Source organism: Lutra lutra, chromosome 4 (genome assembly GCF_902655055.1).
Source record: "Lutra lutra chromosome 4, mLutLut1.2, whole genome shotgun sequence".
NCBI lineage: Eukaryota > Metazoa > Chordata > Mammalia > Carnivora > Mustelidae > Lutra > Lutra lutra.
Genome location: NC_062281.1, coordinates 61,107,170 through 61,166,721, shown reverse-complemented (window position 1 = coordinate 61,166,721; position 59,552 = coordinate 61,107,170). Strand labels below are relative to the sequence as shown.

Genomic DNA, 59,552 nt, shown 5'->3' with positions numbered 1-59,552 from the left:
CCTCCCAGTTTCTTTGTACTCTCTTTCTAGAACTCCCATTATCCAGATGCTGGATCTCTTTGATCTAATTTTTTTATCTTTTGTCTCCTAATTGCTGTGTTTAATTTGTTTACTTTCTGGGGAAAATGTTGCTTAACTTCCAAATGTTACACCATTTATATATCTATTATCAATCTTTGTAATATTCAAGAGGTTTTAATTCTCTTTTTTTAAGTTTTAATGTTTCCTTCTCTGGGCATCCTGTTCTTACTTCATGATTGATATTTCATCTCTTTTGATCCTGGCATTGTTTACTGCCCCTAAATTTTGTTATATTGCTTTTTTTTTCTATTTAATTTTGGTTTCTGTGTTTGTTAGTGGTTTTCCTCAAATGTCTTCTTGTCCTGGGCTGTTCATTTACATTTATGAGGGAGAATGAAAAAGTTGACAGGAAGCTCTGTAAGCACTGATGGGTGCTCCCATGTCACGATTAAGGCATCCTGTATAGCGATGGGACAGGAACTTGGCTGTTCTAGCTGTCACTACCTGCAGTCGTTTCTCTTGGATGATCGATTTCCTCAGAGGGGAATGCAACTGCTGTAAGCGGATGGGAGTGGGAGTGCAGGAGGGGAGTGTACACCCCTGGTTGCAGTATTCTCAGAGCACATGGAGGAGAGACCCGGGGGTCACCATTCAGGATGGAGACTTAACTCAGTTTCCGTTCTCATTTGCTGTCTCTGGCGTTTCCAATCTGGAGTCCCTCCCAAGAGTAGACCTGTCAGGCTGTTGCCTGGCTGCAGAGAATTTAAGACTGTTTCTTATACCAACTGTCAACCTTTCCATTAAAAGAACTATCTGGAACCTTTCCAAGGTGCTGTAAATTACCTTGCTCGTCCAGATTCACTCCAGTAGGCATTTGGCTTCTCCTCTCGTCTTAGCCATCTGCTTTTCTGGTCCCGAAGTCTGGTGACCATCCCTTTCCTGCTATCTTTGTCTCTCTCGATTCTCTTATCGTCAATTTTTTTTTTTTTTTTGGCCTTTAAAAAAAAAATTCTTTAAGTTTATTAGGAATTAGGAGGCAAAAGTATGTTCAACCTGCTATGTCTAAATGAAAACAAACAAACCAAAAAAAACCCCCCAAACCCTATTTAGGACCTTCATAAGGCTTCTGGGTCCTTGTGCCTCTGAAAGTCTGTATCTTGCATTCACACTTTATTAGTAGTTTGGCTGACAGAGAATTCTAGCTTCAAAATTATTTTCCCTCAGTGCTTGAAGGCCTTATTCCATTAGACCTCAAGCATCCAAGGACACTGATGAGAACACTGCTGCCTTCCCATGAAAATTCTTGTTCCTTTGGAGGTAATCTGTGTTTTCTCTTTCTGGAAGGTTTTATAGTCTTCTTTATCCTTGATTTTAAATTTCACAAATTTGTCCCTAGTGGTAGGATGTTTAAAATCCATCTTGTTTGTTGCTCAGTGGGACCTCTCCACACCAGGAAGAATGGCTCTCACCTCTGTTTCCACCTTCTTGTCTGCATGTTTTAAAGAGTATACTCTTTCCATTTTGGTTTATCCATCAGGAGAAGCCAATTTACTTGCAATCATCAAAAAAATTCCTCAAAATCTCTGATTTGGGACTGATTCCTGCCACCACCAACTCTGCCCTCCTCATCTGTGTTACGGACTTCTCTGATGTGAATCCTGCAATCTCAGTGGGATTTAGAGGAGGAGAGAGAGTAAATGTGTATCCACTTGTCACTAGCTTAGAGGGTTCACCTGTCTTTCAATATTCCCACCACTTGATTGCTTATACCTCAGAATGTCCAGGTCTTTATTTTCTAAGTCCACTTGACTTATTTATATGAATATTCACTAGAATATTCTTAGAGAATAGAACCAGTTTTATTTTGTATCATGTTTATGCATAACCAGGAAAGATGGCTACATTATTGCTGTTGATATTTATGGTTAATTACAGCATTCTCAAAAACATCCCAAGAAAGATCCTAAAAAGAGAATGGTGTGGTTATTATTTACCCTGACCCTTTTCCTCCCCCCGCATCTCTTTATCATTCTCCCCTTCTAAGTGATCACTATCCCTAATTCCTTTCTTCATCTTTTCCTGGGTTTGTGTGTGTGTGTGTGCATGTGTGTGTGTGTGTATGTGTATACGCACATTTATGTGTATATATGTAGACATGTGTATACATATATGTATTGTGTATTAAATATATGTGTGTATAATTTTTATTAAATACATATATATTATAATTTGGGGGGCATATTTATTTTTGTTCAAATTACCACATACACTTTTGAAAAATCAACCTATTAAGTAATTCTAGGATCCACATATCACTGTAGAGCGCCTGTGGCTGGGACCCCAGCCCTTTGGTACTCAATGAGAAAGAATACTGAAGGGGTCTTAAATACTTTGATCTTTAACCTTGAAAATAAAACTTTTGGTTCTTCCTTAATCACTTAGACTACAATTTTCAGTTTTGAACTGTTTCCTTGGACTCTGCTAGAACTAATAACAAGCTTTTCAAAAACAGTAATAGTTAAGTCTTCTAGCCTATAAAGTTGTTCCCAAGAATAGAAATAACAAAAATGTACTTCACTGTGAAAGTAATAAATGACCAGCACTAAAAACTAAATACATAAGGTGAAAAATGATTTTATACAACTCAAATATGTTAATCATGATATAACACAGCCTGGAACTATAAATACAGCATAGCTTTGTGGCCGATAGTCTCCATATGTATGCCTGTCAATTCTGAGGGACTTTTTAAATTTTGGTTTTGGTGAAATTTTGACCAGTCCAGAAAATATGGGTATTTTCTAGTCAAACAAGTAAAGACCTCTTACAAATGTGAACAGAGAGTTTATTAATTGGTATAAAAGTTTTATGCAACATTAAAATTATCTTCAAAAATCTTGCTTTACAAATGTTAGAAATGGTCTTAAAATGTTAATACTGAACTTAGAGTTTAAGGTCCTAACCTCAAGGAGACTCAAATTTTTTATTACTCATCTCTGAAGAATTTACCATGAAAACAACTCTGACAGTTAAATGAATATATTGTGAGAAATACTGCTGCTCTCAGCATTAAATATTAGGGACTTTTTCAGGCCTATTAAGTTTGCTATTGTCATTCTTGTCATTACATGGAAGTACCAAGAAATATGTATTTTAGTAAATCATTTGTTAGTGAATAATACTTTATACAATGAACCCGAAGGAGTTTAAATTTTAAACAGCAGTTCTCCAAAGAAAATGTCCTAAATTTAAAATTTGTTTCAGAATTGAAAAGGGCTTGGCTTTTCATAGCCAGGCTTTTCATCGAAGCTGAATCCCAGATGAGAAACTGAGAGCGGGCTCTGTGGCTGACCCGCAGAGTAACCCATCCGTAAGCCACTTTGTCTCTGGCTCACTGGTTTTCCAATCATAAAATAGAGGACGAATACTTCTGTGTGTGTGTGTGTGTTCATCACATTTGTAATAAAATCCACGTTTTCCATAATTTATAACTGCCTGCCACCCAAACAGAAGAAAATATGCTGTAGAAAAAAAGTAGTAAGTAAAAAAAAAAAAAAGAAAAAAGTTTAGTTTAAACTTAAATCTGAAAGATTATTTTAGCTTCAAGTTGTAAGCCTTGGAAACAATCTTAGGTGCTAATGATGGCAAAATCTGCAAAATGAAAGCTTTGTTTCATTCACCACTGCCAGAATTCTCTTCATGAAAATCATAGCATTGAAGGAATTTGTATTGACCTAGAATGCACATCTGTTAGGTCTTGTCAATTAACCAAAAAAAATTTCTTCTTCAAAAAAGTATTTTTAACACAGCTGTTGGTTTTTCATTATAAAACGCTTACTAAATCTTAACTTGTCCTGTGGAAAATTATGTGTGACTGCTTTCTTCAAATTATTATTTGACAATTTATGGAATAATATATGGGAAATGTGTGTGTGAGAGTATACAGATATCTGTATACATTTTTTAAAGCGAGAAGTTTTTAAGAGATTACAGAACAGAAAGAAGGAATGCAAGATTCAAAACACGGGTGCCCTTGAATGACAACTACTCACCAGAAAACGGGCCATATTGTTGTAATTTCATTGCAAACAGACGTCCATTCTGTGTAATGTGGGCGACCTTAGAATGAGAGGACTCTGTAGAAGGCCAAGGACACAAAAACCACAGGAACCTTTGGGGCGTGTCCTCAAGGTAGTAAAAACAAAGGTACTGGGTATCTGGAGAACTGGCCATGCATTTTCTTTCTCTGCTTCAGAATGTGGCAATGACATGTGTTCAGGGACTTAGGCCAAATGGTTTTTGAAGTTTTATGAAGCACTGAACATGACATGGTAAGGTTTAGCATGTTTACAAACACATTCTGAACTATTTACATCCCAATCTATATAAAAATAAAACTGTGAACAGCTGGACAAGAGCACTGATCCACTCGCCGAACTTTTTTCCAGGTTCCTTGACATCGAGGATTGCCGATGGCTTGCCAATGGAGAGTCTGATTTCTGAAATGGTATTTTGGAAAATGTTAGTTATGCTGAAAGCAAACCAAAAAGAATTCTAATTTATAGAATCATAAATTGAGGTGTTTTGTTGTTCAAAGAATGATCATACCTGGAGTTTTGAAGTGCATTAAAAATTGAAATTAAAAAAAAATGATCACAAACTGAGTTTCCCTTCTTAGGGGCTCCATCAAAACAAGTTACAAGTTAGTCTCTATTTGAGGATACCTTCTTGTGGAGAGAGCAGTTTGAGGTTACTGTATTCATTTCTCCCACTTGATCCGAATATACGAAGTGTTACATAAAGGAAAATGGCTCCCTGTTTCATGTATATTCAAATTAGAGGGGTCTGCCCAAATGAGCTCTTGTAATCCTGAACTCCTTGATTCCATAATGAAAAAACGGGAGAAGCGGGAAGAGCAAAGGCAGATTGTTGAAATTATTATTTTTAAATTTATTGGAACCTCAGCCAGGGTTTAAGGTGCTTTCTGAGTACAAATTCAATTATAAATTCATTTAAAGACAAAATATGGGTGAGAGATTCAGAAAAATGTTAAGTCTAAAGATTGGATAAAGATTTCTATTTGATAGGAATGTCTTACCTACTTTACTGTTCATGTGGTGTATTCCTTACAAAGTTTATTAGGCACAAGTGACTAATAAACATAAATTCAAGTTATTAAATATTAAAATACACTAAGGGAATGACAATTAGCTGGAAAGGTCAGTATTTTACTTCCTAATCTGTATTTCTACCAGTTCCACCTAACATACTTAAAACCATAATCCATGTGTGACTGAAATTGGTCTTTGTCTAATAGCTGACAAGCATGAAGTCCTCTCTTAGGAAGTGTTATTACCAGATTTAACTGATAAATGAATACAGGATTGGAACAGATTTTTCAGGGTAAAAAAAGTTTTGAGGGTCAATTCTTTTGGACAATCTATAGATTTCTGTAGGTTTCTGATCCTGCAAAGCTGAGCCCACCACCATCTCAGTCATGGTTCTAGGATGCCCCCCCCCCCCGCCCGCCACCACCCCCCTACCCCCGCCTTGGGCAGTGGTTCTGAAACAATGCTGTGGGAGTGAACCATCTGGGCAGGGGTCAGCAAGCCATAACCCATGGGCCAAATCCAACCCACCCTTTGTTTTTGTGTGGTCTGTGAGTTAAGAATGATTTTTTGTTTCTTAAAGAAAATCGATGGAAGAATATGTCATGACTCATGAAAATTACATGAAATTCAAATATTAGTGTCCACAGATACAATATTGTTAGAAAAAAGCCAAGTTCACCTGTTCACACAGTGTCTGTGGCTACTTTCATGCTATGATGGCAGAGTTGAGTAGTGAGACCATATAGCCCACAAAGCGGAAGAATCTACTATCTGCCAACTCCTGACCTAGAAGGTGGTTAAAAATCCACCCCCCGGGGCACCTGCGTGGCTCAGTTGGTTAAGTGTCAGCCTTTGGCTGTGGTCATGATACCAGGGTCCTGGGATGGAGTCCCACATCAGGCTCCTTGCTGAATGGGGAGCCTGCTTCTCCCTCTCCTCCCTGTCCATGCTCTATCTCTGTCTCTCTCTCTCTCAAATAAATAAAATCTTAAAAACCAGACCAAAGATTCTGATTCACTTCATCTCAAGTGGGGTCAGGAATGTGTGTGTGTGTGTGTGTGTGTGTGTGTGTGTGTGTGTATGTATATATATATATATATATATATATATATATATATATATATGATCTTTTATTTATGAGAGAGAGAGAGCATGAGTAGGGGGGAGGGGCAGAGGAAGAAGGAAGGAAGAAGGAGAAGCAGATTGCCCCACTAAGCAGGGATCCCCAATGTGGGGCTTGATCCCAGGACCCTGAGATCATGACCTGAGCTGAAGGCTGTCACTTAACCAACTGAGCCACCCAGGGGCCCGAGGAATCGGAAAATTTTAATTCATCATCCCAAGAGGTTCTGATTCAAGTGGTTTTCAAAACACTGCTTTGGAGTGATCAGGTTTCAATGGTCATTCGGGAGCATGATATGAACCCCAACATCCAAATTTACCCAGTCATCTCTGCTATAGAGCCTCTGGGTCCCATCGTGTAAACTGGGTCCCGGATTCAGGACTTGCTAGACAGAGGATTCTCCTGACTTGGTGTTCTGACTCCCAACTCATGCCCTGATATGCTACATCATGGTCTGCTGTTCAAGAGAAGACAGATGTGTGTCAATGGAAAATAAGAAAAGTCCTTCAGCCGATGTCTCTCCCTCACCCATCTGAGTCCAGGCCATCTCCGGAACAGCGAAGGCTCACAGAGTTCATGGCTGGGGGCTGACAATCGACGCACACCGTGTACCCCTCTCGGAGATACTGCATCCATCGAGTCAGGGGGCGGTTTTCCAGAGCGCAGTGCGGAGTCAGGGACTCCGTCTTGAACTCCATACAGTATCTAGAGCAAAAACACAGGACACTTGCACAGGCTGTAATGAGAGAGAGCCTAACGCTGTAAAAGGTCTCAGGAAGCCCGAAACCCCCGAGGACACTGGACAGACGGGAGGAGGTGGTGGGCGCATCTTCGCAGCCTGTCCACCCTCACAGGACGCCCTGTCAAGTTTCTCATTTGTGGAACTTCGATGATGGATGATGCCCGACGGGCAACTGCCATGAGGCTTGGGGCTCTTCTCCCATCCGTGATGGAACTACGTGGTCAACGTAAGTTGGCAGAAATCGGGATAGCCTGTTTCCTACCTCATCTGACAACCAAATTATGTATAAAACGCACATTTCAGTAGGAAAATTGCCCTTAATAACTTTGCTGGTAAAGAAAAATAGAAATAGAATAAGAACTTGCTTGAGTGTGGAATCTGAGACATGTGAGCCCCTGAGGGCTGGTCCTCAGTGCCCTGCCCAGCCCCCGAGACGTTCTGCCTCACAGATGTTCCCAGGCGCCCGCCCCATGCTCCCCAACTCGCTCACCTGCGTGATCTGGGCTAATGATGAGTTGGGAACTTGAATCCAAGCATCAAAGTTCTACTGGGCCTCAGAGATAAAGGGAAATGGGAAGCTGGAGACATTTTTCTGTGACGGAAGCTAGTGTCACCTTACACGGAACTGTGGAAATCTCTAGCACCATAGTGACTAGACTCTGAAGGCCCGGGGGGAGCATCCAGATATGGTTGAATACTTTAGAGTCTTGTACTAAAAAGCAACATAATTTTAAAATTCTTCAGGGAAGTAAAGCATAATAAAACTCCTGCACGTTGTGTTTTTGGTTCTAATTAAGCTCCAACGGACTAGTTTCTTATCTCTAGAATTATGAGCTGTCCCAGGTTAGACGGAAAGCCATTGGAAGGTCTGCTTGCGTGAGCTTTAACAGCAGTAGGCCAGTTTAGGTCCTGAGGTAGGAAATTCTATGACGAAGCTTCAATCAACTTTAGCCAGACAGCTTAGCCCAGACGTCTCTTCATCATTCTCTCATTAAATTCTCCTTACAATGCCATGTGCTAGGCATTCATATTCTCATTTTTCAAGAAGAAAAACTGAGGTGGGACAACATATCCAAGGTCTTATGGCTAGTGTGTGGCAGTGGGGGGGATCCGAACAGGCAGTTTCCTGGGGTCCTTCTGCTGACGGCTGAAGAGTGGACTTCAGGTAAGCATGGAGGTCCCCCCCAGGCTGTGCCTTCTGTCCTGACAGAAATCCTCAGAGCTGATGTGTGGGCCACTTTCAAATTAGCCAAACACAGGTGGTGCTAGAGTCCATGTTCTCCTAATGACTCTAAGAGGAACATCCTGAGTACGACTGATAAAGTGATACGATCCTTTTACATAGTGGGTTTCCTGTTGAGGGGACCCTCAGAGACAAACCTTTGTGGCCTCACAAAAACAGGGAAGAAACAAGTAGGTCCCAGCTCTGTGGTAAAGGGTCACGTTTTACCCAAAGTCAACGAGCAAGTAACAGAAGAAATGCCACCACACCAAGATGAGCTTTGTGGGCTGACTTGGCCACGCCCCTGGAAAAGCATACGTTGAAAAAAAACAAACCAAACCATACAAAACAAAAACACCAAATTACCCAGTGTCCTCTGTGTCTGCAGACCACCGTGGAGACGCGGCTTGTCTTGTTCTCTCCTTGTTGAACGCAGAGGTAGTTATAAAGGCAGGGACTAGGAAAGAGAGAAGAGCGTCGGACACATGCGGCCTAAAGTACTCGCAGTGACCTTTCCCAAACTTGGTGTCGATCCTGTCTCGAGCCCCCCCAACCCTGAGTGCAACGGGCCGAGGCACACCACCAGGAATGGGACGGGGCCAAGTTACCATGTCCCCAGAACCCAGGTCGAAGAAGATTTGTGTGCACGCCGATGGGCGGGGAGAACTGCAGGCCTCTGACAGGTAGGCTTGTCCTTGGAAATAAGCTGACACTGTGTGAAAGGGGAGGATGGGGGGCCCGGAATAAAAACCAAGAGGAAGTAGTGAAAGATGCTGGTAAGTCAGGGGGAAAAGGGGGGGGAATGGAGAAAGGGAGAGATGGTTTTTTTCTTTTTCCTTTTTAAAGAATGTATTTATTTATTTGACAGAGAGAGAGAGACAGCAAGAGAGGGAACATAAGCAGGGGGAGTGGGAGAGGGAGATGCAGGCCTGCCATTGAGCAGGGAGTCTAACGCAGGGCTCGATCCCAGGACCCTGGGACCTTGACCCCAGCCACAGGCAGAAGCTTAATGACTGAGCCACCCAGATGCCTCGGGAGAGAAGGTTTTTAAAGATGAAAGGAAGAGAAACAGAAGGGAAAAACAGGAAGAATAAAGTAAAAGAATAGGAGGGAGAAAGGACAGAGGAAGAAGACAAAAGAGAGGGAAATGAGGATGTAAGGAGGAAAAAAAAAAAAAAATCCACCAGAGAGAGAGGAAATGTAAAAAAGAGAAAGCTGAAGTACCAAGGAAGGTGGTGTGAGTCCCCCAATCCCTCCCAGGCCCTCAACACCTCAGCCTGGAAGCTTCCCTGACTGCCATGTGGCCTCAGGGTGACTGCCTGGTGCCAGCCAGCACAGAATCCCCCCCATGCCAACCCTCAGCCTCGGGGAAGGAGTCAGGTTGGTCCTCTCCTCCCTGTCCCCAGCCCCAGTTCCAACTCCAAAGCTCCGGACCAGACAGAGGAAAGGGAGCCAGGAATCCCCTATCTGTGCTCTCTTTTTCACTGACTTTGTGTGTCTCCTTCCTGTTTGCCGCTAAGTGTGGGGGTGTGGGGAGGCATGTGATGCTAGGTATGGTACTGCACCTGGAGATGATCTCCCAGTGCGGTCTGCTGTCAGCTCAAGGAAGGCAGGGTTTGCCTGGTCATCACCATGGCCCTCACACGTTGGCACAAGCAGTAAGCTCGTAGGCAATGTATGGCGGCTCAATGAAGTCATGGAATTGCCACCAAGCCACACGGGTCCTACCTCTCTGTGGTCTTCTGTTCCTACACTGAGCCCTGTGGCTGAGAGGGCTCAGCCATCCTTCCTACCTTTCGTTTCAGAAACTGGACCGTCCCAGGATGGGTAGGGACCAGCTGATGTTGGCTTGTGCGCTGCCCACGCCATCATCCACCTGAGCAAAGTGGCCAGAGGACCACCAAGCAGATGGGTCGAGCCCACACGTTCATTTGACCCGGCTGCTTACTGGCTCCTTACGGCCACAAGATGGCAGCCCGGATTCTTTTTTAGATTTTCTCAGGGAGGCCTTTTGCTAGGACCGGAGCATGTAAGACCCGAGTGGCTGAAAAACAGGTAGCCACCTGCTCCTGCGAGTTGCAGGAATCCTTCTTATCCTATATGGTTTGGTGCTTAGTCTCTTCAGTGTCAAAATTACTCACATCCAGCATAAGAGTCGAGGCCGTGAGACTCTTCCTTGCTCTACTCACACATTTAATCGTTTCCCAGAGAACATGCCATTCCTTCTCAACGGGACCGTAGCTTTGGGACCTCCCAAACCCGTGGACAGAATCAGAAAGAACGAGGGAGCACATATATGTTAGGAATTCGCTGTTTTCTCTTAGCTCTGATTCTCTGGAACAAAAACGTCGAGGGGATTTTAGCTTTCCCACGTATATGCCTCCATTCCTGTTCTTCTGACACATTTAGGAATTCATTCAGTACGTGAAGAATACAGTTGCCGCTCAGTCCATGTGGCGTCGGGCCAGCCAAACTATGAAATTTTCAGGATGTGTTTCTTTAGCTCAAAACATATATCTGATCTACTTATTTGTACCGCAACTATTATTACAGAAGTTCAAATGCAACGCACTTAGTACATAGCTCGGGGCGGGGAAGGGAAATGAGGTTAGGAGGGAAAGGGCAGTATGTGACTGTAATATCTGATATAAAATCCTCAGAAAAAGTTCTATAGTAATAATAAGCTCTATAGTAATAATAATATAATATAATTATAATATAAATATATAATATAATATTATAATATAGTTATATTCATAATATAATATAATATAATAATAATAATAATGAAAACTAACAATGATACGCTTCTAGGTTTCCAGGCATAATGCTAAGCACCTTTCTCGTGTGAATGCATTTAATTCTTACAACAACCCTCTGGGATAGGAACTATTATTTTCCCATTCCACAGATGAGGAAATTGTGGCACAGAGAGATGAAGGAACAGGTTCAAGGCTCCCATCTAAACACAGCGGTGTTAGGTGTTATCTCTAAAACCATGCTCCTCACTGCCTGGAGACTCTTGCAAAGTGAACCACAATGTTTCATTGTTTTACGCAGCATATTTCCTATGGATTGCTTAAATGCTGTTTTATTTTCCCTTTCTGGTCCTACTGTGTCCCTAATATAACCTAACTTTAAAAGAATAAAAGGGAGGGGCACCTGGGTGGCTCAGTGGGTTAAAGCCTCTGCTTTCCGCTCAGGTCATGATCTCAGGGTCCTGAGATCGAGCCCCACATCGGGCTCTCTGCTTGGCGGGGAGCCTGCTTCCCCCCCTCTCTCTGCCTACCTCTCTGCCGACTTGTGATCTCTCTCTCTCTGTGCCAAATAAATAATAAAAATCTTTTTAAAAATTTAAAAAAATAATAAAAGGGACATCATGAGGCCCCCCCAGGGAGAGGGGGAGGGCTGGGATGGGGCCTGGGGTCCCCAGGGTAGGGCGGCTGCTCACGGTGGGCACAGAGGAATGCCTGTTAGGACAGCGCCTTGTATGTTTCCAGCCTGCTTCTTTACAAAGTACTTTCTCATCGTCTGTGGCTGGTCTCCACAAAAAAACTTTGTGAAGAAGTGCCCTGATGAGATGTTCTCGGAAAGCTGAGGCTCAAAGACATTAAAGGAAAGGAAATTAAAAAAAAAAAAAAAGATTAAAGAAAGGGGAAATTCACAGTAAATGATGAAGCAAGGACCTCAACACTAAAGACTACTTCTGGTTTTTCGATCTACTCTCCACGTCCAGCGTCAAGCCTCTGCAGGTAGGACCGATCCTAAAAGCCAGCCAGTAACCCTGGGCCTTGTGTCTTCTGTGTCCTGCCCCCTTGAGCTCTGGCTTGGCTCGGTGGCACATTTCTACTGAGAGGAGGCACTTCCTCCTTGAACGAGTCTTCAGAAACTAGACCAGCAGCCAGATTGCCTGGGGGTCTCTGAGCCAGTGTGACTTTTTAATATCTCCCCCAAATTTAATTTCCATTACTTAAGAGTGGTAAGTAATTTAGAATTATTTTTGCCTTCAGTCCCACTGCTGCTTATGTGTGGAAGAACATAGTCGGGTGCCCGGGGACAAAGGCTCACAATAAAAGCCAGTTCCCCCACCTTCCCCTTTCCTGGCAACAATATCCAGATGTAATAGATTCTTTTTTAAGAGGCCATTTGCCAACTTTCCTGGCGTCCTATCAGCCTGGAATTGTTCGGTTTTACAGCAACTCCACTTCTAAAAGTGTGGCACCGTGCATACTTACTTTGAACATGAAAGTAAATTGAATTTGCTTAGGGAATTTCATAAAAAGTTCTCTGGCACAATGGGGTGTCACCAAGGCAGGCTCAGAACCACTGTTCTGTAGATACAGTGTAAGAGGGAACAGAATGAAAATGTGACAAATAACACCAGCCCAGAAGTATACAGCTTATGATACACATCGATCTCCTTTTAGGAGGAGTCAGGATGTACAACTAATACAATAATAGGGCTTTTTGGACTTGTTTTTACAGTAAGCATAGAGTTAAGATCTGCATTAAAGGAAATGCGAAAAATTCAATAGCTACTTTATCGTTAATAAGAGAGCGTCAGTGGTCCTGTTTCATTCACGAGTCTCACAGAGCCTTTCTATTTCTACTTAGTTACCAGAACCTGAAATTGCAATTTTAGCTCTAATGATAACAAGAGCAGCAAAGCAATATCAAGACGGAAAATCCCACAGGATTTAGAGGCTGAGATCCAGGGTTGGATTCTGGAAGTCCTTTACAAATGCTGTCACCTGGGGCGCCTGGGTGGCACAGTCGGTTAAGTTAAGCGGCTGCCTTCGGCTCAGGTCACGATCCCACGGTCCTGGGATCGAGCGGCGCATGTCAGGCTCTCTGCTCAGCAGTGAGCCTGTTTCTCCCTCTCCCTGCCTCTCTGCCTACTTGTGTTTTGTATGTCAAATAAATAAATAAAATCTTAAAAACAAAAACAAAAACAAATGCTGTCACCTTCCTGAGCTCCAATGTCCTCTTGGTTTCAAGGATAATGAGGCAGTCCCCTTTTCCAGGTAAGCAGGATACTGGCCCCTCAAAGATTTCCTCATCCTAATCCCCAGGACCTGTGAATATGTTATTTCATAAGAAAGAATTAAAGTTGCAGATGGAATGAAGGTTGCTACTCGGTTGGCCTTAAAGTGGGGAGACAATCCTGGCTTTTCTCGGTGGGCGGAGTATAATCACGTCCTTCAAAGAGGAAGAGGGAGGTGTTACTACAGAAGAAAGCAGAGATGCAATGTAGCTGGATGTGAAAAGGGAGGAGGGGCCATGAGGAGAGAAACTGTGACCCTCTCTGAATGATGGAAAGGGCAGGGAACTGGATTCTCCCCTCCCCGAGACTCCCCAAGAGCAATGCAGCCCTGCCAACACCCTGATTTTAGCCCAGGGATACCTGGGTTGCACTTCTATCCCATGGAACCCTAAGATAATAAATTTGAGTTGTTTTCAGCTACAACGTTTGGGGTCATTTGTGACAGTAGCCATAGGAAGTGAATACGCTGTCCTATAGGATGGCTATGAGCACTGAGTCAATAATGTCGGTCAAAGCTCTCCACCCCGCAGCTGCGAGGGACTGCTCAGCTGTGCACCCAAGTCTCCTGCTCGGGGAATAGAAGTCTAGTGGAGCCGGGAGGTGGTTACCGGTGACCACACAGCTGGACTGAGAGCTCCCAGTGGAAGAGGGGGCCCCTTCTCCGTGTCTCCACACAAATCCGCTCGCTCCTCACCCTGAGCTAGAATTAGCTGATAGGCTTGGTACTCGAGTTTGATCTCCAGAACCCAGCAAAGCGCTGGCTGTCGAAGATGCTCAGTGAACCTTAAATGAATGACCCATGTCAATGAATGCGTGGCAATTGTGGTGACACAGGTGAGACAGGGCTCAGGGCAATCCACCACGTCCCTACTCTCATTTCCCTTTTGTTGTCCATCGTTTTCCCAGGTGTCTTCCACAGAACACTAGTGACTCAGTGAGATCCCCTGGGAAAAGGGGTCATTTAATCAAGTAAGGTGGGAAAGCATCCCATATTCTATCTCCCTCTTGTAGAATGAAAACGCTTATCAGCATATTAAAGCCTCTGAGAAGGTCTTCCTTAGAGAAGACAGTCTGATTTATCCTATGTTTTCCTGACTAAACCCCTGTTTTGCATTTGGGAGCTTCTGCCCTCGGGAAAGTGGCATGTGAGGGATCCAGCTATGAGTCGGGGCTGAGGGAAGGACAGTGCATCCACACCCAGGCTAGAGCAGTTCTGGAGCTTTGGTGAGCAGCAGAGTCCCCTGGACACCTGGATACAAGCACAGTGCTAAACCCAGCACCAGCGAACCCGACCTTGTGGGTCTGGGTGGGGCCCGAGGAACTTTTTCTAACAATTTCTAACAATTTCCCAGCTGAGGACAACGCTGCTGGCCGGGGACCACCGTTTAGGAACCACCAGACTGGAATATTCTAGGGGTCCTGTCTTCCCTGACCAACTTGTGACAGTAGTCATCATTTGCATGGCATTACCACAGGAGAGTGCATCTCAGGAACCGAAATCAGGGCTGCAAATGCTGGTGCTCAGCCCCCAGGGAGAGAGTTCTCCTCTCTTCCCAAACTGGATTTTACCCAACCTTATTAGGAGAGGCGGAGGCTGAGTACAGATCTCTCCTGCTGGTGTTTTTGCTAAGTCACTAACACCTTGTGGGGAGTCACCTATGAAGACTGCTGCCTTATGTGGTTTGGTGGGAGGGGTGGGTGAGAGGGGTAATTTAGGAACAGGAGGACAGGTGGAGGAGCACAGGCCCAGGGGGTTTGCCCAGAGGAGAGAGGAGGACAGCTCCAGACAGAGACCAGAACCCTAGTGGGGTGGGGGGGGGGGGGTAGGGGGGGTGTAGGGTGTGGGCCCAGTGCTCTCTGGTGTCCTTGGCCCATGTTCCATAGCATTCTCTCATTGACCTTCCTGTCCCTTTTCCTGTGACCTGCATTAGGCTATTATAAAGAGATACCCGGGGGCGCCTGGGTGGCTCAGTAGGTTAAAGCCTCTGCCTTCGGCTCGGGTCATGATCCCAGAGTCCTGGGAGCGAGCCCCGCATTGGGCTCTCTGCTCCGTGGAGAGTCTGCTTCCTCCTCTCTCTCTGCCTGCCTCTCTGCCTATTTGTGATCTCTCTCTGTCAAATAAATGAATAAAATGTTAAAAAAAAAAAAAAAAGAGATACCCGGACTGCAAAGCAGGTCTGTGATAGCCTGGAGTAGCACTGAAGAGTCAAATGTACTTAAGAGGGACCTTCTAGCAGCCAGACTCCATAGATGAGCAAAGTAGCTGCTTCCCGATGGATCAACTACAGGTTTTAAGAGTCATCCAAAAAATCAGTAATGGCCTCCAGCGACTTCCTCCCCAATAGCATTTTTGTTGTGCTCTGTTGAGGACATGAGCTGACTGTGGTTTTGTTCCATGACTGTTTCTGTGAGCACCGAATTATTTCCCTGGGAGCCCACAAGACACCTCCCTGCCCCCTCAGCCCTTCCGTTAGCCACGCCCCTACCATAGCCACAGTTTCAAATCCCAGATTGGACCACATGAGAAAATGCTACAGTGGCTCTCCAGGGTTCGTAAGATAAAGACCAAAATCCTAAACAGAGAGCAGGACCGCTGCTTCCCTTCTCAATGCCAGCCCCCCTCTCTGCACTCCCCAGATTCTAGCCTTCCTTCAACCTCTCAAAGGGGCCTTTGCTTCCCCACCATTAGAGAGATGAGTCAAAGATGGTCTCTAGGTTGTTGACTTCCCCCACAGCAGGCTGACAACTGTTAGCTCCAAAGCCCACTGGCGGCAAACTCAAATTTTTATGCATCCAAATTGTTCTCTTTTTTTAAAGATTCATTTGTTTATTTTGAGAGAGAGAGAGTGTGTGTGTGTGTGCTTGAGTGAGCATGGGGGGAGGGGCAGAAGGAGAGAGAGTCCTAAGCAGATCACCGGCCTTCTCCCTCATGAGCACAGAGCCCCATGGGGGGACTTGATCCCACGACCCTGAGATCAGGACCTGAGTGGAAACCAAGAGTCAGCCCCTCCAGCAACTGAGCCACCAAGACGCCTCCCAAAGTGTTTTAAAAATTGCCAAACAGATTTTTAGCCATTTGGGCCCTGCCTGCTTTACCTACCCTGTGAAACTGTACCTGGCACCTGCTGGCCATTGATGAGCTAAAAAGTCTGGGAGCTGTAAGACCCCAAGCTGCTACCACTCTTGGCCTTGGACACTCTGACCCAGAGACTCCCAACTATGCTGCCTAGTTGCCATCCCCTAGACACATAGCCGCTGGAAGATTCCTCTCCTCCGCCTCTGGATGGTCAGGCCACAGCCTCTGGACTTCCCTTTCTCACGCCCATCCAAGCACCACCCAAAAAGGCTTATTGGGTGTTATGGCCTCTTGTGGTCCTGTTTTTCCCACATCAACCCCAAATTCCTCGAACCTCTCTACCTGACTACCTGGTTCACCATGCAATTCTCTGGAAAGTTCTACACTTCTCAGCCTTACCTGTCCCCCCTTAGAGAAGTCCCTTCCCTTCTCCACCCCTGTGGCTCCCCTCCTCCCCCAAGACCGGGGGATATCAACTTATTACACACACTCAAAGCTCCAAACAACTCACTTGCTCAGGACCAGTTGCACCAAATTGCAGTGGTAATTTTCTGGGACTGATTTCCTAAGATAATCGATTATCAACCTCCCCATTCTCCCCCATCCACCCCCCCATCTGCATGACAGCAGGCTCCCATCAGCTTATGTCACCAAGGTAACCCTGGCACCCAGCTCAGTGCCTGGCAACCAGTAGATGCTCAATAAATATTTGTGCATAGAATGGGGTGGGGGGGGGGAAGGAGCAAAATGGCTTGACGAGTGTCATGTTGGCATAAAAATTTCCAGTTTCCTATGAAAAACATATGGCCTTTGTTATCCAGAGAAGTCAATGTTTTTACTCTATCAGGTTCAACGTAGATCAACACCTTGGTGTTGGCCTTGATGCTTATTTCTTTGTGAGCTTTGTACAGCTCCTGACTCACCCATCGGTGGAATTCTGGCCCCTCCACTGGCCACTCCACAACGAGAATGATCTTGTCAAATCACAGATCTGATCACATCAGCCCCACTGCAGTCAGGTGGAGAGGAGGAGGAGTTGTTTTATGAAAATCATTTATCACTGCTTGGGAATTAATCATTTTTCTATTACCTTCCCACGTGTGTGATGAGCCTTCCTGACTACACAGGCATTAAAGAAGCAAGATGAATAGTTACCTTATGGACACTTACTATCCGCTGTGAAATACTGTCATCCTACCTACAGTCCTTTGCCGCCAGCTTGAGTTGGCTAAACAAGCCGACGCATGCGCCCTTTCCACCAAGTGCAAGCACAGAAGCGGGGGCCACCCCGGGATTAAGAACGCCCCGACCCCGGAGGGCTGGAGCAGGGAGGCCCTGATGCCGCGCACACTCCTTTATCAAGCATTTCCTGCGCTTCCTGTCGGCTCCGGGCGGGCCGGCCCATCCCACTCCCCCGCCGCGCGCACAGAACTTTCCCGGCTCGACGGAGGGCCTTTCAGGGGGAGGAAGAGATGGAAAACCAACACAGACAACTAAGGCGGCCGCGGTGAAGCCCTCCGTACCGAAGGAGTGCCCGCAGCCCTGGCCCTGGGGCGTCGAGTAGTCCAGGCAGCCGGCTCTCTCCTCCAGGGGCGGGCAGGGCGCGCCGCCGTTCCGGGGCTCCTGCTGCACCTGGCGCCTCCGCACGCGGGCCGCGGGCTTGCACTGGTCGGCGCAGCCGCTCCAGGGGCTCCACTCCCCCACGATGCACGGGCGAGCTGAAAAACAGCACGGCGGGATGGGACGATCACCTGGGTAAACCCAGCCGCCTGCCAGGCCGCTCCCGCCAACATCAACAGTCGGGGTTAGCCCACGCGCGCCGCGCTTTGACTGCGCCCTGCATCGGAGCGGGGGCACAGTCTCGGCAGGGCTCGGTGGGCAGGGACCCCCCCACCCCCACCCCGACCCCGACCCCCACCCCGCTCCGCCCCGGCGGAGTAGCTGATAACCCGCCCCTCTCCGAGCCAGACTGGCAGCTCTTCTGGGGTCATGAAGGTGGGTGTCAGCCAGGGGCACAGCCCAGTTAAGAGAGTGACGCCTTTGGGTACTTCCTCATACTCTGTGGGCTAAGATAAGATCTTTGCTCTTTCATTTCCTTGATTTTAAGTTTATCCTGCCCTGCTCGGAACATTTTTATTTTAACAGTAATAGGTATTCATTGTGGAAAAACGTCAAGGGGGAAAAAAAAATGTAAAAGAAAATGCCCGTCACTTTTTATCCTCAAAGGTGTCCCTCCATCAGACCTGGCTAGGGCCACACCGAGGGACCTCTAGACTTGGGACTTCCCTTCCGCGTTCCATTCTCATCCTCCACGGCTCTTAGGCCCCCTAGACCAGGATAGCTGAAGTTTGCAGGAAGGCAACCAGAGCCCACAGAGGGAAAGAGTACAAACGGTCAGGCATGAAGGGGCAGATTCCAGGGCAAGAATTTGGCAATTCTCTGGCCATGACTGGAAAATCTCTGTGGTTGCATTTTTAACTTTCCCATTCAAAGTCCTAACAAACCTTTTAAAAGGACTATAATGAGTTTTTCAGTGGAATTATTTCAGGACTTGAGATTGTTTATAAGAACAAGAGTAAGAAAACAAAAGATGTGCCTCTGAACTAGAGGCCCAGATAATTCCCTTCCCACGAAATGTGATCCACTTTCTCTACCATCCTCATACTTTCCAGCTTACGGAGTCTTCACCAAGAAAGCACTCTAACCTCTCTGAAATCTTGACTTGGACTTCTGACAGCTTGTACTTGAAAACTCATTTGACCTCTCAGCACACTCTCTTTGGGGTTCATGGATTTTGAAAGACCCATCCTTTGGTAGCACGCAGCTCACCCTGACACGAAGAGGGTCCCACACAACATGAACATCGGTCAGTAATTCAAAAACCGCAGACTGTTTTAAACCATGCTTCTATTAATCATCTAAAAACTCACAGGCATCCCACGTCAGGTAGGGAAGGAAGCAAGAGACTTGGAACCTGAGACTTGTCACCTGTACCTGCCATGCGCACATCCATTGGAAAATCAGTAACAGGCCACTTCCTGCTCTTGTCATTTCTTGTGGATCCCTCCCATTTCATGATCTCAGTTGGGCCCTAGAGCCAGAGGCACTGAAAGAGACTGCCTGCTGGGCTAGGAGCTGGCTGAGAAGCATGCATTGTGTCCTTAAGTCTTCAACAACTCTCTGTTACCTGAATCTCTTCATCCCTGAGCCTAGTTAGTCTTGCCCTGATGTGTTGACCTTGAACAATACTTACTAATACACTTTAAAAAAACAAAATGGGACACTTATTTCATAAATCAACATTGGACACCACTCTGAAATACAGTTTTGTCATGGCATTAACTCAGAATTTAGTAATATGGCCTCGGTTTGAATACACGCTATCCATATGGTAAAAGATCATATTGGGGACAGTTTTCTGACAGAATTTAGTTTCCCGGTATTTCTTCAGCATTTGTGTCTCACATGCAATGTTTATTTATTTTATTTAGTTTGCCCCCCAATTAACATCCTCAAATCACGGAATCACTGAATCAGTTGTTTTTCCTCTCAGTTAACGTTTGACCTTGGAAAATACTATGTTTCATATTTTCTTCCTTTTTTAAAGATTTTATTTATTTATTTGTCAGAGAGAGTGCACAAGCAGGCAGAGTGGCAGGCAGAGGCAGAGAGAGAAGCAGGCTCCCTGCTGAGCATGGAGCCCGATGTGGGACTCGATTCCAGGATCCTAGGATCATGACCTGAGCCAAAGGCAGCAGCTTAACCAACTGAGCCACCCAGGCGTCGCTGTTTCATATTTTCAATCCATGACTTTAACAGCCTCATAAAGAAAATCAAGGAAGTTCTGGGTCCTGAGCATCATCTTGACGGCTTCATTATAAAACAAAATGAAAAATAGTTCACATAGAATTATACAAATACAAGGGGATTCCACAAAATATTTTGAGTCGGAAGGCAAATCTGAGGTACTTATTCCTATTCTGCACAAAAGATTAAATTCATGAGTAACTTGCGAACTTCTAATTGTTTGCAGTGCAATTCGTCATAGATCACAAGAGATCTTTGGCCGCAGAGGCCAGGGGAAGTACAGGAACTTCTGACAGATTTATCATCTCAAGTCATATATTACAGCTGCATGACACACATTTCCTTCGAATTATTCCATTAGTATTCACATCTATAGCCAGTGTGTCAAAATATTCTTTCTTAAAATCTGACTTTCTCAATCTTCACATTTCCCTAGTTATCACTGGAGGCCAGTAGACCTAGTGAGCAATGTGATCATTCCTGACTCCAAGCTTGTCACAGTTTCCCAATGTCCTAATGGTAGGATTTAATGACATCATCCCACCCCTTTTAGGAAAAAAAAAAAAAGCTTAAGTTTCACGGATGCCAGGATGCTCCATGAATGGTGGTTTTCTTTTTTCCTGTTTAAACTCAATGTAATATTCAGGTGGAGTTTCCCAGAAGCAGACTCTGGGACGTGGATTTCTTTCTTTTTTTTTTTTTAAAGATTTTTATGTATTTAATTGACACAGAGAGACACAGCGAGAGAGGGAACAAGCAGGGGGAGTGGGAGAGGGAGAAGCAGGCTTCCCTCGGAGCAGGGAGCCCAATGTGGTGCTCCATCCCAAGACCCTGGGAACATGACCTGAGCCAAAGGCAGAGGCTTAATGACAGAGCCACCCAGACACCCCTGAGATGTGGATTTCAATGCAAGTAATTTATTTGGGAGGTGGTCCCAACAAGTGTAATAAAGGCAGAGACAGAGACGTAGACACAGAAGAGAACATAGACATAGATCCCTAAGTTCCTGCTTTAGGCCCACTGGGCACGTCTGGCTCTCCACTCACTAGGACGTGAGATAATGGATAGATGCAGAGGACAAGGAATTATCAAGTCCTTTCTGAAGTTCTGTCTAGTCCCCCCTCCTCAACAACTTTCTGGTTATCATATGTCCCTACCACAACCAAAAGGAGAATGGCCAACAAGGGGAAATAAGTCATATATTTCAGTAGGGAATCTGCTCAAAGCAAGAGTAGAGCCCACTTTCTCACGTCCTCACAGGAATAGCCAGTCATATCCAAGTACAATTACCTTAAAAGATTTTACAGTAAGCTTTAAAAATATATAATAACAATAATAATAATAATAAATGGCTTTTTAAACTCTCTCAGTGCATTGCTGTTGAATTTGAAATAAAATCAAACTCAATAAATCAATAAATATTTGTCGAATGAATGAATGAATCGATGAATGAAATGTCATTGGACAAATTCCTCCTCCTTCCAAAACAAATTTTCTACATTGAAACAGATTTTGGTTTGTTCATATCGTTAGTTAGAAGCCAAAGCACTAAGCCTCCAGAGTGGGAAAGGGAAGCTCGCTGAAGGACAGGAGCAAAATCAGAAAATCCCAGAGCCAAAAGTATGGGAATTCTTAACCTGGGTGAGAGCTGTCTGGGCTCTCCCGGCAACGGTGGCCCCAAGGAGTGTCCTGGGAAGGACCATGGCTTTCTGTGCCTTCAGGTTACATAGATCCCAGCTTCTCCTGGCAGCCACAAATCCCTCAGATGCTTTTAAGTCCATTTATAGCTCCTGGCAATACCGCATCTCGAAAATAACAAGCTCCTTTCATTTTATTATCAGTGGCATGGAGCAGTATTTCCTCTTATTTGATCCAAATTTCCCTTACTCAAGAATTTCAGAATACGGTGGGGGAAAAAAAAAATCTATGTTTATCTTAGCCATGCAGCTCAGGGACTTAATGTCTCAAGAGGTCCCCTTCCTTCTCTGGCAGGGACCTTCCAGGCTGACAACTCCAGCTAAGGGACCCATCTTTCTAGACCCCTCCCCTGCCGCCTCAGAATTACCAGCGGGCCCTGTCCAGGTCCATTTGCAGTCTCTGTGAGCAGGGGCAACCAGAGCTAGACACACTATTCTCAGTCTTAGGTGCCAAATGGTAACTAAAAAAACCATCTTCTACTGTTTTGCTTGATGATCTCTCTCTCTCTCTCTCTCTCTCACACACACACACACACACACACACACAGTAACAATCTGAGCTGACAGTCAGTCCTTCCTTTCATACATAGAGTTTGGGCTCTTTCTTCTTAACATAAAACCTTGCTCTCATGTTCATGCGCTGTCTCCTTGGCTAATCACAGATCTGGCCCTGCCTGCTTGGCTCTTTGCCGCCTAAAAGTTTAAGGCCACCCACGAGCAAGTGATTTCCCTCTCATGGTTTTTGTTTTTAAGATTTTATTTATTGGGGCGCCTGGGTGGCTCAGTGGGTTAAGCCTCTGCCTTCAGCTCGGGTCATGATCCCGGGGTCCTGGGATCAAGCCCCGCATCAAGCCCCGCACCAGGCTCTCTGCTCGGCAGGGAGCCTGCTTCCCTCTCTCTCTCTGCCTCCCCTCTGCCTACTTGTGATCTCCATCTGTCAAATAAATAAATAAATAAATAATTTAAAAAAAGATTTTATTTATTTGACAGAGAGAGACACAGTAAGATAGAGAGAGAGAGAGAGAGCAAGCGAGCGCACAAGCAGGGGGAGTGGGAGCGGGAGTGGGAGCGGGAGTGGGAGAGGGAGAGGGAGAAGCAGGCTTCCGGCTGAGCGGGGAGCCTGACGTGGGACTTGATCCCAGGACACCGGGATCATGTCCCAAGCCCAAGGCAGACACTTAATGACTAAGTCACCAAGGCACCCTTCTCCCTCATGTTAAGTTCAAATAGTCCTAAGTCATTGCTAGGAAAGTATTCTTATATTTTACCCACAGTGTTAACATTTACGCATAGATTTGATTCTTGAGATTCTGTGGAAGAAAAATAATTCACACACACACACACACACACACACACACACACTCCTCATGGCAACATGATTTTAAATGTCATGGGCCTTTTTCTCTTTCCTCATGTATCCCCTTTTCTGAGAAATCTTGTCAAATCTTCTCTGAAGGTCAAGAGGGACCACATTGCCCAAGTGCCTATTTGCCGCCCCCTCCGAAAGCTCCAATAAAATGACCATGTATTTTTTCCTCCTGCAGAATACAGGCCCCTGTGTTTTTTTTTTTTCTTTTGAGATATTAACCGGATAAATTCATGAAATCTGAGAGAGAAATAAAAAGGTCTCCTTCATTAGAAAAAAAACAGAAATTTATACACCAGGCAACCCCAGAGAAAAAGGACACATGAATCAAAAAGATAATTGTGCTTTTACTCAGTAGTCAGTGTCCAGGTGAGGTGTTCTCTTCTTTCTTGCATTTCTGTATTTTCCAAGTTTTCTGCAACAAACATATATTTTTTTTAAAAGATTTTATTTATTTATTTACTTGACAGACAGAGATCACAAGTAGGCAGAGGCAGACAGAGAGAGAGAGGAGGAAGCAGGTCCCCCGCTGAGCAGAGAGCCTGATGCGGCGCTCCATCCCAGGACCCTGAGATCATGACCTGAGCCGAAGGCAGAGGCTTTAACCCACTGAGCCACCCAGGCGCCCCTGCAACAAACATATTTTGCAGACAAGGGCGGCAAGGGTCATATTCGAAGGCACAGATGGTTAGAACCCAGCTGGTGGAGCTCTCTGCAGCCACAGACAACATCCCCTCAGTGGAATGACTGTTCGGGTTGTTGAAACAAACCTAATTCAGTGACACCACCATGGCTGTTGGGGATTGTAAGGAGGGGCAGGACACACTTTTTTGCCTTTGAGGAGTATCAGCCAAAAGAGAGAGAAGGCTCACTCACTCTACCAGTATTGATCTGGGATGTGCCCTGCCAAGTACAGAGCTTCTCGTAAAGCCTCATTCCTCTGAGGGTCAAAACATAATGTTTAAGTGTGTGGGCTCTGGAATTAGAGTTCCTGGGTTCAAATCTCACTCCATCACAGGTTGGCTAACCATGACTTGGGACGGATTCCCCAACCTCCCAGTGCTCTGATGACCATGGCAGTGAGTGGGGAGACCCAAGTAAGACTAGAGTTGTGAGGTGCCTGGCACGGAATGAGTGTGGCGGGAGGGTTAACAACTTTACCCTCTTCCACTGAATGCCCAGGGCTGCAGCCCAAGCCTGCAAAGTCAAGTCGTGCTGAATGCTGGCGCCAGGCCCTGCTCATTTCTCTTCCAGAGACAAAGGCAGGGGAAGCCGCATGCTGCTCTCGACCTCTGTGGTTCCAGTAAAACCTCAACTTTTCTAAATCAACGTAGACGGTGGAGTTTCGGAGCCTGTATTTTCCAGTACATTTGTCCTTTCTCCCGCCAGGTATGTGGTCAGCAGATTTGGGCAAGTTAGTTTCCTGGATTCCCTGGGAAATCCAGAAGAAAAGACTGGGTCACACAGGCTACTCAACGTTTGCCCTGCTCCCCTTGGGTTCATTATTACTCTTTCCTGAATTTGTTCATCAAAAAATCTAGTGCCGCCTGCTGTTTCTACGATCTTAGGATGCAGACTCTAGGAACCCAGGTGATGAACTAGAGACTGGAGCGTCTTGAACCTGACAAGGAAGCCTTCTAAGAAGTTCTTTCAGAACAGGTAACTTGGATCTGTCTCCTCTTGTACCACTCCCCATCCCTGGTCAGGCACAGTCAATGGAGAATTTTCTATTCCTTTTTTTTTTTTTTGGGGGGGGGTTGGAGATAGAGGTATATAATTGGTGTTGAAACTGATACCAACATCATAATGAGATTTTTCTGAGATTCGTTTCAGAACAAATACTTTGGGCAATTCAGTAATTCCACAGATCCAATAACTTATTTTTATTTTTACAAAGTAAAAGATAAAAAGTCCTCTTCAGAAAAAGAAATTCCAGTATTTCATCTCTTAGCCACACCAAAAAAAAAAAAAAAAAGTCTTCACAAAGAAGAAAAAATCAGAAGGAAGAGAAATAAGGCATTCTCAGTTCTCCTGACACAGCTCCATTTTTGGTTCCCATATAATGTCATTTCAGTCCAAAAGGCTTCAGATGGCATCGACAGGTAACATAACATTGGGTAAGGGGAAGAGATCCTAAGGGACAGAATGGTTCTATGTCTTTGGAGTGGCTGGTGGTCCCCAAGGTGCCGAATGTTGACATCTTTAGGAATCAGTAACAGCCATGCACAACAGATGTGGCAGATGGCAGCCCAAAACCGGGCCGCCGTGGGCCCAGACATCGCTGTGCTGCCCATTCACGTTAACTGACTGATGGGTGGGCCCTGGGACGGCCCCCGCTCCCGTGTCTGTATGAGGCTCCTGCGAGGTCAGGACGCCTCTCCAGGGCTAAGGAGATGGAGCATCTTGGCTCTGCCGCGCCCCTTCTCACCCTCAGCCCTGCAGAGCGAGCAGGCTCAGCCTTCAAAGTGGCCAGCTTCCAGCTGTCTCTATTTTCTCCTCCCTCCCCAGAAACTCCGGGCGCAGAGGAGTGTTTTGGTCCTGTGTCTGCTTCTGCTCAGGCCAGTGAGGGCCTCTGCTAACTCCCTGGGGAAGGGCAGTGAAGGCTGAATATGCTCCTTTTAAAATTCTTTGGGGGCTCCTTTCTTTTCCTGGTTTCGGTTTCCATGCCCACTGCTTGCAGCTCTTCCTTCCTCAGGCGCCAAGATGCTGTGATTTCTTGGAGAGCCCCTCCCAGGATGGGAAGGTCATTGCTTCTCTGCTCCTCCTTACCCAACACATCCCCTCTCCAAATGATAGGCTTTTCATTGGAATAGTTCTACCGCCTGCACTGAAAAGACAGGATTTCTTTGTGACCAAATAAAGACTTTGAGGATTCTGCCACCCCTCACAGCCTTGCGAGGCCTCCCTGGAAAGCCAGTTCTTCTCACGACACTGGGTTGTCCTACCCGAGCCTCTTCCATGCCTGAATCTCTCCGTATCCAGCTGGGTTTGCCGTCTGTCCCGCCTCGGGGCCGAGCCCAGTTCCTGGCACCAAAGGCAGACACCCACAGGTCTGTGGAGAAACCACATGGTGCTTTCCTGCGAGAATTCTCTCCCCCTTCTGGAGACTTCCTGCTCATTCTCCAGGACCAGGCTTGCACATTACTTCCTCCGGGAAGTCTTCCTTGAATCCCTTGGGTCTTCCGAGTTTTAGTTTCCTTGCCTCTGGGAGCCCTCATTTGGGCACTAAGCATATTGTAGGTGGTTCGCTGGTGTACTCCCCTGCTTGACTGTGAACCCGTAGGGAGCAGAGCCTGTGTCTTCCTCCTCTGTGTAGCCCTGTGCTTCCCACAGGCCGGGGCACATTATCTGGTCTACAGGAATACAGGAGTTTATGTCTGATGGGCCTAGGGACTGGGCCTGAGGGCCGTTTGTTTCCTAAATAAGTGACTCTCCACCTTACTTGAGTAGTAAAATACCGTGGCCTTGAAGCAGGAAAGGGAGACAGGCTTATCAAAAAGAGGATCAATATTTGTAGGTTAATCATTAGCTTTCAAACAGGATTAAAAAAAATCTTCATGTTTTTCAATTGCGTTCTTTCGGGAGCAGGTCTGGGTGCTACCTTGCCTGGGGTGGTGGACTCTTCTGGCCTCACAGAGGCAGAAGGCCTGCTCCTCTCCACAGGACGTCTGATTCACCAACTAATGACACAGTCCTGCAGGTTATTTTCCCAAGAAGATGCAGAGGATAACACAACCCGGGGATCCTTGAGGCCAAACCCTGACATATGTAAGGCATTTGGGGTGACGAGATGAGCAAGTTTACTCTTATTTCTGGAGCTGGCTTCTCTCAGGTAAACCTTGTTCTTTAGGACTAAACTCACCATTCTTTTCATTTAGTTAAATCAACATCTATTGAGGCCTTGCCAGGGGCTGTGGCACTGTGGGAAATTGAGAGATGAAAATGACTGACGCGGGGCGCCTGGGTGGCTCAGACTTTAAGCGTCTGCCTTCAGCTTGGGTCATGATCCCAGGGTCCTGGGATCACGCCCCACATCGGGCTCCCTGCTCAGCAGGAAGCCTGCTTCTCCCTCTCCCACTCCCCCTGCTTGTGTTCCCTCTCTCACTCTCTCTCTCAGTGTCAAAGAAATAAATAAAATCTTTAAAAAAGAAAGAAAGAAAGAAAAGAAAATGACTGACCCTACAGGAAAGCCAGCAGGATTAAAACATAATGGGAATCCCCAGATAAAAACCGTTATCATGCTATAGAGATAAAATTGAGTGCAAAGAGCTTATCAAACACCTCCTAGGAGAAAGGGGCTGTGCCACCACATGCTGGAGTCTAGAAATGAGGGCCGCTGTGATCCTCCAAGAACTTGTTCTGCAGAAGTAAGTACCCTACGAGGGCAAGCCCTGGGCACCAAGTGGGGTAATTACACATCCCTTCTCTTTTCACCCCTCATAAGGCGGGGAAGATCCCTGAGGGTTCACAGAAGGAACATGGTGGAGCCTGGGCCAGGGACGTGCCCCACAAGCGGACATGCCATGTTTCCAGGTAGGAAGTTCCTGAACCGCACACACTTTGAGGAGAATGGATGACTCCAGCCCTTTCCATCCAGGCTTTCGTGGGGAGAGGTGCTTTGGGGTGCTATATCAAAACAGAGAGGACTGAGGGATCCCTGGATGGAGGGGGCTGGAGGACCCTAGGATAGAGGAAGCTGGGTGTACCTGGATGGAGGGAGGGGTCTCGAGGACTCCAGGATGCAGGGAGCTGAATGCACCTGGATGAAGGAGGCTGGTGGACCCTAGAATGGAGGGAGGTGTACCTGGATGGAGGGGTGAGAGGTAGGCCAGGAGAGACGTCTGGACACGCCTGGATGGAAGGGGCTGGGGGATCCTGGCGCCTGAGCTGCGGTCCCTGGTGTGGGATCGTGTGTCCCTTGACTGCTGGCAAAGGGCCGGTGCCCCACCCTCGGCCCCGCCACCCACCTGGGCATGCCCTGGCGTAGTCGAAGCAGCAGTCCCCCGTGAGGCGGCAGGCTTGGTCGCAGAAGCACGTCCCGTAAACCCTGTCCAACCTCCAGCCGCGCACGAAGCAGGCGGTGTCCCGGCCCGGGCAGCAGCGCCCCGCCTCGGCGCAGCCGGCCAGAGTCCCCGGCCACAGCCGCGCTAGCGCGCACAGCGCCAGCCACAGGGTCCTCATGGCCAGCGCTCCGGCGGCGCCTGCCACGGCGCAGAGCTTCGGGAGAGTGGCGGGCTCCTCGGAAAGCGGCGGGCCCGAGCAGCCCGAGCGGCCGGCAACGCGCAGCCCGGCCCGGCCCTGCCCCGCGCCCGGCCCGGCCCTGCCCCGCGCCCGGCCCCCGCCCTCCGCGCCGCCCCTCCCCAGCCCTGGCGGCGGGCCGGTCGGGGCGCGGGCGGGTGCTGCGGCAGCCCGCTCCCAGGTGGGCAGGGCGCCTCTCCCCGGGGCGCCCGGATCAGCGCTCGGGGCGCCAGCCCCTTGCCCGCGGCCAGCCCGCTCGCCGCCCTGCGCCCCTCGCCCGCGGGGACCGCCCTGGGAGAGAGCCGAGTAGCAGGTGCCCCGGGATCCCCGCGACCCAGGACCGTCGGATCCGCCAGCGGCTCGGCCAGTACGGCCACATTTCCTGCCTCCAGCCTCTGTTTCCTAACGCCGGGTCTCAGGTTCATGAGTGGGCATTTTACTCTGAATCCTAGAGACGAATAACTGTCGCTTGAAGCGCAACAAACCGGTCTCCGCCGCCCAGTGTGAGCGGGTCACCCTGTCTTCGCCGGGGACAACTCACGCTGTATTTTCTTGCGGAACCCCAGTCTCCGCGGGTCACGGAGGCCCCTTAGAAGCAAGGAAGTAAGACCAAGCAGCATCCTCTCTTTGCCGTATTTTATGATGAGATTTTTTTTCCTGGCCCAAGGAAATGCCACTTTGCTTCCCTGAAGGGGCAGATGATGGATGTTAAGGAAAGGATAACAAATAAACTGTGTTCTGCTTTCTGTTAGAGCAGATTTCCCCAAAGAAACCCTGCTTCATGATACTGTAGCAATAACTCCGGCTTTAATAAAGCGCGCATCTAACTCCTCATAATATTTCCCTCCCCCTCTCTCTCCAGATTTATTACACTTTCTGCACCTCACTCTTTCTGTTAACCAAAAATTATCCTGGAAGTTTCATTTTATTTTTAGTTCTTAAATCATTTAAACTATTATGGTTTGGGTGAGAAACCAGGAACATGACGTTTCCTGTATCTGTGAATCTAAGATTTCTAATGAATTTCAGAGACGAACTTTTTCCCTTTCTCATGCAAAGACTGCTTATACAGGACTTTCCTTTACTCTTTAGAGAGACAAGTAACAAAAACGTTAAAAAAATTCTTCACTATAGAAGTAGTAAGACAATAAAAAACAAGAAGTAATGAAGTGAAAAAGATTTCATACATCATAAGAACTGTATCTTATCAACTTTAAGGAAAGCACAGTCTAAAGTCAAAAGAAATTCATTCTTGGTGGCGCCTGGGTGGCTCAGTGGGTTAAAGCCTCTGCCTTCCAGCTCAGGTCATGATCCCAGGGTCCTGGGATCGAGCCCCACATCGGGCTCTCTGCTCAGCAGGGAGCCTGTTTCCTCCTCTCTCTGACTGTCTCTCTGCCTGCTTGTAATCTCTGTCTGTCAAATAAATAAATAAAATCTTTAAAAAAAAAAAGAAATTCATTCTTGGTGATTATTCATACAAATAAATCTCAGGGTTGGAATTTCATTTTTGCTTTACTCTTTAGTTAAGTCTCTCTTAGTTTAGCAATTTAAATAAATAATACATAGTTTTAAAATGTTTTGTATTTTAAGTTCTTGGTAGTTGGTACTAAATAACTTTGTCAGCAAATTACACCCTCTGCTTTTACCTGCGTTGTAGGTTTTATTAGCAGCTTTGTACTAACTCATTCATGTAATTTATCCCCCGCTTCTCCCCTAAGGCTGTCTCCTTTATGGAATGCCTTTAGCTGGAGACAGATTCTGTAATGCCGTAAGAATCTGGAGTTGTTCCAGAAAAATGTAAAGGAAATGATCCACTAAGTTCATTTTCAGGAATAAAACATGGAATGAAGTGATATGGGAATGGAAAAAGATGATGTCCAGTTTAGAAGGAATAAACATATAATGTCAAATACCCCCCCACACTGCCCTTTTCTTTATGCCTAGACAAAACCAAAACCAAAAACCAAAAAAGAAAGTTGGGGGTCTGTGCTCAGGAGGTTTGGGTCTGTTTCTGATTCTATGATTTCCGACAAATCACCTCAGTGTCCTCACTTCCAACACAGAGCGCTACAACTTTTGAGATCGCTGTGAGATGGCTATAGAAACAAGGTAATATGTGCAATTTGAGCACAAAATGGGCACTGATATCTACTAGTGTCCTAATGCCCACACCCACCCCTGCTCCATAATTTAACCCTAAAACCAAGCAAAAGATAAACTTGGTTTTAATCGTGTGCAAAATAGAGGCAGGCACAATGTAGGAAAAGAAGTCGAAGAAGAAAACCACAAATAAGTGATTACTACTTTAACGCCAAACATAAAAGGGAGCTTGTCTCTGATAAGTAACATTGAAAAAAAAAAAAAATTCATGGTCTCCAGTTAAAGCTTGCACTGTCTTGCAAAGATCAAGATAAGGCTCCCCTAGCAGGCCCAAGCAAAGGGAACAGCTCCTGCGGGATGGGGCAAGGTCGGGGGACGCTGACATTTAAAGCAATGGAGTCCACATACTTGCTGGAAACTGCGTGCAGTCCAACGTAACAGTCTGTCACTTTGTTTTCCGGTCTTGTAAGTGTTTGGAGAATAGGAGTCATCCCCGTGATCATGTGGACGAATATAGGAAGTAATCAAAAGCACCTTAAAAGTCACCCTTTCTTCTGAAGTGTTGTCTTTGGAAGCTATCCAAGATGGGTAAAATTACAGAGGGGGAACAGAGGCCTTTCTGTTCATCAGATTCCAGAATGCAGTCATTTTAAAGGACATTCACATATATGATCTCATTCAACCTTGCATAATTGTGAGGAAAATATTGGCACTCCCATTTAGCAGATGACAGAGATTAGACGTGTAGCTAATTAGTGACAAAAGGGGACTAGAACTAAAATTATTCTTTCCAAAACATTACAGAGTTCTTCCCATTACTTCAAGCTTGCTGCTGGTGGGGAGATGGTAATGGAAAGTAGAGACAAGTCAGATTAAGTGCTTATACTAAATACTGTAACTAGTATTTGGGGAAATGAAAATACAAATCACTTCCCAAAGTGTTTGGATACATTTAGAATGTAAAATGGATCAGGGGTTATGAAAGGCATCCAGAATGCTGTGAGCGAGGTGGAGGGACCCTCTTGAGGTTGATGAACAGAGCAATTGATTCTGGCCGGTTTGGGGATATGTGTCAGAGGCAGAGTACTGCATGGATCTCAAGAGCTTCATATTTTGTTGAATGCCAGACACCTTTGATGGTAATAGTCACCATTCTCTTATGCAACACTAAAATCTGGTACATAAGACATAAGGAAAAAAACCCATCGAATAATTAAGTTTGATGCATATAAATATGCCTGGATTGCAGGATTTTCTTAGTCTGCTTGGGCTGCTGTGTAACAAAAAAAAAAAAAAAAAAACCCAAAAACCAAAAAAAAAAAAACCCAAAAAACATAAACTGGGCAGCTTAGCAACAGCACAAATTTATTTCTCTCAGTTTTGGAGGCTGGGAGGTTGAAGATCAAAGGACCTGCAGATTTGGTGTATGGTGAAGGCTGCTTTCTGGTTCATAGACAGTGACTTCTAGCTGTAACCTCATATCCAGAATATGAGGATCCAGAAGGGAGTGGGAACTTTGTGGGGTGTCTTTTATAAGAGCACGGATCGCATTAATGAAGGCTTCACCCTCATGACCTAAGCCCCTTCCAAAGGCACCACATCCTCATACCACCACCTTGGGCATTAGGTTCCAGCATATGGATTCGAGGAGGACATAAATGTTTAATCCATTGCAAGATGGATCTCAGTTTTAGAGACGTTAAAATATGAGAAAATGTGCATCTTAGAATTCATGAGAAACCGATAGAGATGACACTTCCATCATTTACATTTTATAGCATATTTTCCAGTTCCTCCTATAAGACAGCTGTTGTTAATGTTCTCATTTTGTGGAAGGGGAGCGTCTGAGGGTCTAAATGAGCTTCCCGGTAGTCCGTGGGCACAAGCCCAGCTCTCTCCTCAGTACCAGCAAGGCTCATTTGGTTATAGTCACTCACTTACCGTGGGTCAGATGTTCCTTCAGGCTGAGGACCAAAAATGGGTAAGAAATGGTTCTTTCCTAAGGAGACTGAGGTCCATTGGACATGCTAGGTGTATAAAGTTATCGCGGTGTGTTGTGATGAGAATCGTCCTGAATGGGAATGCTGAGGGATGTTGGAGCCACTGGAGCTGGCCAGATAAGTGAGACACCGAATTATAATAAATTCTTAGTTATAAAGACTAGGAGGAGTTATAAAAATCCTACTCATACAAGACGAGGATTGGGTCCCTATTCCTCCTTTTCCTTTCTTCCTGCAAAATGCAGATTTAGCCACTAGGAAAAGATTGAATACTTTTGGGGAATGTCCTGCCTTCATGGGCTGAGGCATATTCATTTAATAATGCCATAAAGCAGGCAAGTATCCAAAGAAACTTGTTTAAGATTGGTGTACACGATGTACTTTAAGCAATTTTCCCCTTACCGCCTTCCAACAAGTGGTCAAGAACACCACTACCAAGCTTTACGCTGCCAACTTTGCATCTTTGATGGTATCAGTTAAATAAACATGGAGTGGGCGGGATGCCTGGGCGGCTCAGTCATTAAGCAACTGCCTTAGGCTCAGGTCATGATCCCAGGGTTCTGGGATCGAGCCCCACATCAGGCTCCCTGCTCAGCAGAGAGCCTGCTTCTCCCTTTCCCTCTGCACTCCTCCTGCTTGTGTGTTCTTTCTCTCTGTGTCAAATAAATAAATAAGACTTAAACAAACAAGCAAACATGGAGTGGATATGGAAGTGGTAAGGAAATTCACTGGTTGCTCCCAAAATATTTATTCTTCCCTTCTTTTTCGAAAGCCCCCAGATTTTCACTTGTGGGGAGAGTAACCCTTCCTTCCACTGTGTGACAGATCTTTCTGGGTGGATGAACCCCACTCCTAGCTCTAGGGATGGGCTCTGAGGGCTAATTCCATCCTTAGCCTATGGCCCCATCCAGGGACTTGCCCAATCAGAGCTCTAGCATCTGGATGTTTGTTCCATATGTGATCAGGTTTCACCTTGACCCTTACTGGATGCGAATGAGGATGCAGCAAGTGGCCTAAGTGAAGCCAGCCCCAGATCTCAGCCAACAAGCCAAGGAAGGCTGAGCCAGGAGGCCCAGAGCTTGGGCTGGCTGGCGCCTGAAGTCACACTTCCCCTTCGCAGTTCCCTGCGCCAAGTCCTTCTTATTTATGCCTTTTTTGGTTGGGATTTCTGTGGTTGAAAACAAAAGCATCCAACAGAGGTGCATGGAGGGTGAAAAGCTCAGATTTTAAAGGGAAAAGTAGCTTTGAGCTGAGGTTCTGTCACATACTAGCTATGTAACATGAATAAATTACTGTAAACTCTTCAAGCCTCAGCTTTCTGAACTATCGAGTGGAGATTAATAAGGAAAGCCTGAAATGCAGGTATGAGTGATATAGTTCTTAATATGTAACAGTGAGTTGGCAATCAATGGTAATCATTGTATTTGTTCTCTGGACTTCGACACAAAAAGCATGCTTTCATTCTGAGTAATGGCTCTACATAAATTGTAATCTGTGTCAGGCAATCTGGTGCAGGTGAAACAGCTCTGTGCTAGGAGTCCAAAGACCTGGCTTCTGGAACCAGAAGTGACTGGTCTTGGGTAGTGCATTTAGGCTCTCTGGATCTTAAATTCCCCCATACAATGTCATGGTGTGAGCCAAGAAAATCTTCATGGGACCCTTTTAGCTCAGAAATTCTAATATTTAACTTTCTTCTTTTTTTTTTTTTTTAGACTTTATTTACTCATTTGACAGAGATCACAAGTAGGCAGAGAGTCAGGCAGAAAGAGAGGAGGAAGCAGGCTCCCCGCTGAGCAGAGAGCCCGATGCGGGGCTCGATCCCAGGACACTGAAATCATGACCTGAGCTGAAGGCAGAGGCTTTAACCCACTAAGCCACCCAGGCACCCCACTAATATTTAACTTTAAAAAAAAAAGATTTTGTTCATTTATTTGACGGAGAAAGACACAATGAGAGGGAACACAAGCAGGGGGAGTGGGAGATGGAGAAGGTTTCCCGCTGAGCAGGGGCCCAATGTGGGGCTCAATCCCAGAGCCCTGGGATCATGACCTGAGCCAAAGGCAGACACTTAACAACTGAGCTGCCCAGGCACCCCTCTAATATTTAACTTAAGGAGAAATTTAAGTCATGAGAGAGAGAGGTCTCACTTGTTGTCTTTGACCCTAATAGCAGGCCGCAAGCAATGGTTGAGTCATTACACAAAGTCCAAATCTCTCCCAGTTGAGGTCAGAAGAGCTAATGTGGAGACAGACAGTTATGCCCACAGTTTAATTACAAGTTCATCATAAAAGCTTGCATGGATGTGTGCAAGTCATGGTAATTATTGAAGAATGCCATAGTTTTGAAAAAATCTGATTTAAGAAACAGGAGATGGGGACTATAGTTTTGTCTCTCTAACTCACTGACTCTATGCCTTTGAGGGAAGTATTTCATTTCTCTGTGCTCCAGAATCTCAGCTCTACAACGAGGGGACTTGAGAAGCTCTAGAAGGTCTCCAGCAGATCTAACACTGATTCTGTGACTATAATCTTCTAGTGCAGGGATAGACAAATTACGACCATTTTTGTACGGCCTGTGGGCTAGGGGAAAAAAAATCCTAAAATTATTTTGTGTCATGTGACGAGGAAATGAATGTCAAATTTTAGGGTCCACAAATAAAGTTTTATTGGCACACAGCCATGCCTGTTCGCTTACAAATTGTCTAGGGTTGCTTTCTTGTTACAAGGGCAGGGCCGAGTATACAGAAACTACACGGCCTGTAAAACTGAAAATATTTACAGTGTGGGCCTTTACAGAAAATGTCTGGCCGACCTCTAGTCAATATATCTGCTCTAAAATTCTGTGAACTGATGTCCATGAAACACTTTGTAAACTACATAGCAGTCATCCATATGGAAGGGGTTCATGTAAAATGAAATTCTGAAATTAAAAAGGCACAGCCAGAAAACTCATGCCCTGCAAAGGTTGTTTATGACGGGTGAAGCTAGGACAGCGCCAAGTGCGGCCCGTGCCGCTAAGAAATTCCGGGGAGCTGTAAGCAAAGCTTAAAAAATGAGAAGGAGAAAATCATCTGGATGACATTAAAGAAGTCATGTAATTTGCTCCTTTTACGGTAAAATAACCTCCTCCGATCCACAGCAGGGATCTTTATAGCAAATTGTTCTTGCTTCCTACATTCAAAACTCCCACTTAGTCCGTGCAGGGCACAAAGCCCTGAGAAGTGCCTGCCACGCGACAAGCCGGACAGAAACGTGCCCCTTCAAGGCAGAGGAATGTTCCTCCTCCATTTAGTTCTAAGAAGTGGGAAGTGAGTGTGCTCACTGACTGCCCAGCAGCCCTGCGTGGGTGTGAAGTCGGTCCACGGCTGCATTTTATGACTTTGACCTTGATCCTAGGCCTTTGCTTGAGAGAAGACGTGTTCTTTGCACGCTGGACCTCCAGATACTCTCTCCTTTGTAGGGAATTATAGAGCTACCATTTATAAAGGACTGCTTGGTTCCAGGAACTACATTAAATACTTACTGTATCTTATTCTGTGAAAGCTTATGAGGCCAAGTATTACTGTTTATTTTTGGCAGTTAAGCAAACTGTAGTTTGATGACATTAAATCTCTTGCCCAAACTAGAGAGGTTTAAACCCATTCTGTGCACTTTCAACAGTCTACATTTTTTCCTACTCAGAGCTAAGTATATAATCAACAACTGTATTTCTATTAAAATTCACAGGCTCTTAGTGATAAATATCTTGAGAAATAGCACATGGTTCAATCATTTAAAAAACTGAGGACATTAAACCATGTGGCATAATTTTCTATTAACAGTTCCTTAATCTCTTGTGTTGTTGTTGTTGTTGTTTTCTTTAGTTACAAACTCTTTTCTTGTGATGAGAACTTTTGAGAGCTACTCTCTCAGCACCTTTCAAAGATACAACACAGTATCATTAACTGTAGTTGCCACATTGTACGTCACATCCCTATGACTTATTCAACTTCAGACTGGAAGTCTGTACCTTTTGACCCCCTTCACCCATTTTATCCTTCTTTCCTCCCTCTACCTCTGGTAATCTCCAATCTGTTCTTTGTATCTATGAGTTCCATTTCTGTTCTTGTTTTTGGATTCCCCGTGTGTGTGACATCGTATGGTATTTGCCTTGCTCCTTCTTATTTCATTTAGCATAAGGCCCTCAAGGTCCTTGCATGTTACAAATGGCAGGATTTCCTCCTTTTCTTTGGGTGAATAATAGATATGTATGCATACATATGTATATTTACATACATGTCTCAGCTTCTTAATGCACTTGTTAATGGGCACTTAGCTTGTTTCTATGTCTTGGCTCTTGTAAATAAGGCTGTAGTGAGCCTGGGGGTGCAGAGACGTTTTCTAATTAGTGTTTCCATTTCCTTCAGATAAATACAGAAAAGTAGAATTAATTGCTGGATCATACAGTAGTTCTATTCCTAAATTCTCGAGGAACCATATTGTTTTCTGGAAGGGCCATACCAATTTCCATTCGCACCCACTGTGCACAGGTTTCCCTTTCCTCCACACCCTCATGAACACTTATTATGTTTTGTCTTTCTGATAATAGCCATTCTGACAGGTGTGGGGATATCTCACTGTGGTTTCCATGTGTCTTTTTAACAGTTCCTTAAATCCTTGAACATTTAATCAGTGACAGAACATGTTGAACTGGGGGTTGGAAGAACTAGGCTTTGGTTTTTCTTCTGCTACTTTCTACTTGTGCTTACACTCTAAGAGTCTCAATTTTCCTTTTCTGTAAAGCAGGCTATAAGGTCTATGTTGATGAGCCTACAGGGTTCTGTGCAAAAGTGCTTTGTAAACACTTCTTATTATTTTTTGGTCACTGTTATATTGAAGTTTCTATATTAAAATGGTAGTTTAAAATATTCTAAGAAATATTCTGAGCCTGGGTGGCTCAGTGGGCTAAAGCTTCTGCCTTCGGCTCAGGTTGTGATCTCAGGGTTCTGGGATCGAGCCCCACATTGGGCTCTCTGCTCAGCAGGGGGCCTGCTTCCCTTCCTCTCTCTCTGCCTCCCTCTCTGCCTACTTGTGATCTCTCTCTCTGTTAAATAAATAAAATCTTTAAAAAAAAATTCTAAGAAGTAAATAGGAGCATGCCTCAAAGACTTAAGTAGATGTAAATATAGTCTTTGTTTTAAAGATTTATTTATTTGACCAAGAGAGATCACAAGTAGGCAGAGAGAGAGAGAGAGAGAGAAGGAAGCAGGCTCCCTGCTGAGCAGAGAGCCTGATGCAGGACTCAATTCCAAGACCCTGAGATCATGACCTGAGCAGAAGGCAGAGGCTTAACCCACTGAGCCACCCAGGCACCCCCAAAATGTAATTTTTAAGAAAAAATGGGGCCTCTTTTTAGTAGGCTTAAAAGGATAAAATTATAATCACAAAGAACAGCTATTTTCTAACTTTGTTTAAGATGCTATGCAAAGAGAATGGCACAGCCACAGTGACAAACCCTCTAGAAGTTTGCACTTTAGTCCAATGCAGCGAAAGTTTAAATTCCATGTCCACATACCACACTGCTCACCCATCTGGTTATAACTACCAGAAATATTTCCCACAAGCCCCCGCTTGCACTCTTCCAAGAATCACAGAGGATGCTGGACACAGCTTAGCAGTGGTCTGCCTGTATAGCCATTACCACCTCTGTCGACTCCACTTGGAAGCCTTTGACAAATTGGAAAGACCCGCGGGCTCTCTCCGCTACCTGAGAGCTCGTCCAATCAACACCGCCATCTGCTGGTTGGCACCTGGAACTCACGCAATGTCCTCTTCCTCAGAACTGTCTTCGACCAGCGGTCCCTTCACCTATTTCTGTATCTCACAGTTCACAATTCAGTTCATTCTGTTTTAGGAAATTGTTCTTCTACATGTATGCACATATTCTCTTTCATTCCTAGATTAATTTGCGAGGACTGCTGTAATGAAACACCTCAAACTGGCTTAAGCAACAGAAATTTGTTGTCTCAGAGTTCTGGAGGCCAAAAGTCTGAAATCAAGTTGTCAGCGAGTTGGTTCCTTCTGAAGGCTGTGAGGGAAGGGCTCATCCCAGGACTCTCTGCTTGGCATGTAGACGGCCATGTTCATGTCCGCATGGTGTTCTTTCTGAATGCATGTCTCTGTGTCCAAGTTTCCTTTTTTTGAAAAAGAGACACTAGTCATACTACATAAGGGCCTCCTCTTTTTTTTTTAAGATTTTATATATATATATATATATATTTTAAAGATTTTATCCATTTATTTGTCATAGAGAGAGAAGCGAGAGTGAGCACAGGCAGACAGAGTGGCAGGCAGAGGCAGAGGGAGAAGCAGGCTCGCTGCCAAGCAAGGAGCCCGATGTGGGACTCGATCCCAGGACGCTGGGATCATGACCTGAGCCGAAGGCAGCTGCTTAACCAACTGAGCCACCCAGGCGTCCCAAGATTATATTTATTTATTTGAGAGAGAGAGCTTGAGAGTTGGGGGAGGCAAGAGGGAGGGGCATAGGGAGAAGCAGGCTCCCTGCTGAGCAGGGACGCCCCACCCCCAATGAGGCGGTCCATCCCAGGACCCTGGATCATGACCTGAGCTGAAGGCAGATGCTTAACCAACTGACCCACCCTGAAGACCTCTTCTTAACTTAAGTAATTACATCTATGACATTATTTCCAAATAAGGACACGTCTGAGGTTCTCAGGACTTCAACAGATGGTTGGGGGGGGCACAATTCAACCCATAACAACTCCCCTACTCCCTCCTTTTAACTTGCTCAAATACCTCAAAGCAATCTTTTATTTCATTCTCTCTGCTTGCCTCCTCCTACCTACCTTGGCAGCCTGTAAATTATTCTATATATAATGGGAACATGTAAGAATGGTCAAGTCTAGGAAAAAGAAGTCCTTGTGCTTTGAAATGGATCTTGACCTGGGTAGAGGTGTGAGTGCCTCCTAGAATCTTCAGAAGACCCTTTCTCACTTCCTTTATTTAAACCACTTTGTTTTCTCTTCCTTAAACACCATCGCTCAAGGATTTCCAACTTCCAAATTGAAGTTTCCATTTCAATCACTAATAGTCAAACTGTATTACATTCTGCTATATTTTCATTGTCGATATGTAGTATTTTACCTATTATAAAATAAATTGAAGTAAAAGGCCTTATGAGATGGTAACTAACACCCTCTTCCCCTGCCAAGTCATCACTACAATTCTTATTCTCTAAGTATTTACAAGTAACAGTTATATGGTGGGCATTGTGGTAGATGTGGGAGATAAGAACATGTGAGTGATGATGTCTGCTATAAAGAAGTATCCAATCTAGAGGGGCAGACAGACAGAACTAATACTCTAAATCTTATAATAGTGGTATTTATAAGATGATATGGCAACACAGAAGATGGAATGGTTAATTAAGCACTAGGAATCACGAGTCATCAACCCCTATCCTTCCAATAAAGGACCGCATTCTTGGTGAAGGTAAAATGATTGAATGATGACAGAGAAAGTCTGGCATGTGGAAGAGAAGGGCATTTTAGCACATTGAGGGCAAACTGGAAAGTAGATGGCGGACACAAGTGCAACAGCAGATGAAAGAGTCTTTGAACAATCTTCCCTCCAACAACCAGCCTCCGTCTACTGCTGTGGATTAGTTTGAATTGGTTAAAGGCCCAAGTATGTCAAAGTGACGGATGCCATCTTTGACCTCAGGGACAGACACGCTGCCCGGTGGAAGTGCATGAAGTATTTCTGAGCTTGCTTTAAAAATTGCAATTCAAGCCTCTTCATCAATTGACCAGGTCATTATAATCATCCAACCAGGGAATTGTTGACACACTATTTCATCTACCCTGCAGACGACTATTAAGGGAGCCAATGTGACCAGTCATCCATAGAAACTTTTCATTTTCTCTTGGTAGTTAGTCTCACAACATTTCCACTTGTAGCAATTCACACAGTTTGTTTGGGACTGAGTTATTTCAGCATTTGCCATGTGCTCACTGAGCTAAAACCTGGACATGCTCATAAGCAGGTTTTAGAATTATTTCTTTGAAAGGACAGTCTTAGAATCCCAATTTTCATTAGAACCATTTGATTGTGTCATCGAAAGCCAGAAGGAGCATATCCGCTCCGTTTGTTGTCTATGACAGCAAGTTTTGGTTGAGATCTTGCACAGAGGATCTTTTATTACCACTGATTTTTCACTTTTACTTCTCATCAATTAATATGAGGTGGACATATTCATGAGCCAGGTTGCTCCAACCAAATCCCAAATCCTATCTCCTACTCTGGAATATCTCCTACTCCTACTCCTGTCCCCCAAACAGTGCTGCAGACCCAAGAAATCTCTTAAAGCTGAGAGAATTAGAGATCATTTTACCCAACCATATACTTTTCACAGTAAGGTAGCTGAGGCCAGAGAAGTCACAGGACTGATAAGGTTATGCAAGATCCAAACCCGAACCCAGGTCTCTAGGTACTCATTTCTGCTATTAGTTTTTCCCATTAAAAAAAAATAATAATAATAAATTAAAAAAAAAAAAAACACCACCACCCAGGGGTGCCTGGGTGGCTCAGTCAGTTAAGGGTCTGACTCTCGATTTTGGCTCAGGGCATGATCTTGGAGTCCTGGGATCAAGCCCCACATTGGGCTCCATGCTCACTGGGGAGTCTGATTGAGGTTCTCTGTCTCCCTCTCCCTCTGCCCCTCCACCCACTCCTCTCTCTTTCTCTAAAATAAGTAAATAAATCTTGAAAAAAAAATCTGTTCCCCACCTCTCTTTTCACGTAAACCATGTTAAGGATGTTGATCCTTGTCTAAAAATATGTAAGTGCGAGTAAAGGATTTTAAGCTGGAGTGAGCATGACCTGATTAGGATGTATTTTTAAAATCCCCTGGTGGCAAGAAGAGGATGGCCTGGAAGGAGCATTGTCACAGACAGGTATTATGGAGTTTCTCAAGATCACAACTTTGAAGGGACCCCCAGTGCCTCCTGAAGCCCAGGGCCCTGGCCACAGCTCAGTGGCCCCGAATGGACCCCTGACAGCTGGGCAACCAGTGGCAGCCATGACAGAGGCTGCCCAAACAGAGATGTGCTGGTTAATTACTGTCTCTCTGGAGATTCCCGTTGTGTCATCTGGGACAGGACATCAAGAATCTCTGTGCTATACAAAGCCCCAAACGATTTCAATGATCAATGAGAAAACAAACGAATGAAAAAGTACTTTTCTAAGGAAAAAAGAAAAGCAAGCAAGAAAGGAAGGGAGGGAGGGAGCGCTTTAGGGATGGTCCACTTCCTGTTTAGACGCCAAGGCCAGTCCTGGGGTATGTTTTGTTGACTCGCTCTATGCGCTCTATGGGCTCTATGGAGGGATGGACGGTTCTCCAGGCTTTGTGTGCAGAAAGGGGAGGCTAGGCGCACCACCAAGACCAAAAGCAGAGAGACGCCATCTGCCCCGGGGAGAATCTGCTCTTCTAACAGAGGACTTACTCAAGAGCAAAAACACTTTGTTCCTGTTTCAAGTTTAAATTATAGCCACAGTGATACTGAGAACTTGATGAAAGGACCGTTCAGGTCAGCTTCAAAGTGGAGCCAAGACTAGGCTCTGTCTTCGGAGGGCAAGCTCCACCCACCTCCCCTCCACCTCCCCTCCTCGCAGCCCCCCTCCCCCCCGGGGGGGCGGAGACAAACACGCCCCCTCACCTGGGGCGTTCTCCTGGGGCCTGAACTGATGGAATCAAGATGGGGAGACTTCAAACACGCTGCATTTTTGTGTTTCTTTCCCCCTTCTTCCCTGACTTGCTTATTTCCTTGTGTCTATTTACTCTGTAGATCTCTCTCTCTCTCTCTTTTTCCTTCCCAAGAATCTAAGATGAAAATTCCTCAAAACCAGAAGCTGTCTGGCCGTTATGCACACAGGGTGTGATTCTGTGACTCACAAATTCATTCCTGGTTGTCCAGTGGTGATTTGCCTTCCTTCTGGGGCTGAGGGCTGAGAGCTAACGTCTCACGAGAACTCCGAATCATTTAGGCTTCTAAGAATTCTTTTCATTTTACTTTTAAGAGAACTTCAAGCCTCCCCCAAGGACCCTTATTTTTCCTCAGAAAATTACATTTATTTCAATATCTCAGATACCTAAATAATAAACCTAATAATAAACCTAAAGCGATACCAGACAGGTCAGATTAAACTAGCATGGTAATGATCCAACGGCTCTTTCGGTTCTGGGCTTCCGAGGTCAACCTTCCAGAAAGAGCATCCCCCCCCCCACCCCTTTATGAATAACAGTGAGGAGCACTTGTATTTTGTTTTTGCTGCATGCTAAACTTTTTTGCATTCTCTTGGGAGGAACTTTCTAGAGTTCTGCACTGGAAACAGGGCATGTGGTATATTATCTCCAGGGTACAAGGACAGGAAATGGAGACTCAAAAGGTTAGGTGATCCACGGAAGAAGGTAGCCTCTGGGACAGGACTGAGGCACAGTTGTTCTGGCCCAAGTCTCGGCCTCTGTTCTGAACCGGCCTCCGCTCAGCTCGGTTCCCACAGAGAAAAAAGCTCATCTCCTGGAATTTACTTTGCCGCCCACAGACACCGTGGTTAGGGCGCTGTTGAGGAAGAAGTTGGAAGCTCTCTGAAATATATTTCCAGTAAAACTGTATGCAATGTGTGTAATAGTTATTAAACTTTTTTTTTAGATGTGTATGGTGTTTCGAGCCAGTGAATCCTAATCTTTGATAACTCACTTTGGAATACATTTTTAACCATACAGTCTTAGAGTCATAGGAACTCGAAGCATTTAAACTTATAGGCATATTTTTATTGTAGAAAATTATGATGGAATGGTTAATAGAACTTCCAAGCGTAACAAGATAATAGGATAAAATTCTACGGGAGAAGTGGGATGGAAATATAAGTTCGAGGAGGCAAAAGAACTTTGCAAACTTTCCCACCGCTAGAGCAGAGTTTTTCCATGTATTACAAATGGATGACAGCAATTGTAAAATAATGGTGGTACTTGTAGTTCCGTGGATGTATTTAAAAGAGTTACATAATTGTATTATTTTTGAGTATCAATATTTATACTACAATGGGAATTGCATCATTTGCCTCAAATTATATCAATGATAAGAGAATCTTAGATGCATTTTCTTTTTTAGACATGAGCGTTACAAAGTTTACTACATTTTTTTGTGGGTGTGGGAATATAAACAAATATTTTGAAAACCACTGCATTAAGCAGTTGCGGCCTCATCTGAGTGTGGGATGGGTAGGGAAAGGTGCTTGTCTTAATGAACTACGTAGTGAGAGAAAGGAACTTTCGATGGAATAATACAAGTCAATCACTAATTTCAGTAAGAGACTTCATTTTAGACTCCACTAGATCTGACTTTTTAAAAACCAAAGATGACCCAGGGGCACCTGGGTGACTCAGTGGGTTAAAGCCTCTACCTTCAGCTCAGGTCATGATCCTGGGGTCCTGGGATCGAGCCCTGCATCGGGCTCTCTGCTCAGTGGGGAGCCTGCTTCCCTTCCTCTCTCTCTCTGCCTGCCTCTCTGCCTACCTGTGATCTCTGTCAAATAAATAAAAATAAAAATCTTTAAAAAAATAAAAATTAAAAATAAAAATAAAAACCAAAGATGACCCAAAAGTTGTAGGACAGAGTATTGACAGAGTATTTTTAAAGGCAACACCTGGATTTAAAAAAAAAAAAAAAACACGTATTGTTTTGTGTTTGTTATTAACTAAGTTCTGAGATTCAAGAATCTACTTACACCACGTTTTCACCAAAAAACCAGGCCTTTGCCTTTAATTAATTCAGCTGGGCTGTGTGAGAGGGCTGAGGAGAGCCACAGAGGGTTCCCTGTAGATTAGTCCAGGCTAGGAGACAGTGTGCACATTCCCAGGAAAGGGACAGTAGAGTAAGTGCTTCTCTCACATCCACAGAACCTGCGAGAAGGGATCTCAATAGCGGGAGGCCCTAGGGTATCCTGGGGGAAGGCGGCCAGGGGTGCAGGAGTGCTCCTGAAATATATCTCTTAATGAGTTAGCTGAGATTTTTTTAAAATTCATTCATATAACCATGAATAAATATACTTATTCCTATAATGATATAGGGCAGTATAAAGTTTATTCCTTTTTTATAGGAGAACTGAAAAAATTGTTCACATAAATAAGTATATGAAATGGAAGATATTTTGTTACAGGAAAGTCCCTCGACTCTTTGAACTCGGTTAGAGTATTCTGTCATCAAAAGTGTTTTTTAATGAGCAGCTTACAGCTCAAAAAGGTCATTCTTCAATTTTGTTCAAAGTAAATACTTGGAAAAACACCTGAGTTGACTTTCTCCACACCAACACTAGCATGAACTTGGTTAGGCAGCCTAGGGTTTTGTGAGCCCCAGGACAATGCAGTGTAGTAAGACTAGAGATGAAGGAGAGCTTTCTTCTGTAAAATGGAGGGACAGCCTAGAAAGGAGAGGTGGAAAATTACCATCTTCCAGCCTATCTGTGCACCACAGGACAAAGACATATGAAGTATAGACACAAGTCCACTCTTTATCGTGGTTCTACTTGCTGTGGTTTCAGTTATCCGCGCCTAGAAGCAGATGACCCTCTCTCTGATGTGTGGTCAGAAGGTCAAGAGTAGCCTAATGCTACGTCGCAATGCCCACATCATTCCCCTCCCTTCAGTCTCATCGCACAGGCATTTTATCATCTCTCATCTTCACAAGAAGGAGGGGGAATACAGTACAATAAGATATTTTGAGAGAGAGAGAGAGAGACCACATTCACAAAACTTCTATTACAGTAGATGGTTACAATTGTGCTATTATTGGTTATTGTCCTTAATCTCTTACTAGGCATTATTTATAAGTTAAACTTTATGACAAGTATGTATGTATAGGAAAAAACATAGTCGCTCTGAGGTTGGGTCCTAAGGGCTGTTTCAGGCATCCACTGGGGAGCTCTTGAAATGGATTCCCCGTGGATAAGAGTGGGGCAGACTACGTATATGGATGTTGATATTTAGAACATCATTTTCCTAAAGCTATCTGGGAACTGCACGCTCTTGGGAAAGTTTTTGTGTACTCCAGAGTAAAGGGTTTGTGAGATCATGGAAAACATATATTGGCCTCTACCTCTGGTTCCTGGTACAGGACTCCTGAAACTCTTGTAATTTCCTGGGGGGTGGGAGGATCACCTGATGTAGTAACTCTGGGTGGGCTCTTGGATGGCTCCTGGCTGAGAGCTAGTCACAGGAAAGCCTGAGCCATGATGAGAAATGTGGAATTTTTAGCCCACCCTGTTTCTCTTGAGAAGGGAGAAGGGCTGAAAAGAGAGTTAATGATTGATCACACGTATAGGATGCCTCCATAAAATCGACAAAGTATAGAGCTTGGAAAGCTTCTTTTGGTGATCATGTGGAGGTTCTAGAAGACAGGCATGCCCTGACAGGACGTGGAAGCTCTGTGCCCCTTCCCACATACCTTCACCTATACATCTCTTCCATCTTGGCGCTCACCGTATCCTTTATCAGATCCTTTTGTAATGAGCCAGTAAATGTAAGTAAATTGTTTTCCTGAATTCTGAGAGCTGCTCTAGCAAATTAATTGATCCCAAGGAGGAGGTTATAGGAACCTCCAATCTGCGGTTTGTTGGTGAGAAGCACAGGTGACAACTTGGGCTTATGTTGGACATCTGATGTGTGTGTGCTGGGGGGTAGGCAGTCTTATTGGACTGAGAGCTTACCCATTGGAATCTGATGCTATCTCTGGGTAGAGTGTTGAAATTCAATTAAATCAAAGGAGACCTAGCTGGTGTCCCAGAGACTTGCCTGTGGTGGGGCAAACTCTACATGTTTGATGACCGAAGTAGTAGAGGAGACACACAGGGAAGAAACATACAGATGGGACACTGAGGTTTTCCATTGTGTTCCAGCTTGGGGACCACTACCCAGGTCATCTTCTGGCTCTACCCTGTCTCTCATTTATCTGTCCTCTGAGCTCTTGTTTCTGCCCCTCTGTAAATTTCCTTGGCATCTGCCCTGTCCCCACAAATCTCTTGTGTGGTCTCTTGGCTCCACAGTGACCTTCCAAGGGTCAGTTCCATCCTTTTTCTCTTTTCCAGCCAAGCACCTCAGAACTCAGCTTGAGTCTAGTGCAAAACAAACAAAACCCAAACAAACAAGAAACAGACATTTGTTTTAAGCATACTTGGTCAGCTCCGTATTAATAGCTCAAAACTGAATAAGGAGGTCATCTCCAGTACCTCCACGGGCTCCTTTTCTACCAAGTTATCCAAAAAGAGAAGGAGAAGAGGTAAAGCACTCTAGAAACAGTCACTCCTATAATAATTATGGGGACAGGTATCAGTTATTGCTTACTTAGTCTGTGGTTAAAAACATACATTGCATACATTAACTGAAATATTCTTCATAATAGAGACAATCTATGGTCAATTGTATCCTCATTTTTAAAAAATCGTATCCTCATTTTACAGCAAAGGAAACTAGGAATCTGGCAGGTTAGACTGTCTGCCTGTGTATAACTAACTGGAAGAGCCTAAATTAAAACCCATGCTGTTCTGATTCCCAAGTCAATGGTCTTACCCACTGAGCCTCCTTGCAGCAAAGTCACACGAAAAGTAACCATCCACGTCTCACATTAATATTAAGGATGGTTAAGAGGTAATGCTTCAGGAGTCATTGCCCCTTTATTAACCTTACCTTTCCTTGTCCTTCCCACCCTTGATCGTCCTCTTTCGGCTTTGTGCTTTAGGTGCACCTGTCTTTGAAGTCCCTTAAAAGCACCCATGAGGATTTCCTCATTCCACCCAGGGTTGAAAAGCTCAGTACACATGGGTCTGGCGGGCAGGATACTCAGGGTTTGGATCTGTTTCTAATGTCAATTCCTTTTCTGGACTGTTTTTTTCCCCTCTGAAGCCCACACAGAGTAATTAATATCAAATAGTAAGACAAGTTCTTCATTAATTCGCACCTGGAGAGGAGCCAGCCAACCAGCACCAAAGCCAGACTCCATGCAATTTGGTTTCGTTGAGCCGGACAAATGGAGGAGAAGAGAACATGTAGTCACCGCTGGAGAATTCAGGCTTTCGTGCAGTCATGAAAGCTGGACAGCAACCAAAGAGAGGAGCTAAGAAATTGGAAGCCACATGGAGCAGCCTTGTAGACAGGGGCCGCTGAACTCAAGTGACAGATGCTTTGGAGATGGGACATCGCAGAAAATATTACATGGCCGGTGGACAGTGGAAGGCTTTATGTGGTTAAAACCACAGAGCTAACTGAGCTTTCGGAAGTTCTGTGTCGGCAGTCAAAAGGGGCATTGGATTAGCTAAACCATTGTTCTGAAACTGATTCTGTTCCAGCAGCACGGGCTGTACCCCTGGGCTTGATGAGATGAATGGAAAATGAGTGGAAAGTCCCACCTTTGCAAAAGCCATCTGCTTGATTACCGCTCAGCCACGGTGTCCCAAATTCCCCCCACTAGTTACCCTTCTGGGTTGAGGCACTCCAGGTGCTGTTATAATGTGTACCTTAGTAGTAGGTTGCAAGATTCTAACAAGAGAGCCAACCATTCCTCTTTCATTTAAAACAACAACAACAACAAAAGTAACCTAACTATCCTGTTCAGTTTCCCTTTTCCACCCAGTAGGCTGGGACTATGCATTACTGGGTTGGAGGCACTCCCAGCCCCTGGTCAGACCCATCACCAGCTCAGGCCACCAGTGCTACAGCAGCTCTCTGAGCTAGAGCAGCTACAGTCATGGTTTACTGGCAGGGAGAAGTCACTTGGACTCTGAAAAGCAATATCAGGTCCAGAGTTCACTACCAGTTTTGCTTGGGATATTTGCTCTTCAAAGAGTTTCTGCAAAATTTTCTTAGGTTTACAGAAATACAGTAGAAAAAAAAAACTACCTTCTCTTTCAATAATATATTAAAGTTCCCGAAAAATCACCCTCACTAACAAGTGAGTAATTCACTGCGGGGTTTTTTTTTTTTAATTGAGGTGAAATTGACATAACATAAATTAATCATTTTTTATTTAATTTTTAAAGATCTTATTTATTTATTTGACAGAGAGAGAGACAGGGAAAGAGGAAACACAAGCAGGGGGAGTGCAAGGGGAAAAGCAGGCTCCCTGCTGAGCAGGGAGCCCAACATGGGACTCGATCCCAGGACCCTGGGATCAGGACCCAAACCGAAGGCAGATGTTTAATGACTGAGCCACCCAGGCACCCCAACTAATTTTTTTAAAGATTTTATTTATTTATTTGAGAGACAGAGAGGGAGAGTATATGAATAGGGGGAGGGGCAAAAGGAGAAGCAGGCTCCCCACTGAGCAGGAGGGCTTGATCCTAGGACCCTGGCATCATGACCTGAGCCGAAGGTGGACTTTTAACCAACTGAGCCACCCAGGTGCCCCCAAAATTAACCATTTTAATAGAAGCAATTCAGCCATCAAAGCCAGACTCCGTACAATCTGGTTTCATTGAGCTGTACAGATAACCGAGAAAAAGAACACTGAGTTACCACCAGACTGTTTGAGGCTGCAGTGGGGTCATAGAAACTAGACAACAAAGGTTTTCGTGTGTTCACAATATTGTGCACCCAGTACTCCCAAGGAGTAACAAAACACTTTCACAACCCAAAAAGAAGATCTTGTGCTTAATAAGCAGTTACTTCTAATTCTCCCTGCCACCCCATCACCCCAGCCCCTGGCAACTACCAATCTATGTTCTATCTCTATGGATTTACCTGTTCTGGTTATTTCATATAAACGGAATCATATAGAGACTTCTTGAGTCTGGCTTCTTTCACTTAGCATAAGGTTTTCAAGGTTCGTCCAGGTTATAGTATGTATTGGTGGTTCATTCCTTTTCATGGCCAAATAATATTCTGCTGTGTGGATATACCATTTATTGTTTCTCCATTCATCTGTTGATAGACATTCCAGTTGTTTCTATCTTCTGGCTTTTGTGAATACCACTACTTTAAACATGGGTTTACATGTATTTTTTTGAATACCTATTTTCAATTCTTTTGGGTATATTCTTAGGAATGGAATTATTAGGTCATATGGTTAAGTATGTGTTTAACTTTTTAAAAAGATATTATTTATTTGAGAGAGAGATAATGATTGGGGAGAGGGGCAAAGTGGGAGGGAGAAGTAGGCTCCCCAATGAACAGGGAGTCCAACCAGGGGCTCCATCCAGGACCCTGGGATCATGAGCTGAGCTGAAGTTGGATGCTTAACAACTGAGCCATGCAGGGGTCCCTATTTAACTTCTTCTCTTTTTTTTTTTTTTTTTTAAGATTTATTTATTTTAGAACAAGCTTGAGACAGAGAGAGTGAGAGAGGTAGGGAGGGGCAGAGGGAGAGGATGAGTCTTAAGGAGACTCCATGCTGAGCATGGAGGCCTACATGGGGCTTGATCCCACGACCCTGAGATCACAACCTAAAATGAAACCAAGAGGTGGTCACTTAACCAACTGGGCCACCCAGGCACCCTTATGTTTAGTTTTTTGAGGAACTGTTAATGTGTTTTCCAGAAACTGTAACATTTACGTATCGCCGTGACTTTCTCATGGCGATATGTAATTTCTCTACATCCTCCTTAATACTTCTTTTCTTTTCTTTTTCTTTTTTTGTCATAGCCAATCTAGTGAATGTGAAGTGTTATCTCATTGTGGTGGTAATTTGCATTTTCCTAATAACTAATGATTTTGAACATCTTTTCATGTGCCTATTGGCCATTTGTATATCTTCTTTGGAGAAATGTTTAAGTATTTCACCCATATTTTAATTGCGTTGTTTGTGAGTAATTCACTTTAAAAAGTGATGTTTATGGCTTCAAAAAATCATTCATAGTATTTTCTAACTTGTGGGCATAATGACAGTCAGCAAGCCTCCTGACTCATTATATCTTTACCTTGACACTATTTCAAGAGATGCTCTTCTGAGATCACAGTCCCAGATAATAACCACACTAATATTCTGAGTCTCTACTATGTGCTAGAAATTGTTTTAAGTGCTTTCATGTATATTAGTAATTCATCAAATCATCATAACTTATGGAAATATGAGCCATAGAAGAAAAAAACGAAGACTCAAAGGCATTAAGTAACTTGGTCAAAATCACATAGCTAGAAAGTGGTGGACCCGGGATTGAAACCCAGTTCAGACAAACATTAGTAGAGGTAAAATAAGATTAGATCAAGGTGGTCCTCAACTCAAATTTTTGTCCTGTTAATCATCCCTAAAATGTGGCTTTTGGTTGGTTTACACTCCAGAGTTCTATAAAGCTATTATGTCAGGAAGATGAACGACCATGTACAGAACTGAACTTTCTCAAAAGAGGGGCAACCAGGTGAGTCTTAAAATTTTATCTGTGCAAATAGAAAAGATGTTGACAAAAATAAACATCCATAGGGCAAAATGGACAACTTTCTGTGAAGAACCGTAGGAATGTCCCCTCATGAATGGGGTGGATGCTGGAGGACATGCAGAGTAAGAATGTGGCTTTAGAGGTGCTAAGACACGGAGGACTCCATAAAAAGAACCCGTGGACTGTTCACTCCCTTGCCATCAGGAAAATGGTGAACAACTGACAAGACTGTTAGGTGCGTCATCACATGCTACCTTAATGAAAACCAGGAGACCAACATTTGCTCACCAAGGAATTAAAAAAAAAAAAAAAAAAAAGCTCAGTGGCATGTCCTATATTTTAACACAGAAGAAAAGGCCAGTCTAATTATTGAGTAAGATTTTTTTTTCCTTTTTTTTGTAACTGATTCATTTAGCACAGGATGTGTCCAAATTTCTTCCTGAAAGTATGCTAAGTAGTCTTTGAAGATGTTGTTGGCTCAATGAAATGCATTAATAAACCTAAAAATGTTAATATGTCTTAATATAAGTGAATCATGAACACGAAATACAGCTTATTCCCCCAAAGCCCTCATTTCCCCCACCCACTTCCATCCCTTTAGTTACTTCCTATTCCTTTCTTTTAAGTCTTTTTCCCTCATTAAAAATGACTTACAACTTCATAGCAAGAATTGAGGTCTATAAGAAACTATTATAAACCGGAGAGCTAAAAGCCAGAAAAGAAGGGAGGAGTCTTGGAAAACAAAATCAGTTTGGACCAAAGCAGAGAGCAAAATTGGCAAAGAGCAGGTTGAGAGCAGACTGCTCAAGGGCACGGGTTTGGCCATGTGGTCCATGTCTGATAGTAAATGGACTTTATAAATAGCCAATCATCTAATGCATAGGCATTCCTTTTTTAAATACCAGTACACAGGGGCGCCTGGGTGGCTCAGTGGTTTAAGCCTCTGCCTTCAGCTCAGGTCGTGATCTCGGGGTCCTGGGATCGAGCCCCACATCAGGCTCTCTGCTCAGCGGGGAGCCTGCTTCTCCCTCTCTCTCTGCCTACTTGTGATCTGTCTCTCTCTGTGTCAAAGAAATAAATAAAATCTTTAAAAAAAAAAAATACCAGTACACATAGAACAAGCTGATGTTTGACCAGGATAAATATCAGAGACGACTATGAAGCTCACCACCACCGTTACGCAAATGCCGCTCAGCAAAGGGCAGAGAGCAGTGACTGTTTCCTTGTGTTTAATGAAATGGCCTCTTATGCCACTAGGCATATTATCAAATGATGCTCTTTTCAGAATGTGTTTCATGGAGAGTTGAGTGGATGTGGTCATGGGAAAGTGGCTGGAGGAAGAGAGATTGCTAGACAGAGAGTTAGGAGAGATGTCCCTGTGGAGTATGGTTTGGAAGAGGATCTGTAAGGAAGAGAAGGGGTGACCAGGCAGGAAGTATGTGGGAGGCTCTTTCAGCTGGAGTGGGGAGTGGGGAACAGAGACATCCTGAGGAACAAGGCAAAGGTCATGAATGTGTCTGCTTGGGAAAGATGCAAAAAGGAGCCCAGCGAGGTGAACGGGATGAGAATGTCACAATGTCCCCGTGCACAAATACAGAAGGGGGAGATGACCTGTGGCTGGGTCAGGAAGCCTGGAGAGTGAGATAATTCCAGAAGAACTATTTGGTCTCGAGAAACCAAAAGCACTGAGCTGCTAAGAGTGTGAGTGAAAGCCCGCAGGTCACCTCGGCAAGGTCTGTCCGTCAAAGCAGGTTTTGTTTTCCTTCAGCAGATGTTGGAAGCCTTTAACGCAACGCTGACTTAGGCAGGCTAAGTATCATTTCCATCTCCATGATTTATGTGGTTGGCAACAAGAAAGGTAGAAGACTAATGTGTAGAGCAGTGTCGCTCTCAACTGGGGGCAACGCTGCATCCCAGGGGACGTTTGGCAATGTCTGCAAACCTTGCTGGTTGTCAGGACTGTGGCAGGGAGGTGACCGGTACCGGCAGCTAGTGGGTGGGGGACAGGGATACAATGCTTAGGACAGCCCCCACAACAAAGAATTATCCAGTCCAAAATGTCAGCAGTGCCAAGGTTGAGAAGCTCTGATATAGACTGACCCACCATTTTCCTTCTCTTACACCTCATGCCCAGGAGACACACACACACACACATACACACAGAGCGAATTCGGGAATCCGAGTCTGGGTCCCAGGTGTCAAGGTTGTGTGGGCTGTCATCTGGAGACTAGCAAGTGACCGAATAATGACAATAGTAACAGCTACCAATTTGGGGGTTTCTGTCAGGTGTTGGGTACGGTTCTTTACTTACCTCTCATTTCATCTCTGCAGCAGCCCCAGACGGTGGGTGTTCTCCGTTCAGTTCCCCAGAGGGAGATGCTGAGATTCAATTAGAAGCGTATCCAGGATCACACAGCCAGCCCCTCAGCGGGCTTAGTGAGATTCAGAAGGCAGCTCTAGAGATCCGAAGGCCACATCTTTTGATGGGACTGTTTCAACATCCCTTGTGATGCCAGAGCCCGTTTGATCTGGGACATTCTGCAGTGGAGAGAAAAGCTCATTCAACTCTCAGCTGTTTGGTTTAACCGATGACATTTTGGTCTGTTCCAGACCTTCACTTTTTTGATTGCCTGGGTGATGGTGAAGCTGAGTGAGGCTCAGAAATATCTGTTGTTTTAGGTTTGGGTGGGGGAGGCAATGAAAAGAAGGTGGCTTTCCATTAGTCTGACTTCATCTCTGTTCTATAACATAAATACATTTCATCTGTCATATATATGTAGATATGAATCCTTCCTCCTTCCTCCCTCCTTTCTTCCTCCTTCCTACCTTCCCTTCCTCCCTTCCTTCCTTTCTTCCTCCTTCCCTCCATCCCTCCTTTCCTTCCTACCTTTTCCTCCCTTCCTCTTCCCTTCCTTTCTTCCTCCCTCTCTCCCTCCCTCCCTCCCTCCTTCTCTCTCTCTTTCTTTCCTCTTTCTTTCTTTCATGGGACAGTACACAGCCCATGATTGTTTTTCTGTAAAACAGACTGTTCTGTTTTCTTAAACACTTCTGCCCCTTCCCATGCTGTTTGAGCCCAGGTATGTAATTAGCCCAGTGCCATGCCCTCAGCAAACATCTCATAAATGTTAGCGGTGATTATTATTATTTCTTCATCTCAGTGCTTGTTACAGTATGGGGCCGGCTATCCTGTCCATTTACCTGTCTCCTCTCCAGGACTGGGACCTCCTGTGAGGCAGGGACTGTCCCTTTCTCATCGTTGCAATCCAACTCCTGGTAAATGTCCGGCGGTCAATAAATACTTGTTGAATGACTGTTCTATTAAAAGGTAGGCATCAACCGCAAGGTTGATGGTCCAGGAGGTATGATTTTATGCTTGCATTCAGCCTTTCTTAAATTTCAAAACAATAACTGAAATGTTAAAAGCTTGAAATTTTTTAATGTGCGTGTTTATGTATGTATTCTAATTTTTAAATAAAAGCTCATTTAAAATCCAATAAAAAAGAGGAAAGAAAAAGGAGAACGAAGCAAGGTGTGGTTTGAACTGTCCTATCACCTCATTTTTTTCTAAAAGAAGTGTATGGTTAGATCTTGGGATTAGAAAACAAACAAATGGGACCTTGAGTCAGTAAGTAGGGCTTTTCCTTTTTTGCATTGGTTCATGGAGTGCAAATTACAGAAAATGGTTTTTGTAGTTCTTGGCTTGATGATCACCCTGGAAAATGATTTTGGAATGCTTGTGATTGCAAGAGATTGTTTATTTCATTACTTTCACTCTGACCAAGCCCACGTCTTTCTCTAAAGTAGGTCTTATTTTTAGAGTTTATAAATCAAATGTATTGTAGAGATGGAATGCAGCATGAAATGTGCTCACAAATAAAAATTCAGCCTGATTCTGCAGTCCTTACACAGCAGAAACAGAAGTGTAGCCACTAAAACTTTTTCCTTTATGAGGCTGTAACTCTGGGAACTTTTTGAGATAGTTAACGTGTTATTATTTTAAAAAAATTAAAAATCTACTTTTAAAGAAAATTTGGTTATTTGAAGAAATATGTAGCAGGAGAGACAAAAACCCACACCTAATTCTTACTCATTCCAACATTTTGGGACCACGAATTTTAAATATTCTAAGTCCACCGAAGATACAGAGATATTTAAAATGAGCATAAAAATGAGAACAAGCAGAAGAAAGCAATTCATTAGCACGCGATCACTTCTGTACCTAAAAACAAGCCACGTAGCCTTGTGAATCTTGTACACTCTCTTCCCAGTCCCTCACCTGAGAGATGAAAGAGTCGAACCTTGTTTTTTCAGGTTCCTTCCTGGTCTCCCCTTCATGATTCCCTACTTCTCACTCCCTAGTCTATTAACCATCTCATATTTTACATAACGCTGACCCCACAGCCATTTGGAGGAGTGTTATTTTAGACACAAGTCCAGTGAGAATCTCTCCATTGGCTTGATATTGGAACCAGCTTCCAGGGGAAGTCAAGTTGCTCGGAGAAGGACTAGACCCGTGTATTTGACCGCCGATGAGCTGCCCCTAGATACATTATGGGGAACTTTCTTAAGTCTTTGCTGATGGCATCCGGATGCCTACAGATCTCCAGTTCTTACCCCCTGACCCAGGGGTCCCAGCCCCTGGGGGCCTTCAATTGCCCATGGCCTTCCCCACTTTCTCACTATGAACCTCAGGCTCACCACTGCAGATTGGTTTCCTTGCCCCGGTAAATTCCATTCAGATTTACACCTTAAAACTTATTGTGCACATTTTGTACGAGCCCTAGTGACTTTATTCCTTAGAAAGTTTTTATTTCTATTAGCTCACTGGCTGTTCAAAAATGGCAGTATTCAACAATAATCTCAGAACATCTGGTTTCTAAATATAGTCCTGCTATTAGAAAAAAGAAAAAAATAATAAAGGAACCTGTATGTTTTACTTTACCTTACCTTTCCTTACTTTACCTTTTTTACTTTTACTTTACTTTTTACTTTTACTTTACTTTTACTTTTTTTTTTACTTTTTACTTTTTTTTTTTACTTTACCTTGACTCATCTGGAAAAATGGGAAATACTCACAGCCTTTGTTCCCTCACTCAGATATTATATGGATAAAATGAGCTATATAGGGAACAGAGGGCTGAAAGTTTTTGGTAAGGCTGATATCAATATAAAGTAATATTCCACATGAAATTAATGCTAGAACAACCTCCAAGAAATATTTTTAAATGTGTGTGATTCCCTTTTGTGTCAGATGCCTGATAAATTATAGCTTTCAGATCCAAGTTAATAGAGCGGTGGGAAAGAATCCTCCCTCTCCCCACGCCTCCCACCCCCTCTTTTCTCCTTGCCTCAAACATCTGGCGGCCCTTTGTAGTTCTGGATGATTTGATTTGGAATTCATTAGTAATAATTGATGTGCTTTCTGGAATTTGTTTAAACAGTTAATCGTGTGGTGAGGAGCTAAGCCAAAAAGGATTGTTCAAATGGGGCCTGCCAACCTGGTAGAACAGAGATGGGCAAGCATTGAGTGCTCGGTGCCTGAGGCTTTAGAAAACTCCCTACAGCCCTGCCCCTCACCCGACTTGGGTGTGAGGGAGCTTGTCCATCATGAGGACAACCTTGTAGTGTTTTTAAGAGCTCCCTTTTGGCAGAGTGATGAGAACAACCAAAGACATTTGGACTTTAATGACTATAGGTCATGGGGCCACACACTTGAAGAGCTAGGAATTTGTCTTCAAGAAGTTTAAAATCTGAAAATCTGGAGGGAGAAAAAAAAAGTGTCCATACAGGCAACCCTAAGCAGCATGGGGAGGATTATTCAAAGGCAAGGGTTTGTCCACATTGTGTGGGTCGTGGAGTTCTACCAGAATCTGATGAAAGGTATCGACAGGTGTGTGCTGCAGGCGTACGAATGTACGGAGGTGTTTGTGAGCAGGGATTTGTGTGCAATTTCACTGGGCATACAAGTGCAGTGGGTTCACAGACTTCCTGAAGCATGTCCAAGGACCCAAGTCAAGAACCCTTGGAAAGACGTGTTGTGGTGAGCACTGGGTATTATAATACGCTACTAATGAATCATTGAACACTACATCAAAAACTAATGATGTACTATATGTTGGCTAACTGAAATAATAACATTTTTAAAATTAATAAATAATAATAAAAAAGAATCCTTGGAAAGAGTGATGGTAAAATAACAAATATGTTGGTTATGAATCTTTCTATTATAAGTAACAGAAACCCTGTCTGTTTTTTATAAGCCAAATTTTAAAATTATTAGAGCAATGGGCATAAAATTACCCTCAAACTGTTATAAAGTTCAAAAAGCTGGGATGCCTGGGTGGCTCAGTCGGTTAAATGTCTGCTTTCGGCTCAGGACATGAACCCAGGGTCCTGGGATTGAGTCCTGCATTGGGCTCCTTGCTCAGCTGGGAACCTGCTTCTCCCTCTGCCTGCTGCTCCCCCCTGCTTCTGCTCTCTCTCTCTCTCTCTGACAAATAAGTAAATAATATCTTTTAAAAAAAAAGTTTCAAAAAGTGTACTCTCAGCTTCTGAACTTAGCTTGTCAAGGACCAGTGACAGACTCTGTAGGCCGGTATGGGTCCGTGAGCTCCCCCGTGTAGCCAGGCCTGTATCAGAGCCCAGCTTGTTCATTTAGGGACAGTACTCCAGAAATTTCTCTTCACTCTATTGAATCATCAGTTTTGCCTTCTTTACTAGATAACTATCATAAGCATTCACGCATACTGTTAAGAAAAGTCAGTTCAAACTGACTTAATCACGAAAGGAATTGATACTATGATCATACAAAAACCCGTTGAAGCATTTTAAAGGCTCTTTTCTCCATAGATAGTTCAGCATACCTTTCTAAAAAGTAAAGTCAGTTTTTATACAACAATTATGCTAATATCACACTTGAGAAAATGTAACAGTAATTCCTTAATAATGCCTTACATTCTAATTTTCCCCAGTCATTCCCCCAATATTTGTTTACAGTTGGTTGTTTTCAGCAGGGTCCAGATTAAGCCCATATGCTGCATTTGTTTGCTCTTTTTCCTTAGTCTCTTATAATCTTCAACAGCTTCTCCCCTATCATCACACACACACATGCTCTCTTCTCCCCTGCCATTGACATGTTGAAAAGATGGCTCAGGTGTATTGTCAAAGCTTCCATGTTCTGGATGTCTCTACTGGCTTCTTCATGGTGTCATTTAACCAGCTCATCTATCCTTTGTTATTTCCTAAAAACTGCTACATTAGATCCAGAGTCTTGATAAAATTTGAGTTCAAACTTCTTGGTAAGATACTTGATAACGATGCAATGTATTCCTAATGCATGACATTGGAGACATAATGTCTTATCCTCTCACTTTTAGTGAGAAATGAAAATTGATAGTGGGTTCAGGTGATGACAACTTTATCCCTCCTTTGTAAAAACACACTTCTTTAGTTGTGACCAACAAATCATGGGTGAATTGATATGAAGTATTACCAAGTGTCAAAGAAGTTTACCTCTGCAGTAATTGGCTAAAGCTTGAGTTTATGGAGCTTCTTTTTTTTTTTAATTTAATTTTATTTATTTATTTGACAGAGAGAGAGATCACAAGTAGACAGAGAGACAGACAGAGAGAGATGAGGAGAAGCAGGCTCCCCGCTGAGCAGAGAGCCCGATTCGGGACTTGATCCCAGACCTCTGGGATCATGACCTGAGCCGAAGGCAGAGGCTTAACCCACTGAGCCACCCAGGCGCCCCGAGTTTGTGGAGCTTCTTATGTGGGGTGTTATTTCGTTTAACTTCCCTCCCAAAACATATGGAATATTTCTGTGACGCTTTTGGCCTCCAGCCCCCTCAGGAAGTATGATCAATATGGAAATTCCTAGACAATACTGGATCATTTTTGCTTTAGTGTGAATTAAGTGTCTGCAATGTGCTATGCTCTTCTTATCCAGCCCCTTGTTCTTTCTCTTCCTCGAGAGCATAGAACCTGGCAAATCTTAGAAAAGATTGGTGACACTGAATATTTGGTACTGCACTTTCCACAAAGCAATGATAGTTGTTAGAAGTCAAACATTTCTCAAATTTTCTTTATATTTCAGAGTTATCATATTTGCTTCCTTTCATCTTTTTCTTTTTCTTCACCTGTAGAACCTCAGACTTTTCCCTTTTTCTTTTCTTTTCTTTTTTTTTTTAGATTATTTATTTATTTATTTATTTGACAGACAGAGATCACAAGTAGGCAGAGAGGCTGGCAGAGAGAGAGGGAGAAGCAGACTTCCCGCCAAGCAGAGAGCCCAGTGCGGGGCTCGATCCCAGGACCCCGAGATCATGACCTGAACCAAAGGCAGAGGCTTTAACCCACTGAGTCACCCAGGCGCCCCTTTTTCCCTTTTTCTTATAGGTAAACATTATTATCACAGGAAGCCATTTATTTAGCGATATATGCCCCCTCAGAGCTTGAATTGATAGATGCTATCATGGAAAGACTTGAAAGACCCAAGTTTTGATCCTTTTTAAAAACTACATACCTTGTTGGGCAGAGGCAATTTATGTTTTACTGGTATTTGCTCCATTTGAAGTAGTCATCT

At 44.4% G+C, this 59,552-nt stretch overlaps 1 protein-coding gene across 1 annotated transcript; it reads right to left on the bottom strand.

The window, feature by feature from the left end:
- Positions 1 to 2,849: 2,849 nt before the first annotated feature.
- Positions 2,850 to 28,516, bottom strand: SBSPON (somatomedin B and thrombospondin type 1 domain containing). Its single transcript, XM_047728068.1, has 5 exons — positions 28,177 to 28,516; positions 17,863 to 18,057; positions 8,586 to 8,676; positions 6,784 to 6,960; positions 2,850 to 4,520 (listed from the first exon to the last, which is right to left on the bottom strand). Exons 1-5 carry the CDS (start codon positions 28,388 to 28,390, stop codon positions 4,403 to 4,405), a joined length of 795 nt encoding a protein of 264 aa, XP_047584024.1. The 5' UTR covers positions 28,391 to 28,516; the 3' UTR covers positions 2,850 to 4,402.
- Positions 28,517 to 59,552: the final 31,036 nt, after the last annotated feature.

Excerpts from the sequence above, each read along its gene's own strand:
- SBSPON (XM_047728068.1), bottom strand. The coding sequence starts at position 28,390 with ATGAGGACCCTGTGGCTGGCGCTGTGCGCGCTAGCGCGGCTGTGGCCG. Across the intron at positions 18,058-28,176 it reads CTACGCCAGGGCATGCCCAG|CTCGCCCGTGCATCGTGGGG; the intron begins GTGGGTGGCGGG and ends GCTGTTTTTCAG. Across the intron at positions 8,677-17,862 it reads GGGCTGCGGGCACTCCTTCG|TCCCTGCCTTTATAACTACC; the intron begins GTACGGAGGGCT and ends TCTCTTTCCTAG.